Source organism: Dendrobium catenatum, unplaced genomic scaffold (assembly GCF_001605985.2).
Source record: "Dendrobium catenatum unplaced genomic scaffold, ASM160598v2 fragScaff_scaffold_716, whole genome shotgun sequence".
Classification (NCBI taxonomy): Eukaryota; Viridiplantae; Streptophyta; class Magnoliopsida; order Asparagales; family Orchidaceae; genus Dendrobium; species Dendrobium catenatum.
Genome location: NW_021319178.1, coordinates 1,046,778 through 1,118,866, shown reverse-complemented (window position 1 = coordinate 1,118,866; position 72,089 = coordinate 1,046,778). Strand labels below are relative to the sequence as shown.

The 72,089-nt window shown below is 36.7% G+C and overlaps 2 protein-coding genes across 4 annotated transcripts; one reads left to right on the top strand and one right to left on the bottom strand.

Moving 5' to 3' along the window:
- The first annotated feature begins 22,493 nt into the window (after window positions 1-22,493).
- On the top strand, window positions 22,494-32,845 carry LOC110103758 (signal recognition particle subunit SRP68). Of its 2 annotated transcripts, none has more exons than XM_020832581.2 (14): window positions 22,494-22,766; window positions 22,976-23,061; window positions 23,151-23,217; window positions 23,845-23,955; window positions 24,262-24,457; window positions 26,438-26,523; window positions 26,773-26,968; window positions 28,084-28,195; window positions 28,350-28,477; window positions 28,608-28,814; window positions 29,088-29,197; window positions 31,413-31,542; window positions 31,748-31,897; window positions 32,386-32,845. In XM_020832581.2, the coding sequence occupies exons 2-14, from the start codon at window positions 22,980-22,982 to the stop codon at window positions 32,605-32,607; spliced, it is 1,797 nt and encodes a 598-aa protein (XP_020688240.1). In that variant the 5' UTR covers window positions 22,494-22,766; window positions 22,976-22,979; the 3' UTR covers window positions 32,608-32,845. The 2 variants fall into 2 exon arrangements, with proteins under 2 accessions (XP_020688240.1, XP_020688239.1); XM_020832580.2 differs by having other exon boundaries at window positions 22,494-22,811.
- A 2,352-nt stretch (window positions 32,846-35,197) lies between these two features.
- On the bottom strand, window positions 35,198-68,680 carry LOC110103751 (nitrate regulatory gene2 protein). Of its 2 annotated transcripts, XM_020832570.2 has the most exons (7): window positions 68,346-68,680; window positions 67,223-67,391; window positions 55,599-56,840; window positions 52,209-52,283; window positions 51,015-51,229; window positions 45,643-45,866; window positions 35,198-36,259 (listed from the first exon to the last, which is right to left on the bottom strand). In XM_020832570.2, the coding sequence occupies exons 3-7, from the start codon at window positions 56,836-56,838 to the stop codon at window positions 35,578-35,580; spliced, it is 2,436 nt and encodes an 811-aa protein (XP_020688229.1). In that variant the 5' UTR covers window positions 56,839-56,840; window positions 67,223-67,391; window positions 68,346-68,680; the 3' UTR covers window positions 35,198-35,577. The 2 variants fall into 2 exon arrangements, with proteins under 2 accessions (XP_020688229.1, XP_020688228.1); XM_020832569.2 differs by lacking the exon at window positions 67,223-67,391 and having other exon boundaries at window positions 68,346-68,679.
- Between the last annotated feature and the right edge of the window lie 3,409 nt (window positions 68,681-72,089).

The following is a 72,089-nucleotide window of genomic DNA, read 5'->3' as shown; positions in this document are numbered from 1 at the left end:
AAAAAATTTGTAAGTTCTACCTTTCATCCAGACAAGTATCTTCTAAAGTGATTGGGTTAGTAAGTTCTCTACTTATTCATGTCAAATAATTAGAAAATTCTTTTAACATATATTCCCTATCACCATTTAGTTTAAGAAAAAGTTTAGCAAGTAATAAATTATATACTAAAATTTTGAGTTAATTGAATTTTTGAAAAACTTAAAAATTATGCTTAATAAAGTTATATTCAAAACATATATTAAAAAATCATCAATAAAAATAACTATGTTGTGGACCTTCGAAAGGACACCGCCAGCTACAGAGTGTAGAGGTTATTCGACCGCACCACCCCGAGGGATAGAAACGATCTTATAATAAATGGCTAGGATCACATCTATGGGGTTAATTAGGAGTGAGCGGAGGAGATTAGCACATAATTTGGCTCTAGGGACCAATAAGAAACAGTTCAAGGCATTAAATACCATTAATAAAGTTAACCAAGGGAGACTTGGGTTGACCAAGTCAAGGGTTAACCTGGTCAACCCAATCAATTAGGTTCGAGTTAGGGGTTTGAACCAAGGATAGGTTTGAATTGAATTGAATTTGATTTATGCTCAAATAAGTCTAAATGGGTCAACCCTGGTTGACCTGGTCAACCAGGTTGAGTTAGGGCATGGGTCAGGACCCAATGGAAAGGTGGTCTTGGGGCCTGGCTTGGTCAATTTGACCAGGTCAACCCTTTAACCCAAGAGTTTAGACTAAAGTAAGGTCAACATATGTATTATATATAAATAAAACAAAGTGTGTTAAACTTCCTTGACACATTTGAGTGAATCAATTGCAATGATTCGGTAAAGTTTGGTCCCAATCTCTTTAAATGAAAGCTTGGGCATCTTTATATATTGTCAGTGAACACAAATAACGTCAGTATTCACTTTTGGTGTAAAAAGTTCATTAATAAGATTTTTGCATTGCATTTCACTAAGATTTTCTTAATTATCATGTTTCAATCTTGCATGCCGCAAATTAATTATCTCATGCTTAAGAGGTCTATCAATATAAGAATTTCTAGCATACATAATATAATACTGATTATTCCTTATGAAGAGCTCATTAGAAACATTTACATTTACAGAAATGTTTGCTTTGTTTGACTCCAAAATAAAAAATATATTTTGTCATTTGAGAAATATAAAGCAAATTCTTCTTTGTGTCAAGAACATGATAAACAATAATAAAAGAAAATGATTATCATTTAATAATAGAAAAGATAAATCTCGAATGTTCATGCAAGATAAAGTGAATCATCATTAATATTATTAGAATTGGATTCAGATTAAACATATGAAATTTCAAACACTCTTTGCAGCTAGTCAATTGATTAAATTAATCAAAATTGATGATCTACTCATGTGCAAAATTCATATAATAAGATCAAGTCTTCTTAAGTTTTGAATAGACCCAACTATTAGCATTATCTTCTCCTTGATCCCTAATTATAGAAACACTTGTCTTCTTAAGTTTTACTCTAAAATCTTATTTTCCTTAGACAAACTTCTCAAATGTGAAACCCCTTAAATAAAAGAAGGCCTTAAGTAAAAAGAATATAAACTCTTAAACATCAAGGCACATTTTGTTGTAATTGTTGAAATTTTATTAAGAAACCTCGTAGATAAATATGATCATCATGGAGAAATCCTAGGATATATAACCTCTTGGGAAGTTAGTTACACCAACAGAACAAAACCGTGAGGTTCTTATGCCAAAGCTAATAGTATTGCAATAGTTAAGAGTTTGGAATGTTACAAATTGTATCAGAGAAAAAACACCAATCAGAAGATGGAAACTAAGTGTCATATAGGACAAAGTGTTATGCTATGGGACAAAGTGCTACGTGGTGGGACTCATCACTTGAACTTGTATAGTAGAGGGCACCTCTAAAATTCTATCTACCTAGTGGATGATTCTAAGATAAAGATACTAGCAATGACATCAATTACTTAAGTATGAGAGATTATGAAACTCCTTAAGTAAAAAAAAAAAACTAAACTCTTAATCATCAATGCACCTTTTAGTATAATGGCTAAAATTTTATTTAAGAAACTCTAAAGTTAAGTGTGCTCATCCCTGAGAAATATTAGGATGAGTGACCTCCTAAGAAGTTACACCAACAGGACAAAACCATGAGGCCTTTTATATCAAAGCAGATAATATTTTGATAGTTAAGATTTTATCATCAAAATGGACAGTAGGGACATAAGGTAATAAACTGTCTTCATATGAGATATGGAGGAAGAACTGATTTTGGTGTACGATAGTATAGTCAGACAAAAAGACAGGATTGAGACTATATGGTCAAGAGTATACATTGAAATATCAACTAATAGGGCATATAAAAATTTTGATTTTAATTATGAGTTTAAAAAAGGCGTATGATAGAGCAGTTAGTGATATTTAGAGGGAGATTATTGCACCATGATTAAATACACTTACTCTAATAATAACATATGTGTGTAACTTATAATATTTAGAAGATAGATAACAACCCAAGAGTTCTATTTGTAAGAAGTTTATTTTAAATAGTTGAATGGCATAGCATATATATCATACATAATTAAATGATATGTGATATCATAAACTGCCTGATTTTTTTTTTTTTTTTTTTCCAGTTTTGGTTTTTTTTTTTTGACAAGTTTTGATTTGAGTTTTGATCATATATATTTGATTTAGATCAATTTTGTGTCTGAATCCTTAAGGAACAATATCGAGTATGATATTTTATAAGGTGGATAGTTTGTAATAAGGTATATTTTGACCTAATCTAATAAATTTTTATAAGAGTCATTATAAATCTAAATTATAAATCATATTCACCATAACATATATATTGTAGTTATTTAATTACATTAATATTTTTATAATATTTGGACAGTTGTGTCAATCCTAAAAAAATTGACACATGTCAGTAAAAATGAGGGTTTTATGATCGTCACTGAATTGTTTTACAAATTGATTTTACAAAAAATTTTAAATAAAATGTGTCATTTAATGAATATTTTTCTATAATTTTTTAATCCCCAAAAAAGACTTATATAAATCTTAAAATGAAAATTGATTAAACTATAGAATTATATTAATATCATATTATTATTTATTTATAAATATCTTAAGCCACTTACAATAATGTTATTAAATCATTTCCTAATTCCTAAAATTCAGCTAACATGGACGAATTAGAGAAAAATGAGAAAATTTGAGCAGAGAGAAAATAGAAGTTAGGATTTATAGGCCAAAATGTAATTTTTGTCATTCGATTCTATTGAGAGATTTTCTCGTCCATTGTAAAAAATCATCATCCTATTTCTGATTTCAATGATTTTATATTTTTGAAATTTTTTGGATCAATTTTTTGTTTTCATTATAAAAAATGAAAATAATTTGGTAGTGATAAAACTTTCACCTTATATCTTTTTATATGTTATAAAGATTAAGATTATGAACATTTAGAGTATTTATTTGAGATTTTTTATTATGTGATTTTGAAAAATAATAATAATATTTAACAAATTATAAATTTATTTTGATCTATAAAAATAGTGATTTAGTTTACTTAAATCTTCAAAATATTGTTATATATGATCTCTAGTAATTTGGTTAATTTCTGAAAAATATAAATTCTTGTTCAGTAGGATTTTTTATTGCCTAATACTAGGACATTTTGACACTTTTTAAATTAAGCATAATTATACTTTATTTAATACAATGCATTAGAAATGAATATGAATATGCAATTGAGCCATAGTTGATCGTTATTACTATTATAACACTACGATAATAATGTGTGTATATAAATGATAAGACTGGTTGACCCGTTGGTTGGAGATTGACAAATTGATTGACCTGTATAAGATGGTGGGCCAACATATTTTCCTTTAAAAATAAAATGGTTAGGTGTTATCATATATTGATAGAACGATATAATGATTAAAAGTTATAAGGAGTTATTATTATTGTCTCAACGGATAAAGAGTGACAGCTTTATTTACTAATCTAACAGTTACCAACTATCAATTATTGTTTACTAAAAAATATCATAATAGTCATAACTTCTTATTTGTTTAGTGTGACTACTATCATGCGTTTAGATTTGGATTATAAATTATAAATATTTTTTAAATTATTTTATTTTTAATATTGACGTCAACTGGCATGCACTTTTGGTATATTAAAAAAACTTTACGCCCCTAAAGACCGTTCTAAAAGGAATCCAGTAAAGATCAACGGTGGCGGTCAGGTCAGGTCGTCGGTGGGCCACGTGCGAGCTTCAGCGGACTTGGTATTTCCGACAAGCTACCGTGAGGCCCACGTTTCACCCTCTCCTCTCCGCCGGCCCTACTCCACTGGTGCAATCTTCCGGTCTCTTTAACGAGTTCTTTTATGGCTGTACTCAAGCCCAACATAAAGGTCGATCCGGTGGTCCGGCGGTCCGGCCTATCGCTACTTGTCTCCTCAAACGGTGAAATTATTTCATGCGGATGCCAAAAGTTATTTGGAGATAAATCAAAATACGTCACATCACCTCTACTTGATAGTGCGGCTAGATACTGCTCGGTAGTCGGTATTGCGGCTCAGCACCGCTCGGGTGCTCGGTACTACTGACGTAACGTATTCTCATTGATCTCCGAACAATAAATTATGTTCGACATCCGTACAGAATAATCTCTCCCTCAAACGATGGACAAATATTAGATAACAGTAATATAATGGAATTTTCATATTAATTTAATATAAAATTCATAATTAAAAATTTTAGTGTTCTCTTTATAAAATAAATTTATAGGTGATTTAATTATTCTGAGTATTGAATAATAAAATTTTAATGTTATAATACTTTATTTAATTTAAAATAAATTAATTACGATGTATTTTTTTAAAATAATTTAGATTATTAAATGAATATTAAAAAAACTCACAATCACAAATTTATTCAGAATATTTAATTTTAATATATTACATAATGAGCCAATTTTTTCTATTAATTAACAGAAGACCTTAAGTTACCGTAAGGGCATTATTGTAAATAAATCATCACTGTGTGAAAGAGACATGAGAATCTTTGGACGCCAGCACTGACGTAGGTCCCCAACTTGTATGGAAAATTCAATTGACAATGACTTGTACAAACATTTATGCGCCGTGTCGTACAGAAGTCTTATGAGTAACTTTCTATCTACCGTTCAGTTAATGATAAGATGTCGACGGCCGACGGACCGATGAGCTTTATGATAGACCAAACCATACAGCCATATATGATCGTATAAATCGGTTTTATAGATTGTGCCGTAGAATAACGAGGCGGAAAGCGGCCGCGGTTTACGGGATAATTCCTGGCAAGCTCAAGTCGCCACGTCAACAAGTTCTAGAAGGATGTATTGCTGGCAACCCCATTTGCAAGTAAAAAACGCTTTGTTATTAATTATTTAATGGCATAATTTTGTTTTAAGTTAAAATAAAAAATAGCATTGTACGATTCAACAAAAAGCCAAAATATGTGATCGTATTATGACGGCACAATTTTAGTTAAAAGATAAAATATATGATTTTCAGATTTAATTATTATTATTTTCATAAATCGCGTCAAATTTAGCTGAGTTGGTGGGATAGTGTTATTGGGAATCCCTCAATCTATATTTGATTCTCTTCTCATATGACGCAACTTAAGTGGGGAGAAATGCACCTCTGAGGTTAGTTGGTAGAAGGCCCACCGACGGATTAGTTACGCCGTCATGCACCTCTTTTGGGGTGTGACAGCGGATTGATACACTCGAAAAAAAATAATCATTTAAGGCTATTTAGGATAACTTAAACATAACTATTTTTTATATCTAAAAAGAAAACTAGCAAAAAAGTTATCCTAAACAAACCCTTATTCGACTGTGTTAAACACTAAAGCTAAAATTAAGTGTAAAATAAATTGTTATTGTTGTGGGCTAGGATATACGTGGCGATAGAGTTAAAATATTGCATCTTGGTGTTGTACGGATATCCAATTCACACAAAGAAAACACAAGATATTTTTTACGTGGAAAATCCTGGAAAGGGGAAAAATAATGGGGCATGGCCCAGTCGAAAATGATTTCACTAAAATTCGAGTATATTACAGTGGGCTGACTCGTCCTTAAGGGCGGTCAGATTACAAATGCCAACCTTATGGTTGAAATCTAGTGACAAACGGGTATGAACGTCCAGCGTCACTTGGTGGATTGGCATAAGTCAGGTGCTACTTGAAAATTTGGGCGTTAGTTGGTAGCCTGGCGATGGTTTGGCAAAACTTCAGCGTCGGGCGGTGGTCCGGCCAAAGCTCGACGTTAAATGGTGGTTTGGAGGAACTTTGGGCATCAAGTGATGGTTTGGCAGATATTCGGGTGTTAGGTGTTGGTTCGGTAGAACTTCGGGTGTTATATGGTGGTCCTACGGAACACCGGGCCTCAGATGCTGATCTGACAGAAGTATGAGCCTCATATGGTAGTCAAGTAGAAGTCTGGGTCTCAGGTGGTGGTCCGACAGAACTCCGAGTCTCAGGTGGTGGTTCGACAGAACTTTGGGCCTCAGGTGGTGGTCCAACGGAGCTCAAGGCGTCAAGCGGTGGTTCGGCTGAGCTTAGGATGTCAGGTGGTGGTTCGGCAGAGCTTAGGAAGTCAAGTGTTGGTCGGACAGAACTCAAGGCATCAAGTGGGGGTTCGACGGAGCTTAGGACGTCAGGTGGCGGTCTGGCGAAGCTCAGGGCTTCAAGCGGTGTTCTGGCAGAGCTTAGGATGTCAGGCGGTGGTCTAGTAGAGCTCAGGGCGTCCAACAGTTGTCCGGCGGAGCTCAGGGCCTTAAGTGGTGGTTCGGCGGAACTCCATGCGGTGGTCAAGGAGGAAAGGAGGCAAGAGTGATATCTGATCTCTCTCTTTTCTCCTTAGGCTTAGGGTTCCCTTTTCAAGAGGAAGGATGGGTATATTTATAGATTTCCTAGAGTGACATGGCCCGTAAATAGGAGGAGGATCAATGGCAAATGGGGAGTGGTTTGGTTGAACGGCCGATGTTGAATCCCTTGATCGTGGATCGTTCGCTAGACATTTGAAAGTTTTAATGATGGTAGAATTCTGTGATCTTGGGCTCGTTGGATTTATCTCGTTGAGTTGCTCGATTCGATTATAAGCATGTCACGTTTGGAAACTGTTTGTAACTCAAATTATGGTTCAAATTTTTCAACAGCGCTCCAGGCCCTTGATTTGGACCCATTTGGACTCGGATTTAGCCAAATTTGGTATCGTTGGGTTTTTATTTCTGAAACGTTCAGTTCGATTATAGGTTTGATGAAATCGGAGTTCGGACGGTCCCATTTTGAATTTTGGAAGTTTTCAACTTGCTTTTGCCTCAAGATTCGTACTCAATCAAGATTATTTTTTTATGATGTATCAATTATAAATCATTGGATTTATATAGTCAAGTTTATGTCATCATTTAGTTTCATCACATATATCATCTTTTAATCATTCTATTCTAAAAGAGATATATGTCCCCTTAGAAATGTTGGAGCTAAAACCCTAATTATTCAACCTGCTATATTTATGCTTGTAGCATAATGGTGCTTTTCAAGAGTTTTATCATAAAATATCATTCATATCTAATAATAACTTTCGCTTCATCCTACTAACAAAAATAATAATATAATTGTGAGTGTCATATTATCTAATAAAAGAGCATGAATTTTTTTATTACGTTCAATTTCACTTCAAATATTTTTTACTTAGTTCTTATATATTTTTTAATAATATGTAATAGTTCTACGATAGATCAATCTCTAAACCAGCTAACACAAAGAACCATCCGATTTGTCTCTATGAACAGTAAAAGCGCAGTAAACTGTACTTTTCCTGTTCAGAGAGACAAAATTGAATGATTATCTATGTCCAATCTCCGCACGTAATAATCTCTCCCTTCTCATTGTCAACTTAAAATTTGAATGCACCCTCCTTAAATGGTGATTAGTCCTTTATTAATATTTAAATGAACAAATCTATCTTTTTCTCTCAAAGTATTTCATCTTTTCCAAAAAAAAATAAAATAATTTAATAACAAAATAATATATAATATCTGCTTTAAGCTCAACTTAGCTCGTTTTCTTCAGCTGGTATGAACAATAGAGTGCTTAATGTCTGACTAATTTTAGCCTTTTGAAGGCCTCAAATGAAGATTTAAAGCACCACTTTTCACCGTTCTTTTTTTCTCTTTTTAGAACCCTTTATTCTGTGCTTTGGTGATATCGATCGGATGTGAATTCCATTAGTCTTACCTTTTCGCTTTTATCAATGCCCCTTGTTTCTATATATTCAGCTAAATATTTAGTGGCCCGCTTATGTTCATTTCAACGGCACCTTTCTGTTTATAACAAATCTTAATACTAAAGAAATATAAAATTAGGAAAAAAATTGATAAAAAATATTTTAATCAAAGTTTGAATAAGAAATATTTTAGGGTTTATTCGAAACAACTTTTTTACTTTGTTTTTCAGGCTAGTTGACTATTATTTGTTGTTGTTTTCAATAAATTGTTTCAATATTTGACCCGTTTAAAAATCGGGTGTCGGGTTCGGGTTGACCCGTCAACCCTGAAATTGACGCCGTTTTTTTTTACTCGGGAACCGCGAGATTTCGGACCCGTTCTTGACCCTAAAAGCAGAGTTTTGACCTATTTTTGGAAGCCGAATTATCAGTTTTTTTGTCTGGAATCGGGTCATTCGGGTCGGGCTCCGGTCCGGAAAACCAAACCTGTTTACAAAACGGGTTGGGTTTGCGGGTTTAACCCGAAATAGTACCTGCAGATCTTCTATGGGTCGGGTTTCGTGGTTCGAGCCAAAAACCCGACGCCGTGACCCAAAATTGAACACCTGCCTAAAAAAAAAAAAAAAAAAAGATTTAATCATTTAAGGCTATTTAGGATAACTTAAACAAAACGATTTTTTATATCTAAAAAGAAAACTAGCAAAAAAGTTGTCCTAAACAAACCCTTATTCGATTGTGTTAAACACTAAAGCTAAATTTCAATGTAAAATAAATTGTTATTGTTGCGGGCTAGGATATACGCGGCGATATAGTTAAAATATTACATCTTAGTGTTGTACGGATATCCAATTCACACACAGAAAACACAAGATGTTTTTTTAACGTGGAAAACCCTGGAAAGGGGAAAAACCATGGGGCATGACCCAGTCGAAAATGATTCAACTAGAATTCGAGCATATTACAGTGGGTTGACTCTTTCTTAAGGGCGGTCAAATTACAAATGCCAACCTTATGGTTAAAATCTAGTGACAAATGGGGATGAACGTCTAGCGTCACTTGGTTGATTGGTAGAAGTCCGGTGCTACTTGAAAATTCGGGCGTCAATTAATAGCCTGGCGGTGGTTTGGCAAAACTTCAGCGTCGGGTGGTGGTCCGACGGAAGTCCGACATTATATGGTGGTCAGAGGAACTCTGGGCATCAAGTGGCAGATCTTCGGGTGTCAAGTGTTGGGCCGGTAGAACTTCGAGCGTTATGTGGTGGTCCTGCAAAACTCCTGGCCTCAGGTGGTGATCCGACAGAAGTCTGAGCCTCAGGTGGTAGTCCAGCAGAAGTCTGGGTCTTAGGTGGTGGTCCGATAGAACTTCGAGTCTCAGGTGGTGGTCTGACAGATGTTCGGGCCTCAGGTGGTGGTCCGACGGAGCTCAGGTCGTCAAGCGGTGGTTCATAGGAACTTAAGATGTCAGGTGGTGGTCCAATGGAGCTCAGGTAGTTAGGTGGTGATCCGACGGAGCTTAGGACATCAAGTGGTGGTCGGGCGGAGCTTAGGATGGTAGGTGGTGGTCCGACAGAGCTCAGGGCGTCATGCAGTGGTCTGACGGAGCTCAGGACCTCAAGTGGTGGTTTGGCTGAACTCCAGTCGATGGTTGAGGAGGCAAGGAGGCAAGAGTGATCTCCGATCTCTCTCTTTTCTCCTTAGTCTTAAGGTTCCCTTTTCAAGAGGAAGGAGGGTCAATTCTTAGATTTTCTAGAGTGGCATGGCCTGTAAATAGTAGGAGGATCAAGGGCAAATGGGGAGTGGTTTGAATGGATGGCTGATGTTGAATCCCTTGATCGTGGACCGTTCGCTAAACATTTAAAAGTTTTAATGATGTCAGAATTCTGCGATCTTATGCTCGTTGGATTCGTCTCGTCGAGTTGCTCGATTCAATTACAAGCATGTCACGTTTGGAAATGGTTTGGTAACCCAAATTGTGGTTCAAATATTTCAATAGCACTTTAGACCCTTGATTTGGGCCCATTTGGACTCAGATTTAGTTGAATTTGGTATCGTTGGGTTTGTATTTCCGATACGTTAAGTTCGACTATATGTTTGATGAAATTAGACTTCGAACAATCCCATTTGGAATTTTGGAAGATTCCAACTTGATTTTGCCTCGAGATTTGTGCCTGATCAAGATTATTTTTTGATGATGTATTAGTTATAAACCATTGGATTTATTTAGTCAAGTTTATGCCATTATTTAATTTCATCATATGTATCATCTTTTAATCATTCTATTCAAAAAGAGATATATGTCCCCTTGGAAATGTTGGAGCTAAAACCCTAATTATTCAACTTGCTGTATTTATGCTTGTAGCATAATGGTGCTTTTCAAGAGTTTTATCATAAAATATCATTTCTATCTAATAATTACTTTTGATTCATCCTACTAACAAAAATAATAATATAATTGCGAGTGTCATATTATCTAATAAAAGAGCGGTTTTTTTTTTTATTACATTCAATTTCACTTCAAATATTTTTTTACTTAGTTCTTTTTTTTTTAATAATATGTAATTGTTCTATGATAGATCAATCTCAAAACTCTAATGTACTACAATAAAAATCAATCCATAGGTGTTTTACTTAGTTCTACAATAAAGATATAAAATCAACAAGGGATACAGCTAAAGAAACTCAAAAAAGAGCCATGTATATTTACTACCAGAGAAAAATTATCTTATTTGGAAATTCCATGGTGATTACTGAATATATCTTGAGATCAATCATCAATGAATCTTCTAGAAGATGTTTTAAGAAATATATGAAAGCAATTGAATTTTTCTCAAATCCTTCTCATGATAAATTATTACTTGCGGAGACCAAACACAAAGAACCATAGGTTTTGTCTCTATGAACGATAAAAGCACAGTAAACTGTACTTTTCATGTTCACATAGACAAAATCGAACGATTATCTGTGTCCATTCTCCACACGTAATAATCTTTCCCTTCTCATTGTCAACTTAAAATTTGAATGCACCTAGGGGTGTCAATATTGAACCCGACCCGAACCCGACCCAAAAATTTTGGGTTTGGGTTGACCCGAACCCGAAATGGGTCGGGTCCGGGTTCAATATTTCGACCCGTTTAAAAAATCGGGTCGGGTTCGGGTTGACCCGTCAACCTGAAATTGACCCGTTTTTTTACTCGGGAACCCGAGATTGACCCGTTCTTGACCCTAAAAGCAGAGTTTGACCTATTTTTGGACCCGAAAATTATCAGTTTTTTGTCTGAATCGGGTCATTCGGGTCGGGCTCGAGTCCGGAAAACCAACCTGTTTACAAAAACGGGTTGGGTTCGGGTTAACCCGAATAGTACCGGGTCGGGTTCGGGTTCGACCAAAACCCGACCCGTGACCCAAAATTGACACCCCTAAATGCACCCTCCTTAAATGGTGATTAGTCCTTTATTAATATTTAAATGAACAAATCTATCTTTTTCTCTCAAAGTATTTCATCTTTTCCAAAAAAAAAAATAAAATAATTTAATAACAAAATAATATATAATATCTGCTTTAAGCTCAACTTAGCTCGTTTTCTTCAGCTGGTATGAACAATAGAGTGCTTAATGTCTGACTAATTTTAGCCTTTTGAAGGCCTCAAATGAAGATTTAAAGCACCACTTTTCACCGTTCTTTTTTTCTCTTTTTAGAACCCTTTATTCTGTGCTTTGGTGATATCGATCGGATGTGAATCCCATTAGTCTTACCTTTTGGCTTTTATCAATGCCCCTTGTTTCGATATATTCAGCTAAATATTTAGTGGCCCGCTTATGTTCATTTCAACGGCACCTTTCTGTTTATAACAAATCTTAATACTAAAGAAATATAAAATTAGGAAAAAAATTGATAAAAAATATTTTAATCAAAGTTTGAATAAGAAATATTTTAGGGTTTATTCGAAACAACTTTTTTACTTTGTTTTTCAGGCTAGTTGACTATTATTTGTTGTTGTTTTCAATAAATTGTTGTGATAGAAAAATGCTTTATATAGCAACATTAAAAAAAAAATATTTTTTAAAAATTAATAAATTAATTTTTAGAAAGAAAATTTAAATTAAAAAATTAATCACAATATTTTGATCTCTTTTTTTCTTTAATATTTGATATATCATAAAAAAATTTCTTGATCGGGCACTAACCTCGAGGCAAAATCAAGTTGTAAAATTGGGGTCATACAAACTCTGATTTCAGCAAACTTATAGTCAAACTGAACGTCTCGGAAATACAAACCCAATGACACCAAATTCTTCTCAATCTGAGCCCAAATGGGTCCAAATCAAGGATCTGAAGCGCTATTGGAGGTTCAAACCACAATTTGGATTACCAAACGGTTTCCAAATATGAAATGCTTATAGTCAAATCGAACGACTGGACGAGATGAATCCAACGAGCCTTAGATCACGAAATTCCAACATCATTAAGACCTTCAAATATCTAACGAACGGTCCACGATCAAATGATTCAACATCAGCCGTCCATCCAAGCCACTCCCCATTTACCCTTGATCTTCATCCTATTTATGGGCCATGTCACTCTAGGAAATATAAAAATAGACCCCTCCTTCCTCTTGAAAAAGGACCCCAAGTAAGAGAGCAAGAGAGAGATCAGAGATCGCTCTTGCCCCTTAGCTCCTCCTCGACCACCGCCCAGGCTTCCACCGGACCACCGCCTCACACCGGACTTCCTTCGGACCACCGCCTGACTATGGACTTTCGTCAAGACAATCGCTTGACGCTGTAGTTCTGCTGGACCACTGCCTGATTTCTGAGTTTCACCGGACCACCGCCTGACGCCGGAGTTTAGCCGGACCACGGCCTGACGCAGGAGTTAGGCCAAACCACCACCGGGCCATCGACTAAGGCCCGAACTTCCACTGGACCACCGGTAGAAAGTCGGAGTTCCACCAGACCACCGCATAATGCCCGGACTTTCGCCGAACCACCGCCTTACAACTACGATCTTTCTGACCCCTTTCTCCTGCCGACTTTGGTCCTTCCGACCTCCGTCGTCTACTATGGTCCTTCCGACCACTATCGCCAGACAATGATCTTTTTGTCCCATGTCTCCTGCCGACTACGATCCTTCCGACCTTCGTTGTCTACTATCTGACCTACATCGCTAGATAATAGTCTTTTTAACCCCTATCTCCTGCCGACTACGGTCCTTCTGACCTCAATCACATACTAAAGTCCTTCCGATCTCTATCGCCAGATAACGATCTTTCTGACCCCTATATCCTACCGACTATGACCATTCTGACCTTTGTTGTCTACTACGGTCCTTCCGACCTCCATTATCAGACAATCGCATCACAAAAAAATAAAATTTTTATGCTAAAAAGCTACTTAAAGAAACAATAAAAAAGTTGTCCCAAGCCTAAGGCCTACATCCAAGTTTTATTCTCCCCAGATTGATCAAAGGAAATAGAGGAATTTTTTAAGGTTGAGTTGAATTAAATGGAGATATTTTAGTTCAAATTTAATTAAAAAATTTTAAAATGAAGATTTCATCAGGTCAGGTCGGGTCAATTGGTTTTATTGGGCTAAAAATTATTGCCCTTGCCTTATTTTATAAGTTATTAGACCAAATCAAGTGAAGCAATTGTCTTAGTCTAATCCAAATCATGTATTTCAGTCGTCCTTTAAAATTTTATAATCTTTGTATTATTTTAATGTCATGTAATGTAAAATTATTGCACTTCTGTGTTTTAAGGTTTGTTTGTGACAAATTTTTTATTATTTTGCTTTGCAGATCAAACTATAGTTTATATTTAGCTCTTATGGTCGGGTTGTTTTTGTTAAGCAAATTAAACAAAGTGGGACCACTCATGATAACCGGTTCCTTACAGTATTTGACCATAACACGACCTGACCTTTCTTTTGTTGTGAATCAAGTTTGTCAACATATGCACAAACCTCTTAATCATCACTTTCAAATGCTGAAACGAATCCTTCGTTACTTAAAAGGCACTGTTTCTGCCGGCCTACCTATACAACTTGGAAACTTCACATTATCAGCATATGCTGATGTTGACTGGGCTGGTGACAAAATTGATAGGAAATCTACATCTGGATATTGTGTATTTCTTGATACTACGCTTATTAGTTGGAGTGCAAAGAAACAATCTACTATTTCTCGCTCTTCCACAGAAGCCGAGTATCGTGCACTCACTGCGGCTGCCACTAAAATTGTTTGGTTACGTCGTCTTTTGCAGGATTTTAAAATTCAATGCAGCAATCCTACTCTTCTATATTGTGATAATGTTTCAGCTATATCTCTAGCAAATAATCCTGTTTTTCATGTCCGGACAAAACATATTGAGATTGACCAACATTATATTAGAGAGTGTATCAAGGCGAAGATTATCACTCTTCATCACATCTCTACAAATGATCAGACAGCCGATATTTTTACAAAGAGTCTTCCCATTACACTATTTCTTCTACTTCGCAACAAATTAACTCTTTGCACTCGCGCGGTTAATTTGCGGGGGACTGTTAAGCAAATTAAACAAAGTGGGACCACTCATGATAAAATGAAGTTCTCCACTTCTCAAGACAGCTACAGAAAACAGAGTAGCCGCCCTTGCAGACTGCAAAAGGAAATTATGGATGCATCTCAATCGTTGATGGACACATCAATAGTTTAACTTTATTAATTACTTTTAGTCTTTAAAGATCTGTGCTGATTGTAGTGAGGGATGAGACTCTTGTAAAAGCTGAATATCAAATGTAAGAAGTGCGAGGAAGACGCTAAGGTTGAAAACCAGATTTAATGCTCTCTGTTCGTTCTTGATCGTTTCTTTCAGTCTTCTGGAAATGTATTAATGCTTGTTCTCAGATATTAAATGAAGAATTTATCAGTTTTTAATAAATATTTATGCTAAAAAGTTATTTTTTATGGCTATTTAAAAAAATAATTATTTCTATCATAATAACTTTACAGTCACGTTAAAAATATTCAGCGGTCCTAAGCAGACCATTAGGCTTTCTGGAACAAATTTTTTGATTGATTTTGTGGTAAGAAAATTAGTTAGTGAAGATTAATGTGTGTTAGAAAGATAGCTTTTTATCACTATTTAAAGTTTTTGCTTTTAAAAAGTTTTTTTTTTTTTTTTTGAAATTATGCCTCATAAAGGAGTTTTAAAAGCAAAAAAAAAAACATAAAACTTTAAACTGAACCTTACAAAGCCTTAACAAATCACATATTTTTTTTTTTTTTTTGAGAATATATAAAATTGATGTTTAAATAAATTATTTTTATAAATAAAATAAGAGAAGAATAGGAGCAAAGTGTGCAAAGAGGCTTGAGTTTGTTGAAATTTTAAATAAAGATGGGGGAAAGGGTGCCATACATCATTGAATAAAGAGCTTATGAAGCCATTAAGCATTTTTCTGTTTGAATTAGATTGAATGGATTTGCCTTTAGAAGAAAAGTCATTGGACTAAAATTTATAGATTCTCTTAATAGATTTGGCTTTGTAGCAATGTTTTTAGCATCAAAGAAAGTGCAGGTTAGGTAGGGCAAAAGAGAAGAAGAAGAAGAGTGAGAATCTTAAAGTTTCGTTGGACTAAAATTTATCCAACAATATTAGAAAGTTTTATCATGTTAACAGCTTATTTATACGTGAGGATCAAGATCGATGATACATGAAAGAGAAAGACTACATAGTAAAATTCAAAGAAAAAAAAAATATTGATTTCTAAGCTGCCAGCTATGTAGTTAAAGAATCTAGCGGGCAATTTGTCCATAATATGTGAGTTTCAAGCGAGTTGAATTGATGATGAGTACTCTTTGATGAGCTCATTGAGATAACCTCTAGTCAGGTGACAAGATGATAGGTTCGTAAGCCTTAACGTTGCGTCCTGGAACATTTGCGGTGGTAGAGAGATATAAAATTTAGTGTCATAGTTCTGTATGAAGATCTAGCATATATACAAATAAAAAAGTAGGAAAAAACCACCTAATTTGAATGAATCTACTAGTATTTGTAGTTTATTATTGATACATCATCATGAAATAATCTTGATCGGACACGAATCTCGAGGAAAAAACCAATCCGGAAACTCCAAAAATTAAATCCGGAAGCACCCGAACTCCGATTTCAGCAAACTTGCAGTCAAACTGAGCGTCTCGAAAATACAAACCCAACGACACCAAATTCAACCCAATCCGAGCCCAAATGGGTCCAAATCAAGGACCCGAAGCGCTGTTGGAAAGTTCAAACCACAATTTGAGTTACCAAATGGTCTCCGATTTTAACGAGCTTATACTCGAATCGAACGGCTAGACGAGACGAATCCAAGGAGCCAAGATCGCCGAATTCTGACATAACTAAGGCTTCCAAATGTCCAACAAATAGTGCACAATTGAAGGGTTCAATATCGGCCGTTCATTCGACCACTCCCTATTCGCCCATGATCTCACACCTATTTACAAGCTATGCCACTCCAGAAAAACTATAAATAGAGCCCTCATTCTTCACAAGAGGACTCAAGTGAGAAGAGAGAGAAGAAGGGGAAAGGGAGAATCATCTCCTCCTCGACCACCACCGGAGTTCTTTCTGCAGCCTGAATATGCCGGAACTCTGCCGGATTTTGGGGAGATGCCTGAATTCGGTAGAAATTTGTAAATTTGCTTCAAGTTAGAAGAAACGAATTGTAATCTGATCGTCTTGACTTGTGGGACGAATCAGCTTCTTATAATTTACAAAACACTAGTGGAACTTTTCAGCTGGGCGTGGCCCCGTGGTTTTTTCCCTCTTTCGGATTTTCCACGTAAAAATCCTGATGTTCATTTTCTTTTCTGTTTGTGTGCTGAATATTCGTGCAACGCTCAGCGTGAATTTGTAAACTCTACCGCCGCGTATATTCTAGCCTGCAACAATTATAAATAATGCTCTTCATCGGGGGAGGGCATTGGCTCAATGTAGCAAGTATACATTATATAGAGCATATTATATGATGAGAGTTGGGAGAATCTAATGACATGAGAGTGTTGGCCTGATCATTTAGAAAAAGGAGTTCACAATGACCATAATCGACGGGTGACAGAGGTCAGAGAGACTGTAATTAGAGGGTGATGATGGTATGAGGGATTGTAGTCACTAGATAACAGTGGACGAAAGTACTACAGTTAGTAGGCGACGGTGGTTGGAGTGAACTGTAGTCGGTAGGCGATGATGGTTAGAGGGACCGTAATTAGCGGGCAACAATGGTCAGATGATTGTCATAAAAAAGGTCATAGTCAGGAGATAGTGATTACAAGGGCCGTAGTCAGGCAACCGTGGTTGGAAGGACCGTAGTCGGCGGGCGGTGATGGTTGGAAGGATCGTACTTGGCAGGGAAATGGAGACCGGAATGACCGTAGTTGGGTGACGGTGGTCAGAAGGACCATCGTCAGGCAATAATGGTTAAAAGGAAGTCCGCTAGTGGCCGACGACCAGGTGAAAGTTCGGAGGCAGTAGGCGGCCGAGCGATGCAAGCTTAAGAAAGCAAGAGAGATCCTTTGGTTTTCATCTTTTTCCCCTCTTCTTCCTTTCCCCTTGTGAAAAATGAGGGATCTATTTATAATTTTTTTAGAGTGACATGTCTAGTAAACAACGAGAAGATCAAGAGCATGTGGAATGTTTTCCAATAGACGACTGATATCAACTCCCTCAATCATGGCATCAAGCATTTGAGTGCCTTAATGATGCCAAATTTTGGTGTTCTTGGGCTCATTGAATTCATCTTGTCGAGTTGCTTGCCTATAAGCATGTCGCATTTGTATATCATTTGGTCATTCAATTAATATTTTGAAGCTTTTAAATAGGTTTTGGGCCCTTAATTTGGATCCATTTGGGTTCGGATCGAATCGATTTTGGTGTCAATGGGTTCATTTCTTCGAGACATTCAGTTTGACTATAAATTTGTTGAAATTAGAGTTTAAATGGTCGCAAAATTAATTTTATAAGTTTTTATTCATATTTACATTAAGATTTGTGCCCGATCAAAATAATTTTTTTATGTCATATCACTTCTTATGGGAGTTAAGTAGAACGTAGATGAGTGAAGCTTGAATAAGTCTATATCTTGGGCTATTTTAGTAGTTTTGGCTCTAACCAAATGCATGCTTTAGACAAGTACCAAGCTGGTTCATTATAATGATTTACTTAATCAAATTTAAGCTCTAATGATGACTTGATCGACCTGCTTCAAATTAATAAGAGTGTATATCATTAACATTCAATATCATTAAACAAAATATTGACTAATTGTATTCTTAAGAAAATATTTATGCTTAAATTACCTCTATTCTCTCTAAATTTAAAACATTTGACAATTAGGTTATTAAAAATAGATGCAAGTGAATTAAGCATGTGTAAGAAGAAGCATAAGTTTCATAAATAATATAAAAATAGATCGTTTTAGGCTTCGTTTGGGATGACTTTCTTACTGCTTTAAGAAGCAGTAAGAAAGTCGTCCCAATTAAAGCAATAAGAAAGTCATCTCAAAAGAAGTCTGAGGTTTCATTTGGGAGAGTTTTTTTTATTACTTTTTAAAATAATTTTTTAATAAAAAAATTAAAATTTATGTACTATAAAGCCGTTTTAAGAAGCTGTAAGAAAACCATTGCAAACGAAGTCTAAATCCATCATTTTTTAAATTATTAAAGAAACAGAAAAGAAAGCTGTCCCCAATAAAACCTTAATGCATGATAAGAAGGAAGTAAACCTTAATCAACGTGGTTTAGCACTAAGCCATAAAGGAAAAAACTATCATCATATCGTTATTAAATTTTATATGGCTATGTGAATGCAAGGATTGAGATTAGACTGTTGGCTTGATGATATATTTCTTTAAAAGCTGTAGGAAGATCATTATTATGAAATTATTTAAACAATTAGTTATCTTTGACGATTTTCAACTTTATAACAAAAAAATAAAAAATAAATTGCGTTGAAGAAAAAGGAGTTATAAGATTTGACGTTGCATGGATTTCCATTCCTAATAAATAATTAAAGAACAAATAAGAAAATAATGAACTGTTAAGACCCATACTTTATTTTTAATGCATGACAGCAAGAAGACATGCTGAGGACAGCACTACAAATTAGTATGATGTGAGTTTATGAGTAAAGCATCAGGAATCTCTAACCGAAAATTTTATTTTCTACCTCAAAATACAGTAATTTATCTATAATAGAATTCTATTTCTTCCTCCTCTTTCGTGCACTTCTTCATCTCACTGCAAAGGTAACAATCTTTTTCCTCTTTCGCGTGCTTCTTCGTCAAATTTCCTAATACAAAAAATCAACGTATGTGAACAGTGTGGCACCACCTACCGAATTTTGGCGTGCGATTTAGCATTTGAATAGAGCTACTGACGGACGACGACATACCACCGTATATAGTTTGGTTAGAGATGGTCATAATTGTTGCTTGTGTTTTATATAGTAATTAAGGGGATATTATCTTAACAGGTTTGTTAAGCAATTAATAATCAAAGATGATAAGCCGAAGGCGTAACTAATTGACGATATGTGAATATTTGTGAGGTAATGCTACCCCTTGAAAAGAATTTAGGTTTTATTTGAGACAATTTTATTACTGATATCTAAAGTAGTTTTTCTTACTACTTTCTAAAGTAGTTATTTCTAAGATTTTATTTGGGACAATTTTCTTTCTGATTTGCTTTTCAGATGTAATCACAGTTTTTGTTTAGCCACTATTTTTTACTGTTTTAAATAATTTTTTTTTCTAAGAAGCTATTTTTTCCACAGCAACTTTACAATCATCTTTATAAAAGCTAAGCCATCTAAAATGAACCCAAAAAAAGATGGTGCTCATTTTGCTTTTTGACCATTTGGGATGATATATACTCGAATGTGAATGGTAAGCATATGGCTGTTTATAAGCTTCATTAACAAATTGAAAGTTTCTTTAGGCCGACTATTTAGGCTTCATCAACAAATTGAAAGCTTCATCAACAAAGCATATCTTGATGCATGTCAATCATCTCAAAACTAACTAAATTGACACAAAATCTATCCAACTCATGAGTCTTATGATTTGCGTTGAGGATATCTCAAGTTTGACTCGTTAGTTCATTAAGCTCAACTAAAAAATTATTTATTGAGCTTATCAAGAGTCAACTCATGAGCCAGATTTTCAAAGTTATGCCTTTAATCTAGATGACGCTCTTTTTGAAGATAGAGTTGACATGAACTGAAGGTAGCGATTGTTATAATATAAGTGAGGTTATGATGTAGGCCATGCAACAAATGATTATAGGTCAAATAGGATTGAAGTGCAAATCTTGAAGAGATAGGTGCAATGTAAGCAGGGTTGCGATGCAGGTTAGTGTGCAACAACAGATGTAGCATGAGTAGGATGTGCCATACTTGAAGGCATTACTGTTGAATAAATACGATGTCGATCGACATAGGCATTATCAATAAGCAAAGACATCATCAATGGACAGGGGCGGAACCCTCTTAGTTTTTAGGCAATTACCCCCCCTAAAACTTTTAAAATACTATGATATTTAGGCAATTGCCCCAAACAAATAGTAAAAAATATTCATTATTTTATTTTTAAATGTCAATTCCAAAAATATCCTTACAACCAAAATTTATTTCGGGGGCGTTGCCCCTGGAAACCCCCATAGGGGTGCTGCCCCTTGACCCCGGGACCTGACCGGGTTGGTCTAACCTCGCTAGGGGCACTGCTCCCTTCCACCCCCGACAGTTATTTATAAGTTTGCCCCCCTCCCCCCCTCTGAAAATTAAGGCTAGTTCCGCCCCTGTCACTGGACAATTGCATCGCCAAAGAATGAAAGCATTATTGATGAAGGCATAATGATAGTCATATTTCTGACCATGTCAATGATTGTGTGAATTTTAAAGCTAGGGTGGTTGTCATATAAAAATCAAATGTATCATGGGATTCTAAAGGCCATGTCATATTATCTTATTGAAAGATGGGCTAATTTAGTTAGTTTATATGTTAAGGTTGCAAAAGTTCATATGCAAATCCAGCTTTCAAATTTTAATATTTAGGTTTCGTTTGGAACAACTTTCGTATTGCTTCTTAAACAAATTTTCTAGTGCAAAAATCAGTACGAAAGCCGTCACAAACAAAGCCTTAGAATTGAAAATCTATTTATAACTTTCTAAGTGCAATGCTTTTGATAAATCTAGCCATGATCCCAAAATATTACATTGGCTCATATTCATACCCTCATTCATAAATTATTTTTCTAGCATTTAAGTGCCTCAATAATGTTGAAATTAAGTAATTTTTAGCTCTTTGAATTAATCTCATCAAGAAGCTTGATTTGACTATAAGCATGAAAGATTTGAAGATCATTTAATTGTCTAATTAATATTATACAATTTTTAATTATACTTAAATGATTGATTTGAACTCATTTAGAATTGGAATATTGGTTCACTTTTGATGTTAATATGATTATCTCATTAAAATATTCAGTTCGATAGTAGGTTTAATAAAATTAGAATTTGGATGATTTGGATTTTTTTTTTTGAAGTCTTCATTTAAATAATGCTCGAGTGATGTTTGTCAAGTGATTTTTTTTTATGATGTATCATTTCTTATATTTATTTTTCCTATGTTTAATTTTATTATTTTTTATGTAATTATATTAGTTAAAAAAAGATTGATCAAGCAAATAATAAATATTAGATATTAAATATGAAAATATGATAATTTTGAGTGTTATGTATATAACTGTCTTTTTAAAATAATGAATTAAAATATTTTTTTATTGAATATTAACAAATATTGTCAACCCTAGTTAAATTAATTAAGAGGCATTTGGTTGGAGGGATTTATATGTCTTGCATTATTAATTTAGGAGTTTTGAAAATTTAAGTATTTGATTGGCTAAAAAATAAATTTAAAACATTTTTAAATGGAATTTTAAACTTAATGCCTATTGATTGGGTAATTTCATAATACACCACACTTGATCATAATTAATATAAGATAGTAGTTTAATTAATAATTAATTAGAAATGTATTAAACTAATTAAACATAATAACCAAATTTAATCAAATTAAATTACAAATATTATAAATTTATTGAAATTAACATATTTTATTTTTAACCGATATTTAATTAATGTACACTTGGCGTGCCGCTCCTACCCTAATTTCCGAATGCGCGAGGAAATTGCAACGGAGATCGCTGGGAAGGGCATCGACGTGACTGGCGGCGGGTGATCAAGAAGAGTTCATGATGGGAGCTCGTTGGGGGCAGGATTCTACGGGACCGGCGGTGTATGAAGACAAGAAGAGTTCATGAAGGGAGCTCGCTGGGGACAGGCATCAACGGGACTAGCGGCGTGTTAAGGAGAGAAGAGTTCGTGGCGGGAGCTCGATGGGTGAATTGACGACGCTGATTTAAGTTAAATCCTTCGATTTCCTTGATTTCTTAAATCCTTGATTTAAGGTAAAACGGGGGAGAAACGGGATATAAGATATGTAGGATTTAAGTTCTCCATTGCGATTTGCTTGACTGCAAACAATTTGATCCGCCTTTTTCTCCGCCAAATCCTAGTTCTCATATTCGGGCAAATGTTTGATCTAATTGGCTTCGTGTTCTGGCGCTGGCAGTACAATGGCGAGAGGAAACGAGGTCTCATCAATGGAGGTCGACGAGGGAAAAACCGCCGCGAACAGTCCTAAGTTCTCGATCAATGGTTTCCTTACTTTCTCTCCCTCATCTGTTTATTTTTTTCTTTAATTCATGAGGATTTAGGAAGCTGTTGATTAATTGTGTTACCTGCAGTGCTGCAGCTTTTGAAATCTGCTCAGATGCAGCACGGTTTGAGGCATCGGGATTACACCCGCTATCGGTATGTATGGTTTGCTATTATAATACATGATTTTGACTGCCGTTTTTTCAATGTTTGAGACAATGTGGAGTTATTTGCTTTATCTATACCTGCTCAATTTGATCTCCATTTCTTTTGCTGGATTGTTGTTGCCAAATTTTGTCTGATAGTGTTAAAATACCAACAACTTACTTTTGCATTATATGACTAAATATTTGAATGATCATTGAGACAAAATGCTGAACATAAGGAGATGCTTCTTTTATCCCATGTTTGGAGAGAGATTTCTCATCCTATTTGCCAAGTGAACGTGCTATTTTAGCTTTTCTACGATAGTTTCCTGAAATTTGATTAACCCGTAGTTAATTCTTACATAGGATTTGAATTGCAAAGTAATGCAATCATCATATTTTATGGATGATAACTAGAAATCATAAAAGTCAGCAACATATACAAAAAAAAGTCAGATTTCTCAGTCTTTATTCCGATTTATGACATCCTGTAGAGTCAAAAGTGCAATATCATGTTATTTTGTTCTTTGTTTATTCTTCTCTCTTCTCTTAAGCATTAGACCTAATCCTCTTAGTTATGCAAGTATATTTGTGTGCTGCTACCTTACTATTCATCAACTCGACTATTTCTTTTCAGGAGATATTGCACTGCACGACTGCGAAGACTATACAAATCATTGAAGTTCACGCATGGTCGTGGCAAATATGTAAAGAAAGCTATTACTGAGTCCACTGTTACAGAAGTGAGGTATGATTGATGGGTCTGTTACTCTGTCTTGAAATTATTTTTGTGCCAGTTTGGGTCTCACTGAGCTTTCAGCTGTCCTTGTTTGTAAGTAATTTATTTCCATTCAAGTTTCTGCAGTGCTAGTATTGTGCATTTTGGTATATAGGCCATGCAGAAAATCATGTTGGATTTCCTTTGAGATGCTACTCATGTTTAATGCGGTAGCTGCAGTTTGTTCTGGCACTTGGAGTTAAAAATCACATGGCATTAATATTTGTAAAATGTTTTGATTGGTATTTCTAATTGTTATTTAGAATTTTTTTATAGGTTTCTCCATATACTTCTTTACATGTCAGAAAGGGCTTGGAGCCATGCCATGGAAAAAAGGCATTTGCCTGATGGACCAAATTCACGACAACGCATTTACTTGCTTGGAAGACTAAGAAAGGCAGTAAAATGGGCTGCGCTTTTTGCACAATTGTGTGCTACAAAAGGAGATTCTAGATCATCACTGGAAGCGGAGGTTTGAAGCTATGATTTAGTTCTTCCACTATTTATGTACATGACAATATGCCACCTATAAATTACAAATACTTCAAAAAGCCCTTCATTTCCTTGTCGATCCTCTGAATTCTCTTGACACACATTTGATATGTAAAAATTATGCACAATATTTTTTCTTTTAAGAATTAAAGCTCGACATAGCCAAAAATACGCCCTAATATGGCTGAGGCACACCCTAAAATGACTGATACAAGCAATGATGTTGAACTACATGAACTAGCTTTGGAAAATTTTGTTTTTCTCGATGATGCTTAAGGTGATATTGAAGAGGATATCAGTCTTAGCGATGATGATCACGACAACTTGTATCTTTAATCCAATTAGTGATATATCAATTTGTTCAAAATTTATGTGACTGTTTTAAAGATTCAATACCTAGTAAAATATGTAGATGCATATGCTTTAGAATTTATTCATGCACCTGACCTAAAATTGAGTAAGAATCCAAACTTGAATATGAAATTGAAGTTGACGATGAGATCATATGTGAATTTAGACTTGGATCAGAATTTGAATTTGTCCTTACTTTTGAGCTGAATATATTATATTTATTGTAGTTGTTAAATTCATTGTTTAAAATTGCGCAATATATGGCTTGTCTTGAGACCCGCCTCAACACAATTACAGTGAAATGCACCTCGAAGCTTACTCTCAAGCTTTTTTTATGAGGCATGTCTTGCCTCGCTAGTGTGACTGTGTGAGGCGTATGTCTTACAGAGAGAAATTCAAATTCTATTCTATTCCTTGGAATCATTACATATATACATTCTAGGATAATAAATGGAAAAAGGAAATATATTTAATCTAATTAATTATAATAATCATATCTCACAGATCTCCAATTGTAGCCCTTGGATTACTGCCCACAATCTCCAACTGCAGCCCTTGGATTATTGCCTGCAGATCTCCAATAGCAGCCCTCGGATTGCTGACGTGGCCTCCCCTTGGCTACATGATTCATAGTTTTGACATTAGGAGCTTATATGTTCCGAGTTTAGTATATCTTAACTTATATTTCCAACTTATACTAATTCATAGTTTTCCAATAACGTTTAAAATTTATTTATTTAATTCAGTGGATGATATTAATTTCACTTAAAATTATGTTGGAGCTTATTTGCAATGTTTTTGTAGACTTATATTGCTTTTGGAAACCTTATGTTTCTTCTTTCACTTATCCAATAAATTATTTTTCTTTGATGTGGTTGATGAAATCTTGGGCCTCATTCATCATGCTGATTTTTTTTAGTGTGCTTCCGTGCTATTTGCAGGTCTTTTTGTTAGCTATTCTAACTGCGGTATTCCGTACATTTAACAAGATCAGAAAGAACATTGAAATGATTTTGCATGTATAGTAAATTTGCTGTTATGGCTTCTACTATGAAATCATCACGTTCACTAAGTCTTTTTGTCTAACTTGCTATTTAGCCGCTGTTTAATGTACCGTATGAGTGCAATTTTTTTTGACCACGCCACTTTAACATAATAATGACAATAATCATTATCATATCCCTCCATAATTTACGTGTTACAGTTTGTCATTTTATGCTATTGTAAGCAATACGGCCAACCATGTTTTCTTTGGTCATTGTGTTTTGAAACTGCAGATTGCACAGTTGCTCGCTATGGTTCCATTATCTTAAGTCAGTTGACTTCTCATCCATAACTTCCAACCTTGTGCTATATCAGCATCTTCACCACTTCAGTGCTCGCTTTTAAACATTGCTTTTTTATTTGGAATCCTGATTGATCGTCATATTCCTTCATATAATTAATTCAGAGTCTAAATTTCTTCCTTTCAATTTAACTTTTCCTACACTTTGTTGATAGCTTTTCTTTACAACAGACTGATATTGTTTGTAGAGCATCCATGACAGCCTGCATCCTTTCATTTATGCTGGCTATCCCTTTTTCATGACATAGGCTTATTGGTGTGCAGGCATATGCTTCGTATATGAAAGGAACGCTATTGTTTGAACAGGATCAAAATTGGAAAACTGCATTGATGAACTTCAGAAAAGCCAGGTCCATATATATCCACCTGAAATGGTCATGATGATTAAAATTTGTGGCCTAATAAGTTGAAAATCTTGAATTCGCTGTGACAAATATGCCGTCTCTTTGACTAGCTTGTTTTTGCATTAATCTTGTCAATGTCTCTGTCTCTTTCTTTTTTTTTTAATCCGAGTCTTGCAGTCCTTGTCTCTTTTGTTCTTAGGAATCACATTTTATTGAGAAACTTTTTTAAGCTGCTTGCTTATGTTTATGCCATAGGGATGTGTATGAGGAACTCGGGAAATATGGCAGCATAGAAAATCAGGTTTTATGTCGTGAGAGAGTTGAAGAGTTGGAGCCAAGTATTAGGTACTGTCTACACAAAGTCGGTGAATCAGACCTGCAAACTTCTGAACTAATGGATATTGGGGAAGTCGAGGGTCCTGCTTTGGACCTTTTCAAAGCTAAATTAGAGGTAAGTTTGGTTCCTCGATGCATAAAGTTGGACTCTCTAGTTGAACTTGTTACTTTTGTTGCTTGCTTAACATGGTTAAGGATATATTGATGTCCTTGATTGATTCTCATAATCTACAGGTACATAATACACGTGTTATATTGAAAACATTTTCTTTTTTTTAGGAAAATATATGTGTTTTCTCACAGCACTCTAGTATTTCTTGTACGTTTTCTGATGTGTCATTGACATGCTTCGCATTCATTATCCAAGTTTCCTTTATGTATAAAGGCATGTTAATGTATTAGTAAAATTGAAAATGTAGTTAATATGTGACTATTTTATGGTTTGGCTCTATTTGACGTTGGCCAAAATGAATTTTGAAGGATAAAAAGTCTGATTTTGTTTGCTTTATACCTTAGAAGATATTCTGCTTATTGTTGTCATACTCACAATAAATAGTTGCATTCACATTAATTCCAATTATTTAGCTTTTTGAACAGTTGGGTTGGCAATGCCTTGTTCATTTAATGCGTGATTTTGAACGGATGGTTGCATATTTAAATTTACCTTATCCTTGTTGCTTGTTTGTCCTTTTTGGTGGGATTTTATCTTGCTTTGGGCTGTTTTTTATATCCGGACATGCACTTTCAGTGAGTTTCATTTAGTGATGTTGTATTAAGTGATTATGAAGCAATATGAATTTGGGCGGATGATAGTATTTTTAATATTAGTATATGTTTTTATTCTTGCTGCCTGTTTTTCCTTATTGGTGGAATATCCTCTTTGGGCCATTTCTTGAATCTTGATTCTGCACTATTAGTAAGTTTCATTTGGTAATGTTGTGTCAAGTGATTGTGAAGCCATGAAAGAATGATCCCATGCAACAGCGTGTTTTTTGCTTCACATTTCTTATTGAAATAAAAAAAAAAGTAATGTCAATGGGCTTTAAATTCATTATTTTACTCATCATGACTTTTGGTGCGAACACACAAGCCATCTTCCTGTTCATTTAGCAAGTTACATGCTGTTTTTGTTGTTTGGAAAATGTTCTATATTTTGAGAGTAGCCAAATATCTTTGGTGGAGATTGTTTAATATACCACTTGACATGCGGATTTTCAATCGGTATTTCAGGCTGTTATGGCTGAGGCAAGATCCCAGCAGGCTGCATCTATGACAGAATTCTACTGGCTTGGCCATAGGTTTCCAATCAATAATGCGAAAACTCGTGTCTCCATATTGAAAGGTTTGTATTTTTTCTAGTTCTCTCATTTCTAAGTAACTTGCCTGGAAAGACACGTTAAATACTTTTCATCAAAACTTCTGCATCACTCGCTGAAACCACCTTTAATTCCTTGATTAGTTGATTTGATTTTACTTTAAATTAAAATAATGCTCAGCTCAGGAACTGGAGAAAGATTTACATGGGCCAGCAGCAGATGCACTTCCAGCAGAAAAGAAACTATCCATGTTTGATAAAATATTTTCTGCATACCATGAAGCAAGAGCTTGCATTAGGAGTGATTTGGTACTCATCTGCATGCTCGAGATGTTTTGACAGATTTCATATGATGTAGTTATGCAACTTTTGTAACCTATTTGTATTACATCTATCTAAAGTTCTTTTGTTGAATTTTTCTAACCATTTCTTAAATCAGGCTTCTGCAGGGAATGCAGACAATGTAAAAATTGATTTGAATGGCCTTGATAAGGCAGTTAGTGCTTCTTTGGGGCAGCGCACCATAGAACGCAACCAATTACTGATTTCTATTGCAAAAACCAAGTTTACAAAGCAGCGAGATGAGAAGGGGGAGAAAATCACAAAACCAGAGGAGCTTGTTCGACTGTATGATCTTCAAATACAGGTATAGTGTTTGAATTCTGAATTTTGTCTTAGGCTTTGTTTGGGATGACTTTCTTGCTACTACTTAAAGTAACTTTTTTGTAAAAAATTAAAATTTTTTACTAGAAAACGGCTTTAAGAAGCAATAAGAAGGCCGTCCCAAATGAAGCCTTATAGTGAGTCGGTCCTTTTAGTAATTAAATATGACGTTCTAGTATCAAATGAGGCTGTACTGTATTGTAAAAATTTTCTTTTTAAATTTCTCACAAAGAATCGAACTTTTTTTTCCCTGCAGAATTCAACCGATTTATATGATTTAGTTAGCTCTCAAAGGAATATGAACCAGGAAGAAGACTCATTTTCAAAGGAATATGAACTTAAGGGCTTGGCTTTCAGAGCAGAAAGGTTTTTGCGACTCCTTACATGCTCTGAACTCATCATTAACCTGTATTAAATATCATCAGCTGTGCAACATATGAATTATATTTTACATTAATTTTCAGTAATGAGCCTTTATCTAACTCATTATTTTTTTTATTATGATATGAGAGTGATTTCGACGTGTGCATGCATGAAAAAAGTTGGTTCAGTCGGATATTGATTTGTCATAAACTGAGAGCTACAAACCCAATCACAGTGAGATGCTAATATCGATTTGTGGTTAGTTTCTATGTGTGTTACATGAATCATTTGAGCTATTGATTGGAGGAAGCTATCGAGCCTGTGCTCAGTTGGGAGAACCTGGGAGCAATCCAAGTTAAAACAGCGTGTGTGCTGAAATTGGAAGAAAAGCTATTTCCAGATTCTGCCAGCTGGTCTCCTTGTTGCTTAAGTTGGAAACAGAGTAGGGAATGGAGAAGCAATGGAGGCCATTTTAGGTTTTAGTCTGCCACCCTTTCTCGCTTGTACTCTGGCTCTACTCATAACTGGGGATTATAAGAGAGCCTCTTGGGGTGAATGCACATACTAAGTCTTTGCACAGAAAGGGTGCACCTATCGTGGGAGCATATTAGATGCTTGACATTAAAGGATAGTGATGTCGTGACTAAATTTGAGATAGTAGGTTCCCAATCAAACACTGCGGCAATGCAATTGCAACGTGAGCAATGAGTGGGCTCTGCTAGGGCTTTTCTAGGGTTGGCGATTTTGTTTTTCCTCTCCTCACCTCCGGCCGCCAAGGCCGTTTTTCCGCCTCCTTCTCACTATGGAGCTGGATCCTGCGATATTCCCACCTCTTAATAGCGCTTCGGTGCTGGGAGCTCCTCCATCCTCTCTTCCCACTTCCTATGCTGATAATCTCTCAAATCCTTCCCTCAAGACTTTTGATTTCCCGATGTCTTTTGTTGCCCCTACCGAAAAACTTTCCTTCAAGGCTCCAGATTTCACGGAGGGAGCTAACATCTGGACGCATACGTTGGTTGGTTACTCTATCGGACAACGCCCCTATTATGAAAGGCTCCTTGCTGCGATGAACAAGGCCTGGGTTTTGAAAGGTTCCTTCTCTCTTCTGTCTTTGGCGGACGGTTTTTTCCTCCTCAAATTTACTTCTTCAGAAGACATGGAAATGGTTTTCTCCGGCGGCCCGTGGTTCCTTTTGGGTAAGCCTTTTGTGTTGCAGAAGTGGAATCCGAAATTCAAACCCAAACGAGATGAATCCGCTGCAATTCCCATCTGGATAAAGATATTGGATCTTCCTCTTGCTTTATGGACGCCATCAGGTATCTCTAAAATTGCAAGTTATATTGGTGTCCCGATATCTGTAGATGCTCTCACTGCTAGAAGAACTCGTTTGACTTTTGCTAGAGTTTGTGTCCAAATTAACAAAAATTCTACTTTACCGGACGAAATTCCGCTTGATATGGATGACACCAAAACAAAGCAGCAGTTTTTCTTCCCCATTGGCTTGATTTGGTCAGTAGGTCCGCCTCCATTTCATCGAGCTGCTGTATATTGCAAAATGTCGGCCATCTAGCCGGTGGAGTGTCAAAAATCCAAACATGTATAATTACATTGATATATCTACCATATTTGATCTTCCAATGTATAAGGCCATCAAGGTGCTTGCGCCATCTTTAATAATCTGCCATGATTTGGAGTCTGACCGAGTATTTGTGCTTGCCAGGATTAGTTACATACCTTTCGTTAAGGAAAATATGCAGTAAAGAGTTGGAATTGCTCAAATAATTCCATGCCAACCTGGCTCGGAGCGGTCCTTGCCACACAAAAGGTGCATGGAAACCCATTCCACCAAGTCTAGTTGGTTTGCATTGTCGCCCCAAGCCACATAGTGAGCCTTTGTTTCCATCTTATCCACGTGTAGGCTACCACTAAGACCATTGTGGTAGTAGCTGAAGCAGGCTGTGCTGACCAAATTTGGCATTAGTTGAATATCATAATCTTATTTATTGGCTCAACTTGTCATATATATTATCACATTATTAATTTTCAAAAAACCATTTGAAACTTCTCGTTTAAAGTTTAAGCTAATTGATATCTTCCGATTAGTGTATCTTATTTCTATAAACTTACCTCAGTTCAATTTCTTTATACCATGTATCTTGTATTGATATTAATGGATTGCATTTATTTTTGCTCTTAACTTTTTTAAATAACCATGCAGGTGCTTTTTTTTAGCAAAGTCCTACAGTTTTGCTGGTAAAAGGGCTGAAGCCTATGCATTATTTCGCCATGCTGGTAATCTTGCAGATGAGGTTCTAAAAAAGCTCCAAGTTGCAACTAATCCTGATCAGGTACTTGTCAAGTTAGGTCTCATCTGTTTCACCTTATTACTTTTGCCTTCTTTTTTATTGCCGAGCAATTTTTTTAGCATTTGCAGATGGCAATTGTTAGTTTCTAAACATTAGCTATGTCAATCAGGAAATATTATGTAAAGATCCCTTTGTATATTACCTTAATTGCATGACTGATAGTTTTCTATTTGAGGTTTTCCAACAGGCCCTAATCAAGGATCTTAAGATCTTGTCGGACAATTGTAGATCAAACTGCTGCATTGAGCACGCAACAGGGATCATGGAGGAAGAGAAGATCCCAGAGAAACTTTCCAAAGGTGTCTCGACTATGTCATTAGCAGGACCAGAAAAGAAGGTACAGTATAACGGATAGTTTGTGTTTTTTCTTTTTTTTTTAACTATTTCACGTTGCGCAACAAATGAGTAATACTCACATGTTTTTCATAATACTTAAGTTAAGTGTTACAGAGATGAGGATGCTTAGGTGGATGAGTGGCTTTACCCTTAGAGATAGGATACGAAATGAGCAGATACATGAAAAGGTTGGAGTAGTTCCAGTTGAAGATAAGATTAGAGAGAGTCGCCTTAGATGATTTGGTCACATTAAACAGAGGCCTTCCGATGACCCGGTTAGGAAAGTTGAGGTATTATATTTGACTTACCTTAAGAGAGGTAGAGGTAGACTTAAAAAGACTTGTCAGAAAATATTAGAAATGATATTTATTTATTAGATTTAAATGAGAATTTGACTTTTAACTGGACACAATGGCGAAAAAGGATTCATGTAGCTGACCCCACGTAGTGGAACAAAGGCTTGATGTTGTTGTTGTTGATGTTTTTCAGGAAGAAAAGTATCTCCTCGAGAAGCTCGATTTGTACGAATCAGCTATTGGCGAAGCAGGCACAAAGTCTGTTCCTTGTATCGAGCGCTTCCCTCCTCCATTCCAAGCAGTGCCTTGCAATCCTATTGTCCTTGACATTGCCTATAGTTCAATTGAATTCCCATCTTTGGAGAACAGAATGAAGAAAGACAAGAAAGGCATCTTCAGCAGGCTATGGGGATGAGAATGGCGTTTTATGATATATTGAAAGCTCTTCAGAAATGTAAGTTGATCCAACATCCTTATACCTGATTCCTTGAGATTTTTGGGTCGTTCTGATGAAAAAAGATAGATTTTTTTGCCGCATATTGAGCAGTTTGGATTGGGACGGAGCTCCATTTTATTTTGTTGTACATTGAGTTCTAAATTTCTGAGAGGCTCCTTTGATAAGAATATGAATTTACCTGCGAAGAATTCTTTTATTATGAAGTTTTTTTTTTTTTTTTTAATTATTAATATAACTAAGCTACTTGAAGATTGAGATAAGTTTTTTAATGAAATAATTAAGTATGATAAGCATAGGTGGGCCTGAGAAATATGAACTCTCCCCTATTGGGGGTGAATTTCTGATTAGAGTGGGAAAATGCTTGATCCATAATAGACTTGTTGGAAGTACTTTTCATAAAGTTGAATTAATTGAGATTCAGGCTTCGTTTGATACAGCTTTCTTACTGCTTTTGAAAGCGATTTTTTTGTACAAAAATTTTATTTTTTGAACTAAAAATTGTTTTAAGAAGCAGTAAAAAAGCTGTCCCAAACGAAGCCTCAGATGTGATTTTATAAACTTAAAAGAACATATGTACAAGAAGAACAATAGAGGATGAACAAACTTTGAATGGCCCACATATTATTGGAAAAAAACATTATTTGATTGAAAATTATCTTAGGATAAATTCTTAAAAGAGATTGTGATTTGTTCATGAATGTGTGATCATTGCATGAGAAGTGAAAGAAGTTTTTTTAAGGAACGATTGACAAGGGATGTAAATGTGTTTTTATAACTCATAATTTAATTAGGTCGGTAAGTAAACCGGTATGTAACCGGAAGAATTTTTTCCTTTATAATTTTTTTAAGCTGTTGCCTTGCAGAAAATTCTGTGCGGATCCCGGATGCTCCGGAGACTAATCAAAATGCGCAACGTTATTTGTTTGTTCAGTATCGTTGCTCGGTAACGCTCTCTGTTGGGTGACGGGCGCGTTCTATTTGGTTTCCAGACCGTCCGGTGTCAGCACAAAATAATCTGTTTGAGTTTTTTCATTTTATTTTTTATCAAGTTATTTGAGTTTTAAAATTATGTTTAAATTTATTTATTAATTTTTAATAAAGATAAAATTATATTTATTGATTAATTTGTATAGAGTTTCAAGTCATTTAATAGAGCCTAACTATTTTTATATATGATATTAATGATTTAAATAAATAATTAAATTATTGGTTGTGAATATATTTACATTTTTCTATCAAAATTGGCATAATTCAGTTGATATCATTTTTAATAATTTATTTTAGTATATCCTTCTACTATTTTTATAATATTTTCATTAACAATTATATAAATAATACAATAGTATTTCTTTTAATCTATAAATTTAGTTTATTTTTTTCTTTTTTTTCATTATATATATAATAGTTATTTAATAGAATATAAATTAAATTTATGATAATATTTTTATTTTTAGTACAGATATTAAAATAAGAATGCAAATTACAATAAGCAGGATTTAGAAATAGGCCAATTTTAATAACTGTCAAATAACAAATTTAAATATTTTAAATTACTCAAATTCTTATTTTGTATTTCTTTTGCCACATATCAAATACGATTAAAGAACATTCAGGAAATAGCTAGACTTATATATTTTTTTGGTGATCTTTACCTGAAAATGCTAGAGAAAATCTTAGCCAATATACCTAATATTTTTCTTTAATATCAATAGAAATGTAAAATGTTCAGTTAAGAACCCTTATGATTACATTAGGGGGTGTAAACGAGAAGAAATGGATATCTGTCTTATCGAGCTAAATTTATTTTTCTCTTGCTATGCTCGAGCTCCTCAAGCTCGTTTATTAAGCTCTTGCATGACTAATTGTTGAGCTCAACTTTTTTAATAAAAAATTTAGTTATTATTATTATTATTTTTTTAATATAAAATTAATTTAAACTTATTAAAATATATTTTATAATACTTATTTAAATTAATTATTAAATATATTTTAATTTAATTGAATCGCTCAATGAGCTTTTGAGCCATATTTAGGCTTTGAGCTTGAGCCGGGTCGATCGGCTCACTTAAACCCCTAAATTACATTATGATTCTTGCATTACCCAATGAGAACAGCTCACGATTCTTTACATAACCAAATAGAAAAAATAATTCCCCTACATTTACTTTACAAACAATTAAGCCTCTCAAAATATTTACTCTACACTACATTTACTTCACATTTCATTCACTTTACCGCCAATCAAACAGCCTCCATATGCACGGCAAATTATTATGTCTGGTGTCCGGATTCATCCGGACACAAATCCAGACGCATCACGTCACCAAAATGCATCGGGACCCAGTGTATTCGAGTGACGTGGCGCATCTGAATTGGGTGACTGGACGTAATAATTCGCCCATAAGCACAACCAAAACAAACTAAGAACAGTGCAAATTTTGTATTTTCGCTAAAGTCCTTGTGATTGCCTCATTATACATGAAATGCAAGGAAGATAAAAGTGAAAGAGCAAAAACTCTAGTATACTATTCATATTAGGAGATATAAGTTAGTAAATAAGCAAAAAAAGCATAGAAAATAAATCATGAACATCAGTTATTCCACTAACCAAGCCTTTACATCTGCAACTACAATTAAGCTCAGCTCACTATGGCAAAACTCAATTAAGCTACACTGTACTGTGGAAATCTACATGTATTAAACTTACATTACCTTATTAATGTGGTTATTTCAATAAAAAACTTGAAAAAAAAAAAAAAAAAAAAAAAAAAAAAAAAAAAAAAAAAAAACTTGGCTGCATTCGTTCCCTGATCCCATTACAAAGAAGAGAACGCTTTTGTGAAATTATTTGGAAAAAATTATAAGCCGGCCTTGCTTTTATTTCTTCCTTCACATCGAGTTTTTCTCAATTCTAACACTTTTGTGAAATTACCTGCGGATGTCTGAATTCTCATAGTACCTAGACCGAGCTTCATTGATGGAGGCCTGTAGAGCTTCATATTTAACAAGTGAGGACTCCGCAAAAGACTTCAACCGATCAAAGAAGACAACTAGACCAGACTGTAAACTATCATAGTTCAAGCTCCAATCAACAGAAACTTCATTTTTCTCAATCTCCTCGTACTGTTCGCCACCCTTGAAACTTCTTGAAAAAGAAAAGGTGGATATCAAGCTACCTTTGCCTTTTTCTGTGTGAGGCATGAAGAGAGCTGTGACTTTAGTGAGATCACTTATGGCATCTTCCACTTGTTCTACATCTAACTCATCCATTAAGGCTAGCCAGTCTCGGCAAGTTACAAAAATTGGTGGAGCGATGTCAGTTCTTGGTGAGAATTGCCTTCTCCTCGAAGATTTCTGTTTTGGCGCAGGAGGCATGAGGACACATTTGAGAAGCCAGTTGTTTATGGCATGCAAATAGGATTTGTGTGCTGCAATCCATTTGGTGAAGCTTGAGCATAGAGAGTTCAGCTCAAACTGGACAAGCATGGTTGCCTGTCGGTGGGAATCAGAATGCACTGAAACTTTACAGCTGTTCTTCTTGCTTGCATCTGAGATGATTTTATGCTGGTTTTTGTGGCACTCTAGCATCATTGCCCACATTCGAGTTAATCTATGTTGGGACATTGGAGAAAAATGTTAGGTGATTTGAAACTGGTGATTTGAAACTGTAAGATAATTTTAACTGTAATGGGAGTCAAATCAGAAATTTAGCCAAGTAAAAAGAAATCCAATCACCATCTATGTTGCACGGATACTCCTATTTACGAGGCGTGCTGTATCGGACACGTGTCGGATACGCATACGCCTCCGATACGGCACGGATACGTGTCAGATACGGCAAAGCCGTATCCAATTAAAATACTATTTAAATTTGACTGGACACGCGTATCGGATACGCGTGTCCTATTAAAAAAACGGAGCCGCAATTTACCCTATTCTTTTCGGCTTTCCACCGTTTCCGCTCAATATCCATATTCATTTATGCGGCTGAAACATTTCAAAGAGATAGGTTTTTCGTTTCCACACAAGTGTTCATCTTCTTCATTATAGTTGAAGGAGCGGCTCGATGACGCGAGCATAGAAACAAACAGGATCATCCTTTGTCGACAAAGAGGCTTGACGACGCGAGCATTAAAGTCGATAGGATCATCCTTCGTCGACGGAGCGGCTCGACAACTCGAATAGTGAAGGCAACGTGAGCAGTGAAGGTTCGTTTCTTCTTCGTGCATGAATCGTTTTCTTACAATCATAGGCTCGGTATCGAAACTCGGTATCGCTTGAGGGTACCCGAACAGGTAACTGGGAACTCGGAGTAATTATGCTCACGGTACTGCTCGGAAAACACGAGCAGCAACTCAAATCTTTCATTAAAAATCAGAACATGGTGACGTGAGAACTCGAAGAGTATCGCTCGGTATTGGAACTCAGTATGCTTCGGTACTGTAACTCCGGATTGCCGTGGTACGACGGATAAATTGAATCTCCTGTTTACCCGTACCGGTCGTATTGAAACTAATCACGTACACGTCTCGAATGGCCAAACTCGGTACCGCTCCGGTATTGCTCGGCACCTGCTCGGTATTTGCTCGGTATTGCTGCGTAATAGAGGAGTACTGAATGTACCAAGCAAGGACAACGAGTAGCACGTAAAACATGTCGGAGTACCAGCTCAGTATCCCTCTTATCATAAATATAACCTGAAACTTACCAATAAACAACAGCACTTCAAAAATTTAACTCTTACGATATTAAGAAAATTTGTTTCGGGCGCTAGCCCCTAACCCGCGGAACCTGACCGAACGCCCGCTCAGGCCGGGCAGTAGCCCCATTGACCCCGGTGGGAGCCTGACCACCCCCCCCCCCTCCCTCAGAAAATAGTCGCAAAAGACCCACCCTATTACACTTTCCACTAATAATTTTCATGTATTACAATTCATAAATGTGTTTAATTTGTATAAATCTTTTGTAGATTAATAGCTTCTAAAGTGGAGTATGATGGAAATAATTCTTAGATGAATGGTCCGAATCAGGAACATCAATCATTGAGATAACCACAACTCTCTATGAGTATGTTAACAAAAATAGGATAAACAACAACAGAAAGGGAAGGATATAGGGCAATATTGCATAAACCAAATGCAATTTTGTAATGCCAACATACGAGATGATGATCTAGTCCATCAATAGAGTAAAAGCTCATTTTGTGAAGATTAGTGGTCATGGAATCAAAGTTTGTCCAAATAAGGTCATCACAAATGGAACTGAATTACAAAGAAAAATACAGTCTGTGAAAAATGAAGCAAAGGAGTAAAAAAGAGCCCAAAACATATTCCACTTCCAAGCACTCATGCTTCATATCCTCATCATCTTCGTCAATATAGATTGATGACAGTACAGTTAAATAAAGGGTCTTTTCGAATGGAGGGATTTGTAATACAAAAAACAGAATGAAAAACATGTTGTAATAGTGCCTTTGCCAGAAAAGAATTTAATTTACAAATGAGAGAGCAACTAGACGGTGAAATAGCTAGAATGTTTACTCAGCTGGACTTTCTTTTAACCTAGCAAGGAAACCACATTACATGAATTGCCTTTTGCATACTGTGGGCTCCGAAAATTCGTCCCGGCCCCGCTCGCTTTCTTATTCGGCGAGGGAGTTTTAACAGACTAAAGTTCCGCAGGTAAATTTTGAAGGCAGATGGGTTTGTAGATAAGACACTACCAGAGATTTCGCCCTCATTTTGTGAGGATTTATAATCTGAGTTCTGGTTTCCTATAGGCGCAAGCCCCTATAGTTAATTACCCCTCCGATCACGAGAGAGAACTTTCGATTAAGGCTAGTCGTAATCAGATCGTAAGAAATACGTGTTATCTGGCATATAGTAGCAGCAATGGTTTGGATTTGGAGAAATTAGGATTTGGAATTGGGTTTGATATTGGGAATTGGAAGGTTTGGAGTAGATTTAATTAAATTAAAAGTTAGAAATTCACGCATCTTGCACTAAGCTGATGGTGGGAATGGATGAGGACTCCGATCAAGATCCCATGTTCCGTCATCCCGGTCATCGTGGTCCTGTCTACTTAGTCAGAGGAGGTAGTCGACCCAACCTGACAGAAGGATCCTGTCGCAGCCATGGGTTGCTTCGTCCAAGGGACCTTGTAGACCGGTTGGTGTTTGTCTAAGGGACAAATTTAAATCACTTAGCTGGCAGAGGGCTTTGTGCCCTATCGATCATATCCTATTGATTCATATCTCAAGGATTTAACGCCATTAAGGAGCGTATTGGCTCTGGCCATAACCGCTACTGTGGTGCCATTTGGCGGCAAAACCACTCGTTCAGAGGGCCCCGTCATAACGTTTACCTGCAGTGCCATTTGGCGGCGAAACTGCCGGTTAGAGGAACCGTACCACGTCCTTACTGCAAAATTGTTTGAGAATGGATCCTAGTGTATATTTTCACTAGCATTTAGCTCTTTGTGAGCATAGAGTAAATTTTTAATTTGTCACCTCGGCAAATACTTGCGGAGGTGTCGATGGATTTTGCTATTAAGTGATTGATGGATTTATTTCAATTTTAAATATTTTTTTTGAATTTTGGATTTTGTGGAGTTTTTTTGGTTTTTGGATTTGTGAAGTTTTTTGATTTTTCTGGATTTGGTGGAGTCTTGAAGATATTTGGAATGGACTTTTGGGAACATTGGAAAATATTTGGGAACCCTCCGGTTGAGATCTGATAATCAACACGGCCATCATCGGGGTGTTTGGGAGTCATTTCTAGTTATAGGATTAAACCTTGTCAACTCTGTCGGCTGTTGCAGAGAGCGGGTTTTGTAGGCTTTATTGCCTTGAAGTGAATTTCTTTTGATTTAGGCTTTGAGAGAGCCCTGATATAGAATGTATTAAAACAAATATATCTGGTCGCATAACCATAGTATTTGTTTTAATGAGTTCGAACCCTGTCGATTCCAGCTATTGATCCCGATATAGAGGAGAATGTTTACGAACCTGAATTCACTTGTAAACCCTGCGCAGCATCCCTAACGTCACGTGTACCTACAATACAAACGCTCGCCGGGCCCATTCGGGTATAGATATATTTTTACCCCTTGTGTACCTATTGTGTATACATAACTACGTGCACGTGCAGTGGGGTATTTCTTGGAATAGACGCCTTCTGTCTGCTTTACGAATGTTGCAGATCCGGGTGGGTAACGTAGCGCTTTCTGGAATAAAATTGTTCTCTCTGCTTTCGTACAGGTTAGACTGTCGTGCTACTATTATTGATTTTTGTGGTGGTGTCATAGTGCACTAACGAATCTCCTGCGTTTGGCCGTAGGAGCTTGCACTTTGTCAGTATTCCTCCATGCATTTTGGTTGTGTGTCTTTAGTTTTTCAGTGTCATCGCTACTGCTTGCATGTAGGTATAGGGTGGATTGGTCTTCCTTATATACTGGAATTGACGTTCAGGATACTGCATTTACTAAAAGTCCTTCTGGCAAATCTGACCAATATAGAGGCTATTATATATGACATACAATCAGATTCTGTTTAGAAGAGAATTATGTTATTTGCAGATCTTTGTCGTTATCCGAACATTTGGCTTTGTTAAATCAGCTTGTCTATTCTCACCATCCTCTCTTATCACTTGCAATAAAGATTAAGCCTTTGCAAATTCTTTTCTTCTTCAAAGATAGTATAATGCCTGCACTGATGAGTAGTTGAAATCTTCAGATTGAAATAATATGAATGAATACTCATTGAAGACTTGTAAGCTAAATGAAGATATTTATTGCCTCTCTCCTACTTATGATGCCTTGTTACAATTGGTAAGAAATTTCGACTTAAGATTATGAGAAGCTAGTAGAGAATTAGTCCATCCTCTAAGTCATTGCTTGCAATCACTCTTCATTTATAGGTTATGTTATTATTTAGCGATATTTTGCATTCTAATTAGCATGAAGGTTCTTTCCACATTCGATTTTGTAGAGTTCATATTTTGATGCAAGTATATGTTGGTTGGAATGGAATGTAGGAAATTCATTGAAGTTCTTTTCATACATTCTTCTTTTGCATTTTGAAGGTTGGTAGCTCCACCTATAATAGGTTAACATCATTTGAAATCCCCCCTCTTCAGTCATCATCAAAAATCAAATCCATAACATCTAACTTGAGTTTTTTCTATGTTCAAGCTTTGCTCTCAAGTTTTGAGTTCAAAATGATTTCAAATTATAGAAGCTCCGTTTGAGCAATATGAGTTCTCATCATCCAAAAGCCTGTCGTTATAGTTCAAAAATTTGGGCCAAAGGTCTTAACTTGCCAAACCTCATGTTTCATGCTTCAATTATTTTTTGGCGCCTTATGCTCATTTGGATCCAAATTTTTTGTTTTGTTCCCCAAAGGTTTTTTTTCTTTTGTGTAGTTTCATGTAAGTCATTTGTTCATTGTTAATTTAGCCTGCCGAAAAGATCTATGTCATTATCTTTACTTAGTATTGCAACAGATCAACGTTCAATAGTTGAACTTATTCATTTAAATTCTAAGTTAATTTTGTTTAATGCATTAATTATGTCTATTAGATGTAAACTAGCTCAACTCAGTCTTATTGATGGTTGAGATTATAAGTCGATGTCTTTCTCACTGGTTCAACCAATTCGAGCAAGCTCTCAGAGTGGTCTTTGTTCTATTTCAGTTAAATATATTGTCCACAGTCCTTCTTGAGTCCTTTGGTTCCAATCAAATTATCGCTTGATGTTCCTCACCCTTTCTTTTATTGGATTCAAGTTTATTTAAAGTCTATATTGGTTAAGCCTTTTAACAAAAACTTCTCATTTGAACTTCCCAAGATCAAAAAATGTGTGTCTGATAATGATTTACCATCAACAACAACCCTTTCGGCATGACCATACCCGGTTCCGCTCCAATCTCCCCAATTAAGGGGATCAAAAACCAAACCGACCAGAGCCGCTACCCGCCACTCACCATTAAATGACGTTGACATATCACAAAGGTTGAATTAAGGTGAAAAGCTTCGGTAGGACACACGCCCAGGCTCGCCTGTCAATTTTACAATTTTCTCCCCACAGTAAGCAACACGCCGCAATAAAAGGCGTGCATGGGTTTTTATAAAAAGCATTTTTGTTGATAAGCAATTTTATCCCCCCGCCCGGGGTTACTTATGAGTGACCCGCGTCGCCGTACGTGTTTTTTGTGTATTTTTTTTTTTTAGCATTAAAAAATATTTAAATTTGTTATGTAATTTCTAATCCGAATTGGCTGTCCCGCACCGGATTCTCTATCTACCACGGCCAATAAAGGCGGCTTAGGGACAGTTCTCCAGTTTGCCACGGATATTGAAGCAATATAGATAGAAGTAAGAACCCCATCAAATGTACTAAATGTCACCCTGACATTGACAAACTGCAAACTAATGGTATGCATAATAAGGAAAAGGACAAGTAGTGCCCAAAGGTTTATGTGCATAGTATTAGAAATCCATACCGCTCGAGGTTGTCGTGGTTGGACACGTGGATCGAGGGTACACTCGCTCTAGCCTCGTCGTAGGGTGTCGCACCGGGTTCCCTCCTAACACGGGGCCACCTAAAGCGTGCTTATGGTATGCCGTCGCGACAGGAACGCCGAAGAAAGAGATGAAGGGGGGAGCATTTTATTTTATTATTTATTTGCATAATATTTATTATTAATAACTAATTAGAATTAATTATATTAACTAATATTTACACTCTGATAGTTCCAAAGAATGAAACACATTAAAACCCTTAATAAAATAATACTAAAAGACGCAATAATCATAATTAAAGTAAATTAGATAATGATGGAGATAAATATCATAATTAAAAACTAATTATAATTACGGAAAATTATTAATTAACAATTAAATAATTAATTAAAATTAATATGAGAAGTATTAATTAATAATTATAACTAAAGTACTGATTGAATATTAATTAATCAGATACAACCACCTAATTAACATAATTAACAAACGTGTAAACTTCGATAATTAATTGTATCCTTATATTGCCTATTAATTAATAACTAATAATAATAATATAATAATAAAATAAAATAAAATAAAAAAATATAATTCCCTCCCCCATTCCTCTCTGGCTCACGGGAATGCCACAGAAGCGCGGTGAACAGGAGACTTTACCTTCTCGACTAGCGAAGCTCGCCCTTGTTTTTGCTCAAAAATGTCGTACTTCCAACCCGACAAGAAGGGAACGCCGGAGATGAGCGAAGCCGGACGGAGGGAGTTCCGATGCGGAGGAGGTCGACGTCGTCGCAGGGCTTCCGATCGCTTCGGTTAAGGAAGAATGCAGCTCTCTCCTCTCTCTGTTCGGCTCGGCCGAGAGGTCGGAGATGAAGAGGACGTCCATAAAGGATCCTTCGACTGAAAACTGGTCCATCGGCATGAGCCTTGGCAGTCCTCGAGGAGAAGCGTCAGGGTGTAAGAGCAGTTAGTGGGAGCGAGAGGAAGGAAGGCAAGCACCGAAAAAGCCTTCAGTAGATTAACGTAAAAGAGTTTGGGCTCAAACATAGAGATCGAGTGAAATTCCCGGAAAGCTCGCAAGGAATTTCAAGCAGAGAAAATCCCGGTACGAGATGCTGAGTACGCAGTCAGGCTAGCGGAATATCAGGACTGCGGAATTCAAATACTGGCCAACGTTGAACGCGCTTCTCGACGCGAATACGAGGATTCCAACCGGCATACACCTTTAGCAACCGCCAATTTGGACGGCCAGTCAAAGGGTATTATTGCAGTTCGTTTCTTTTGGGATATGGTCAAGAGGTCCGGCCAAGACACATACGCTTAATCTTTGAACTTGTTGAAGAAACATTTTACAGCTCAATGAAAATACCGAGCAATATTGAAAGTCAACCTATAATGAATGGCAACAATCCGATAAACAGTGATTGCTGGAGATGCAATGTGTAAGTTTATGGAAATTTATGTATCGAATACACTCCAATGAGAACTCTCTTATGTTCTTATTAAGATTTCTGCTAATTAAAGATGGCTTGCTAAGTTCTTTAAAACTCGTTGTGTCCGTCAGGTTTAGTGATGTTGAGAAGATTCAAAAAATTAAAAATGCTCTTCAAGCAGTATGGATAGTGACCAAATGGTCATGTTATAAGAAGATGAAGTGTTGGAATAGGCGAAAGGTATGTAAAAGAGAAGCTTTTAGATGATTTATGGTGGGATGAGATTGAATACATCATAAATTTCACAGACCCAATTTATGAGATGTTGAGAGTAGCTGATACGGATAAGTCTTGTTTACATTCATTTATGAGATGTGGGATTCAATGCTAGCCAAAGTAAAAGAAATTATATATAGACATGAGAGGAAGGCACATCATGAAGACTCAAGCTTTTGGAATGTTATTTATGCTATTCTAGAAGATAGGTGGAGCAAAAGTAATACACCTTTACATTGCTTGGCTCACTCACTAAATCCAAGGTAAATTTTAACATTTTTTCATTTTAAATTCACAATTTGTTGTTTTGTAATTTCAACCTTTTTTTTATTATTTCATTTTAATGTTATTCGAAGATATTCAACTAAAGAATGGCTTCAAGAGGATCCTCAAAGAGTTTCTCCACATAAAGATTTAGAAATTTCAAATATGAGGAAGACATGTTTAAAGCGTTATTTTCCAAATGAGGACGAGAGAAGAAGTGTCAATATTGAGCTTGCTAAATTTTTTGGTTATTTAGAGGACTTTGGTGACCAAGAGTCATTGCGTGATAGGTGGAGAATTGATCCGAAAATGTGGTGGATTATACATGGAGCTTCAGCACCTCCACTTCAAACAATCGCCATAAAATTGCTTGGCCAAGTTTCATCCTCATTCTGTTGTGAAAGAAATTGGAGCACATACTCATTCATCCAATTAATGAAGAGAAATAAAATTACTCCACAATGGGCTAAAGATTTAGTTTATGTGCATACAAACCTTCGGCTTCTCTCAAGGAAAACTCCAACTTATATGGAAGGAGACAACAGGATGTAGGATGTTGCTGGAGATGGATTTGAATCTCTTGAGGATATGAGAATATTAGAAATTGCTAATCTTTCACTTGATGAGCTTGAATTAGAAGCTATGATATTTATTGAAGATGATATAGAAACTCCAAGACAAACCACTGAAGAAGCTAATCCTATCATTCCTTCTATTGAATAGTTGAAATTTCATGTGCTGGACAATTTATCTTCTTGTTTTTGTTGATGTACTAGACATTTAAATGTTTAATGCTTACTTTTATTTCAATTTTTTTGTCATTTCAAATATTACACTTTGATTATTTTTTTAATTTTTATGTATTATTTATATATTATAATGCCGTATCCGCGCTGTATCTGTATCTTGTATGTTTAAGAATTGGCGTGTCCCGTATCCGTATCGTGTCGTATCCGTATCGCCGTATCCGTATCGATGCAACATAGATCACCATTGAAATTACTTCAGAGGTAAAAGAACAAGAATGCAAGGTTATCTGTCTTAATGGTAATATATGCATATCTTTGCTTATAAAGAGGCTCAAAACAAAAAACAGCAGATGGATATAGCATGACTAAAACAACTACAACAAGCCTTAGTCCCACTACGTGGGGTCGGCTACATGAATTCTTTTTCGCCATTGTCCTGTTAAAAGTCAAATTCTCATATAAATCTACTAGAAAAAGATCATTTTTAATATTTTAATATTTTCTAACCAAGTCTACTAAAACAACTATGAATAATATTTTAAATATTCCTACTGCAAATCCAATCTTGATGCTAGCCATATTTTTTCCCAAAAGATGAAGCATGCTAAACAGAAAAGAAAGAACACACATGAATATGGGCGTAGAAGAGCATAAAATATAAAAAAAAAATAGTAAAGGCAACAGTAAAAATTTAAAACAAGAAATTGAAATCGAGGAAAAGTAGAGGTTGCATCAGTTAGAGAAGCACAGGGAACATACCCGCCAATCAACTCCTCTAGTTGTGGTTGTAGCTCCTTATCCCTTAACTCTTCAATTGACTTTGATATAGAGCTGATCCTATGAATGGCAACTCTAATTCTTGAGTGCAAATCCTTGACAGCAGCACGGGTTTTATCAATTTTATAGGTGCTTTCTGCTCTGGAATCTTGCAGTCTTAACATCCTGCACTTTAAGTCATACTCCCTTCGGATGAAACCACTTGCCTACAAAATGAAGAAGAATGTTGCAGTATGTGTAAAATAATCAATCATGGACAAAAATTTCATTCAACTGTTAGTGTTTCATATTCATTGAAGTTGTCTTTATCTTGTTTTGTATCTGAGATTGCATATTGACCAATTATTTGTTTCAGTTAAATAAGTAACAGTTAAATAAGTAAATTAGACGCAAACTCCTGCCATAATGCTGTGGCTCCAAAAATTCGTGGCCCAGCTTCTCCGTGTACCCCTTTCTTTTCTTTCTTTCGATTTAGGGTCGTCGAGGAGAGTTTTAAGGAGTAGGTTCTAGTGTAAATTTTTAGAAGGTATATTGGATTTTAAAAAAAAGACATTACCCAGAGATTTTGCCCTCATTTTGTGAGGACTTTATGATATTATTTCTTGTTTCCTATAGGTGCGAGCCCCCCTATGTTAATTACCCCTTCCGATAATGAGACAGAACTTTCAATTAAGGCTAGTTGTTGAACATATACAGAGTATCTGACATCTTGTCTTCTTATACAAGTGTTGCAAATCCGGTAGCACGACGTTGCACTTCAATGGCCCATGGTTTTTTTACTGATTCCCTGCTTTTGCTTACAGGTGAATCATAGCGTATCATCCAAAATAACCATGAGATACTTCATTGTTCTGATGCAAGCTCTAGCTTCTCATTCTTCGAGAGATCAGATCCAAGAATCATCTAGCATTTGCTTAGACCAGAAGAGGACATCCAAGTTGCATAAGATCGTTTTGTGATAGATAAAGTATCAGGATCTGATGAGATCAAATGCTCGACTGATGTGCTATTAGATTTCTTTATCATCACTGCTTGTGGACATTTGTAGGGAATATTATCATTTGCAAGCTAGTTTAGTATGTTAGCATGTTGATGTAGACTACTAGTTGAGTTGCATTTATCATTGGTTCCTTGTGCATGTTGGTCGACAAGTTATTATTCAACACACATTTGTACCTTCTAATTGCAGGGTAATATTGATATGAGCATTACATATTGATCTCTTGATCCTATCTTGTGATGGATCAATGTATTTGTCTACTGCTGAATGGTTGTTGACTATAAGACAATATTGCATTCACTGTCTATCGTTGATCATTGCCCACATGTATATATATTGTGCATACGACAAAACTTCCATTACTAGTAGACATTTTCATTTGCCATGATTTTCTATCTCATGCCTATTGAAGATCCATCACATTGGCGGTACATTCATCATCATTGTTTGTAGATAGGATTGTTGTATACATTACAAACTCTCCGTTGTTGTATGTGGGCGGGGTCAAGTTGTGTTGAATGCAATTCTTCTTATGCTACTTGTAGGTGTTTGCATTTATCATAGTTCTTTTGCATTTTACTTGCAAATAGCATGTTGAATGTAAAACGGGCCTCCTGCAGCGGCTTGTAAGTGTTCGCATTTGTTGCATATCATTTGTCTTTGCTTGCGGGGAATCAGTACATTTGTCTAACATTTAATGTTGGTTGACTGCAAGGATGTCGTAGCACCCATTGCATGTTGCTGGTTATCACTGCTGCGCATACGGCAAATATTCCATCAATACTAGCAAGTATTCACATTCATCTTGCTTTACACTGTGTGCATTTGCAAAAGGTTTTATTGTTTGTAGGCAAGTTGTTACATATGCTGCCATTGCTCATGAACAAGTTAAGGTACTTATTTGTCTGCTAGCTATGATTGACTGCAAGCAGGATTATATACTCATCTGCATGAAACTTATGCATTGGCTAGATGTTTGATTGTCCTTGACTATAAGGACATCTTTACAATCATTGTATATCCAACATGTTCATCTGCATGCTACTGTTGATTGCTAGTAACATGCATTTATCTCTGATTTCCCTACACTTATTGATTGACGAGTTGCTACGCTCACTTGTATATCTATCAATATTGTCCTTGGCTAGAAGGACATCTTTACAATCATTGTATATCCAACATGTTCATCTGCATGCTACTGTTGACTCCTAGTAACATGCATTTATCTCTGATTTCCCTACACTTATTGATTGACGAGTTGCTACGCTCACTTGTATCTCTTTTATTTGCGGTAGCTGCTGCACGTACATAATTTACATATATGTTTAATTTGTTCATTTATATGTTACTGTTGGTTGCCAGTGTGCTATATTCATCATTATCCCTCCTGCTTGCAGGGTACTATTCATGTGAGTATTGCACATTAATTACTTTATATTTACTTCTACACAAATTGTGCTTGAAATTTCATCTGTCACAAGTTCCCTGCTTATTCATCCATGTTCATTTAAATGAATTGCTATTTAGTATTTACATTTTAAATATTACTGTGCATTTTATAGTTTATGGTCCAGTTCCCTATTTGTTCAGTTCATGCTCTATTCCATGGTTTCATTCAAATCCCTTATATTGTTGTTCAAGTTAGATCCTCTATGAAATTTCAGCAACAATCCAGCGTCTCCCATATTTATGAAAATTTGGGGAGCTGAGCCTTCCTACCACTCTACGAAAAACGTGTATAGAAGATGTCGAGCAACACCGCAGCTGTGGTCTTCAATCCCACCATACTAAGAAAAGCGTATATAGGTATTCAGAGGTACCTACTTGAAATGCACGGTTTCTCCCTGCAGACATTGAAGCTCGTACACGGGTACTTAAAATTATTCCTGCCATGCTAAAAAAGCATATACAAAGCCCATCCGCCTCGCCACAAGTGTCGCAATGGGTTCCCGCCTACCACGCTATGAAAAGCATGTATAACTGGTTTCTCAATGTGCCACGAGTGCCAAGGACAGGATTTCAAGTTTGAGGGACTATACCTTGGCGAGGGGACGTCAACGGTGCTGTCGGCATTGAAGGTGACAACAATGCACGAGAATCAAGACATAAAGTTTTTTCTCATTTTCATTATTTTATATTATTATTTTCATAATAACAATAATAATTATTATTATCAATTATAATTAACTATGATTAATTACAATTAATGATAATTAATTATAAATAGTTACCATTAATGATAATTAATTATGATTAATTATGATTAATTAAATATAATTGATTATCATTAATCATAATCAATTATAATAAATGATAATTAATTAATAATAATTTATGGTAATGAATTTGTAATTAATCATAATTAATACTTAATTATAATTAGTATTAATTAATTATAATTAATCATAATTAATGACAATTAATTATAATTAATGAAATAAGTAATAACAAAATACCATCTTGATCAAGCTAAGGTCGGCACAGGACGCTGTTCAACCTTTTTGAGCTCGGTTTGGTTGGCACAAGCAGAGAGGGAGGCGACACAATGAAGCTTGCAGCCGAGCTAGGTATAGTTGCAGACGATAGGTAGATCAGGACTTGGGGTTGAGGAAGCGTCGGATCGGGCCATTCGTTCTGGTATGAGTTGCAGGCGACAAGAGGTAGGGAGATCGTGAGTTTTGGTATGTGCAACTAGGTTTGGAAGTTGGGTTTGACAGTCAGTCGGCACAAGGGAATCGGTGTATGGGTCCAATTGACAAAGTCAGATGAAGAGGCTCCTAGCTCAGAAGGCTTCGATCAACTTTTCAATCAGGCTGGAGCGGATTGACATGCGATCGAGTGGCTCCTTAATCAGGCCGGCTGCAGGTTGCGAGAAGAGTCCGGCTATAAGGTATTACGGGAAATGCTCAGCATAGTGAAGGGCCGAGTACAGTCGTGGGATCCGATTGCTATGAGCTGGATTTGGCGGTAGGAAGAGCCAAAAAGCTAAGGGGAGTCGGGTCTCACGAGCTAGGGCGGAGGCTTCAAATATTTGGGGATGATCGAAAGAAGTCGTGCAGGAAGAAGAGGGACGAGAACTTCAAACAGGGTGACGAGGACTGGTGGATTGACTGGTGAATCGAGCAGCTGTGTGGATCAATTGTCAAACAGCGAAAGAGATGAGAGTAGGAAAACTGTTCAGGAGGGAGATCGGACAAAGAGGGAGTGAGCTCATGGAATCGAAGGAGAAATAGGCGTTTGAGACTTCACACTCATCTTAACAGCGAGCAAACAGCCACAATCAAGACGAACGTTGGGCGAAAAGGATGAGTTGTGCTCGTCGTCATCGTGGGGAAATTGTGTTAAACACGTCGTCGCCGGCATCCTGATGGTACTCATTTGAGGCTTTTGATTTAATTTTCTGTTGATTTTTAATAATAATAATAATAATAATAATAATAATAATATTATTATTATTATTATTATTATTAAATAGTGATAATAATAATTATTAAAATGACAGAAATCAGAACGTGGACTTTTGCCTCGATTTTCATGCAATGTTCTCGAAATATGTGCGTCGTTGCTTCGGGATATGCGTCAATTTCGTCACGCAATTTTCGTTGAACTAAATTATTCAAACGCAACGGGGAAGTCCATTTTGCGATCAGACATCATTTAGGCAATGTTGTGCGTCATTTTCGGGCGTCGGTCGTTGATTTTGACCGGTCTCATCCGATTCGACTGCGAGGTGGTCCCACTTAGGCGAATTCGAAACTCTTATCTCAACAGCACAATCTGTTTGACAATCAAAGGTTGCTTGACCATTCAACTGACGTGCCACACCGACATGCTAAAATTGCCAATTTTGCCTATTTTTCATGCGTATTTCAATGTCGGGGTCAACAAATGCAAAGCTGATCAGGATCTGGAGCTCAGGATACTAACAAGATCATATCCCTAATCAACTTCTAATTATCAATTAAAAACATAGTTAATTGTTTGGCCTGGCTATTCAGAAAAGGGGTGACAGGCAATCAAAATATCATAACGCGTATTTTGATTCCATTCATCTATAATTTTAATGAGTGAGGGATCAAGACCATGCCACATGTAAACAAAAAGGAATCACCAGTTGATTCAGCCGATATCAGTCATATAAGAGATATTAGTCACAAAATCTAAGAAAATTACTAGCAGATAAAATATTCTCGGCAATTTGCTTATCTATTGGATTGATCAAGCCATGCAAATATTTCTGAGCACTAGGAAAATGCTTATGGACTGTTAATAGGATGTTGACATATGAAATCCATGAATGCTACCCAAAGAAGAAATGGGTAACAGAAGGTTTTTTCAAGCTAGGAAAGTTTACCTTAACTTCATCATAAAGTTTTCTTTCCCACGCATACAACCTATCCAACGTGGAGGCATGGCTGCCTGAATTCATGCATGTGCTGCCAAAAAGATTACCGCTCAAATCATCAGCATCATCTTTTGATGCTGTACCAAAAGGAATTCTCGATGAAGAAGACCTCGATGACATAGAACCATGCCATGTTAAGTATTTCATCTCATTTGATAAAGGAACTGTAAGTAACATCAAATAAATAATTTAGGCGAGTGAATAAACTTTTGAACAATAATCACTCTAAGTAGTTTATCTCAAATGACTTCATGCATAAATGCAGGTATGCATTAGCAATTCAAAGCAAAATATTCTGCTGGAAGCAAGCTACATAACAAGAGCTGTAATTCGGCCCCAATATTCATGAACAACTGCAGTTTTGATATTTGGCTCAAGTTAAACTTGTTTTCACAGAAATAAGATAAACTTAAACAAGGCAAATAAACTCGTTAATAAACGAGCTGAGCATAAACAGGGATGAACAATATTAGCACGATAATCATGATCAGTAACAATATCCCAACTATTTGGGCTATTTTTGGCTAGAATAGGAAGAGATGGACTTCACTTCTAGCCTCCAAGGAAACAGGCTGCTTGACTCTTCAAAATGCCTCACTGAACCTGAATGTTTTTTCATCAATCAAACTTTAAATGATTATCTATGATTAGATAAAAAAAAGACCATTTAAAAATAAACCTAAAATCCCGATCCTAACTCTATCTATGTTCTCAAAGCTACAGAATTCTCTAATTTTCTCTTATTTCTTCTTACATCTCTCCATCAGAGGTTTGTTTCCAATCATTGTGCAGTTTAGCTCGAAGCTAGTGAGTTGAACTTGAAAACCATATTCTAAATTTTTTTAAAGAAAACCCAACTCGCATTAAACTCCATAATCAACAAAGCGGACCAAACAGGGCATGGGCACTAACTCATTCAAGTTCAGCCTACTCTACACTTCAATGCAGCAATTGAACGGTAATGATCCTAAGTCAAAACTAACATTACACTACAAGTCAAGCATGTCCATCGAGCAGGCATTAGTTGCCAATTAGTTGCACGCCTATGTACAACGGGTTCAAATAGAATAAAGCTTCAAGCATAAAAAAGATGCGTGCAGGAAAATATAGCAACTTTATTAACAAGATGAAAAGGAAAACTACCTTGTGAGAAATGAACTTCTTCCTTGCCACAAGTAAAACAAGCTGTAAGAAATGTAGATGCCTTCCACTTGTGAGCTGCAACAAGAAAATGAGACAAATTGGTTATAAATATAGACACTTCACAAAGAAAGTTGTGTTCAAACTTTATTGATATTCCTAGCAATACACCCATTCTCAGGTCAGTTTTGGTGGTTCTTCCTCTCTTTTCCTCACTGCATTCTATGCAGCAACTTTCATTTGGAAGGAAAGACAATTTGGAATGTCATAAGTGAAATTGTCCCCTCCCTCTATGACGCTTGGATTGTTATGGGGGGACTTAAGAAAACTGAAGGTAACTCTATTCCTCCTAATAAATTTGTTGACTTAATTACATCATTTATGACGCTGGTCTAGCTGACATCGATTCAATAGGCCAGAATTTTTCCTACTTTAACAACAAGCTTAATTTTTCCATTAGAAACAAATTGGACAGGGCTCTTGATAACGCCGATTAATTGGATTCCTTTACCACTTTAACAAAAAGCCTAATTTTCTCATTAAGACTAGTCAAATCTGAAAAAAAAAAATCCAAAAAAGAGACTATTTTTTATCATATTATAAGAGGGATGAGGAAAATTGGACATATTTATGTTCTGGTAATAAAATGAAGTAGTCTAGTGACCATTTTGACCTTTTCTCAACTTATTTATATGCAAAGCTTGATATTAAAAGGTTCTCAACTATGTTAATAGAAACTTTCTCTATCAGATGTCATTTTAAAGGAGTTTCATCCTCTTTCCATCTCTTAGATTAAGGCTTGCACCTCCAATGCCTGTTATTAATAGGAGCATGCAAAGTTTTGTTTCCACTCCCCAAATAGCCAGCATTAATTATGTCCTTCAACTCCTTACCTCCCTTGCGTTGTTACGTATGTCAGCTCTTCTTCTTTTCATAACCTTACTAACATTGGTGCTTTCAATGGTATATCCTCTCAAAATCTTAGAATTTCTCTTCTCCTTTATCCTGTTGACTTTGCTCATATTTGAGAAGGCAGAGCAACCAAAATTAATACTCTCAAAGAATATTTGGATAACTGCCATAATCTCTCTAGCTCTAGATTACTCCTCAATAAGTTTCATATACTTCTCCAAAAACACACAAACCAAATAGCCAAAATTCCACCCAAGGCTAAAGCACGATCCAAGCTCCTTTTAAATACTTGGGCGTTGGGCCTTCCAATCATTGATTCCAAACCTTTTCTCCCCACATGTTGATAAAATTCACACAATAATTGAAGGTTAGAAAGCCAAAATCCACTCCTCTATTGGCTGACTGCAATTACTGAAATTATATTTTTGGAATTTACTTAGTTACTAGGATAGATCCTCATTCCTTCCTAAGGGAATTATAAAGAAAATTGATGGTATATGCTCTAAATTTATTTATGACAGTGATCCTAACTTCAAGAAAATGCACCTTATTTCCTAGGATAAGACTTGCAACCTAAATTAAAAGGAGTCTCGGGATTCCTTCGATTCATACTCTTAATCTGGCTAGCAAAGAAAAGATTATTTGAAAATTTTTCAAATGTAAAAGCCTCTTAAACTCTTGGTGGAAGAACTCTTATTCCAACATTTGGATAAGGCATTCTGCATGGTACTTGTCATTCTGGAAAGGCATTATTAACACAATTTACAAAATCAATCCTTATCATACTTTGTTGGCATTGAATCTAATTTTTCTCTTCATCATGACTCGAGTATACATGAAAATTATTCTTAAGAATTATTCGGGCATAATGTGAGTTCCTTCATCGAGGCAAAACCAATCTCTCTCTTATCTAAAATTATTATCAACATCTCTTGGAACTTTGATAAAAATCTCCTCTACAACTTTATTTATAACACTATGTTTAGTGTCAGTTAATGAGTAATGATGCTAGTTTATAGAATGGTAAGTATAACCCTATTTTTCATGATATCAAAAATAATATTTATTCTAATTATCTTAATGCTAATTGGGCTAAGTTGATTTTCCAAAAGCATTGTTCATTAAAATTTTGTGTCTTTGATGAGTTGGCAATAAAAGTAGCTTAAAAACTACATATGGGCTTCTTAAGAATAATGTTTAGGTTAACCATAGTTGCACTCTATACATTATTTAAAATAAAAACATTAATCATTTATTTTTCAATTGTTCATTCTCCCACTACCATTTACAAATATGCCCCTTTTGGCAATAATTTTTTTTTAGATCCACTCTTCTTCCAACTAGTGAAACATATTTCTTCTTACGTGGAAGAGGGCTGACATAAAAAATTATCAATCGTGCTATTCCCTCTACGAAATTTAAAATATCAAGAGGGAGAGGAATGACAGAATATTTGGAAATATGATATCTAAATCCATTACTATTCTTCATAGAATAAATCCATTACTATTCTTCATAGAATCTTATATCATTTAAGATGCAATGGGAAAATTTTTGGGATTAGTTGATGAGACACATTTCTTTGTCTAGCCTGTTATGCATTTTGAGTCAGCTTTAGATGTTATGATATTTTGGTGAAGAATCTTCTATCCTACTATGCTCCTTTTGAATTTTATTGGTGTTTTCTTTTTACATGAATTGCAAGACCATGGTATTTGTGGTACTGACTTACTCTTGGACTATTAGAGTGATGTGTTGGTATCAGGGGATGGAATATGATTTTTCAACGTTTCTATGTTTTGTTGGTTACTCTAGATGGGGTTGTTGGATGTGGTTCTGAGGGATGGGTTCTGTTGTCCTTTTTCTAGACTAAACTGGCTATGTTTTGCATCTTCTTTTTTTTTTTTCGCTCTTTTTTTGAATGAGCATTTGGACAATGACGATTAACTAGATTTCTTATGCTTGGATCTTCTTAATGCCATATATCTACCACTCAAGCCATACTCAGCCATTCTTTTGTGCCTAAATCACTCCGCAAGTTATTTTGACTATGGTTTGATTACCTTGATAATATATGAGCTTGAGCATATACTTAATGCCCGATTCTAATCATTTTTTTATTTTTGTCATTTATCAATCCCAATGGAGTATTTTTTTCTTCATTTTTGCCTTCGAGTTATGGTTTCAGGCACTTTTTCCATAAAGCCATATAATTACACACTCCTTTAATTTATTAATTTGACCTAGACTCCTCCCATAAAAATTTTACTGACACATAAAAAAACTATAACACTTATTCTTTAATAGATAAAATTGTTCTTAACAAAATTTTGCATTAAGGTATAATTGAATTCAATATGTAGGCTTCTAGAGAACAGACCAATATGCTTTATTCAACTATTTTACATGATTAATGGGTAAAAGAAAATACTTAAACATTAAACTTATAATACTAAACTCAGTAGCCAATTAAAATCTTACCAATTTCTTCTGTAAACAATGGACGGAACTGCAATTTGTTTGCTTCTAGCATCCTTTGAACTTCTCCTCCATAGTCACCTGCCTTGACAAATAGAGTTTCAATCTCTTTTATACATGATAAGAATTCCTCATTGGAATTACTATCAGATCCATTCTCCTTCTGCTTTCCATTCATCGGAAGTGCAACTGTCGTAGAAGAGGTCCTCAAGAATTTTACAAGGGAAGTTTCTTCAATGTGATGTAAGCCAATGTTTGGCCCAATATTCTCCCCATTTTCCTCATCATTTTCAGAAGCAATGTTGTCAGCAGATGGTATAGCATTTGTTGAAGGATCAACTAACCCATCGTTGCGATTTTTATAAATTTGAACAAATGGCGCATCAGATATTTGGTCAAAATCATCTCCCGAATCCATTGAATCATGACCCTTATCATGCGATGAAGACTGCTCACCTTCATCTTCCAGTTCTGGAATGCCTTCCTCCTCACTGAGATGCCTGATATCATCTGCACCATCAAACCCATGACCATGCACCTTCCCTTCTCCAATGGAGAACTGGTTGTCTAATGGATGGAAGAGGCCAAAATAATCCCATGGTGGAGTGCCGGGAGGTGGAGCGTCAGATGAAGAGCTATCTTCTGAATGTGGTTGCAAACTTTTCAAAGGAGATGATGCTTCTACAATTGCTCTTCCTGGAGTGGGAAGCCTCTCTTCAAATGTTATTGAAGGAATCTTGGAAGTTTTCATATGATTCATATGCAAAGAAATCTCGTTTGAATGCGATCCTGAGAATCTCATAGGGGAAAAGGTTTGTACAGTTGCTTCTAGTAGAACAGGCGGTCTCTCCTCAATTGTTATTGAATTAATCCTGGAAGCTGCCATATGATTCACATGAAACCTTCCGGAGCGGGGAGGAGAATGGGTTGGAGAAAAAGGTTCATTCACCACGCCCACATGCTGTGTGGGAGATAGTGATGTGTTGGACAAGTGTGAGTTACGTTTCACAGGGAAACTATGTGGTTCACTTGCCGTAGAAGTTGAGGCATGCAGGGAAGTCTCGTCTAGGACTTCAACAAATTTCGTGAGCGCAGTTCCAGTATTTCTAAGAGAATTGACATAAGAAACATGTGCGGCACCCAACAAGAATCTTCCATCAAGAGCTTGTTTGACAAAGCGCTTCCTTTCACGACAAATTGTTAGTGCTTTGTCTTCGTCAATCTTAGAGTTTGAAACTCCCATACCTACATGAAAGAAGAACATTTTTGTTTTAGGTCTTTGGAAATAAAAGTGTTATTATCAATATTAATATTTAGTCTCTCAAAGTATCCTGTAACATGTGGTACCAATAGAGCATCTGCAGGTTTTATAGCACCCGAAATGATTTCCGAAACATGAAAATTTAAGAAACAAAAAGCAAAACTAACAAGCTAATTTAAGGACAATATCTCCATTTCATAAACACATGCCAAAGAAATCAATCAATCTAATGCCTTGCGGAAGTAGTAGCACGATTGAAGCACATTCAAGCAAACAAAAGAATTCTGATAGGAAATACTTGAAACCGAGTATTTCCTATTCACTTCTTGCAACAACTCTCCAAGCAAACTGCTGTCCGGAGCAAGAAAACAGTGAAAAACAGCGGAAAACTGAAGAAAAATTGAGAGAAAACGTAGGAAAACAATTGCAAACACTTGTATTCCACTAATAGATGCAAGATACAATTTTCCTTCAATTCGAGAGGAAGGAAAAACTCTCCAAATCTCTAACCGTAGACAAGAGCCCAAGAACACAAACCCTAGATCTCAAATCAAATTCCAATTCAAGATATCTCCCTAATTCTCTCATAACTCCCTAATTTAAGCAAAAGGAAAGATACAAATTACATAAACACCCTCCTCATTCAAAAATTCCCTCCAACGAAACGCTCCAACCCCGCCTAGCCCACTCTCTCTTCCGCCGTTTCTGCGACTGGGTTCCGCCCGGCTTTGGACCGCCGGGTGTAGAGCCGGACCGGTCCAGCTGGGACCGGTCAAAGCATAACATTACTTCCCTCCCAAAGATTCACCTTGTCCTCAAGGTGAAAGTACGAAAACTGTTGTTTCATCATCTCATAGGGCTCCCAAGTGGTCTCGTAGTCAGGGAGATCCTTCCATTTTATCAACACCTCTTTGTTTCCTTTTTTATCCCGCCTTACCCCTTCTAGCTCCATGGGTTCCATAACCACTTCCAAATCCTCTGTCAATGATGCTGGCAATTCCACACTCGCTGCATGCTCTCCAAGTGCTCTCCACAGCTGTGACACGTGAAACACCGGGTGTATGGTAACGGAGGATGGTAATTTCAGACGATATGCCACTGCTCCAATCTTCCCCAAGATCTCATAGGGCCCGAAGTACCTCGGGCCCAATTTCTCGTTCCTCCTGTTAACCACTAACTTTTGCCTGTAAGGCCTTAGCTTCAAGTATACCTTCTCCCCTACTTCATATTGTATGTCCCTCCTATGTGTATCTGCTCTCTTCTTCATGATTTGTTGTGCTCTTCCCAAATGTTTCTTCAACTCCTCTAGCACAAGTTCTCTTTCCTCTAGGTATTGCTCCACTGAAGAATTAGGTGTACTTCCTCTCCCATAGTGCACTAGGTGTGGGGGGTCCCTCCCATACAACACTTTGAACGGTGTCATCTGAGAAGCAGAATGGTGTGAGGTGTTGTACCAGTACTCCGCCCATGATAACCATTGTGCCCACTTCCGTGGTGTTTCTGAAGCAAAGCACCTCAAATATGTCTCTAAGCTCCGGTTTACCACCTCTGTCTGTCCATCTGTCTGGGGATGATAGGCGGTACTTCTCTTGAGGACAGTGCCCTGCATTCGGAACAGTTCCCTCCAAAATTGACTAAGGAACACTTTGTCTCTATCAGACACAATCGATTCAGGAATCCCATGCAGTCTAACAACTTCCCTGATAAAGGCGGCTGCTACTGACACAGCAGTGTAGGGGTGTCGTAAGAGAATGAAGTGTGCATATTTGCTGAGTCGGTCCACCACTACCAGGACGACCGTGAATCCTTCTGATCTGGGTAAGCCGTCGATGAAATCTATGGACACTTCCTCCCAAACTTTGTTTGGAAGTATCAATGGACACTTCCTCCCAAACTTTGTTTGGAAGTATCAATGGTTGTAGTAGTCCTCCTGGAGCCATCGCCATGTATTTGTTTCTCTGGCACACCTCACACCTTGCTACCATCTCCTCCACATCTTTGTGCATCCCTTTCCAGTAGAGCTCAGCATATAGCCTCCTGTAAGTCTTCTGAACTCCTGAGTGGCCTCCAATCGCGCTGCCATGAAACTCTTGTAACAAGTGGGGAATGTGGATGGAGGTTCTCGGCATCACAAACCTCCCTTGATACAATAGTCTCTCCCCCTCAATGCAGTAACCTGGATGGCTACTCTTGTCTGTCCTCAGATCTTCTCTGATCTTTCCCAGTTCTTCATCCTGCAGGCTTTCTTCCTTGAGCGCACCCCAGTCGACCATCAAGGGTACCGACACAGCTAATTCTTGGAGCTCCCCAACACATCTGGATAAAGCATCGGCTGCCTTATTTTCCAAACCCGGCTTATAATAGATCTCAAAATCGTAGCCTAATAGCTTGGATAACCACCTTTGATGTTCCTCGGTAACCATTCTTTGTTCTAACAGATACTTCAAGCTCTTCTGATCAGTCCGTACAATAAAGTGTCTTCCCAGGAGATAAGGCCGCCACTTCTGAATAGCCAGGACAATGGCCATCAGCTCTCTTTCATAATCTGACTTCAATCTAGCCCTGGCTGAAAGCACTTGACTGAAGTATGCAACTGGCCTGTGATTCTGCATCAACACTGCACCTGGCCCATATCCTGATGCATCCGTCTCCACTACAAAGACCTGACCAAAGTCTGGAAGAGCTAGAACAGGAACCGTTATCATGGCTTCTTTTAACCTCTCGAACGCCTGAGTGGCTGCCTCTCCCCAGCAAAAAAATTGTCTTTATTTAGCTGCTCAGTCAGGGGCCAAGCAATGGTACCATATCCCTTCACAAACTTCCTGTAGTATCCCGTCAATCCTAGGAAACCCCTCAACTCCCTGAGGTTCCTAGGAAGTGGCCATTTCTGTATTGCCTCAATTTTAGTTTGATCCGCTGTCACTCCCTCTTGGGAAACCACATGTCCTAAGTACTCCACACTCGCCTGAGCAAAACTGCACTTCTTCAAGTTGGCTTTCAATTGATGCTCCTAAAGCACTTCCAATACCACCCGCAGATGTTCCAAGTGCTCTTCCACGGTCATGCTGTACACCAGGATGTCATCGAAAAAGACCAGGACAAACTTCCTGAGGTGCTGCTTGAATACCCGATTCATCAAGGATTGAAAGATTGCAGGAGCGTTAGTCAATCCAAAGGGCATTACCAGAAATTCATAATGCCCTTCATGTGTCCTGAACCCTGTCTTTGGAACATCTGCCTCCCTCATTCTGATCTGGTGGTATCCAGATTTCAAATCCAGCTTCGAAAACAGCACTGCACCATGTAGCTCGTCCAGCAGCTCATCAATCACCGGATTAGGAACTTATTTGGTACAGTGCCATTATTCAGAGCCCTGTAATCCACACAAAATCTCCAACTCTCATCCTTCTTCTTGACCAGGAGGATTGGACTAGAAAAAGGGTTGTTGCTGGGTCTGATAATCTCAGCCTTCGGCATTTCCCGGATCAGCTTTTCAATCTCATCTTTTTGAATCTGTGGGTAGCGGTAAGGACGGACACTGATCGGAGTCTCACCTTCTTTCAAAGTAATGGCATGCTCCAACTCTCTCTGAGGAGGTAAACCCTGGGGCGGTTGAAAGACCTCGCTGAACTGGTGTATGAGCGGCTGTACTGTAGCGGAAACATTTCCTTCCTCCTCCAATATGACCCCTTTCAGGAGGTGCAAATCTACTAAGTAGCCTCCCCCCTCTTCCTGAATGGTTCTGATGAGGGATTTGAGAGAAACCCCCGCCTTGGTCAGTCCAGAATCACCCTGAATCGTCCTTTTTCTTCCCCCAACCACCAACTCCATCCTCAGTGTACCCCAATTGATTTTGGTATCTCCCAATATCTGCAGCCATTTCATCCCAAGGATGACATCCGTACTCCCCAATTCTAAGGGAAGGAAGTCTTCCTTTACATGGATTCCTTGAATCTTCAGTACTACTCCTCGACAGACTCCTCGTCCCATCTCTACCTTCCCGGTGCCCATCATTACCCCGTAACCTCCGGTATCCACTAGCTCCATCCCCAATGCATTTACAATCTGGGTGAAAATGAAATTGTGTGTTGCTCCACTATCTATCAACACCACCACCTTACGGTCAGAGATCTCTCCTTTCACCTTCATAGTGTGACTCGAAGTGAATCCCACTACTGAGTTCAAAGAGACTTCTGCTACGTCCAGATGCAACTTCTCCTCCTCCACCTTGGGGTCATTCTCACCTCCCTCTTCGTCTTCCTCGTCTTCATAGACGAGGATAACCTAAAGAGATCGGTCCTTGCACCTATGCCCCGTCATGTACTTCTCATCACACCTGAAGCACACCCCTTTTGCCCTTTTTTCCTGCAGCTCCTTCTCGATCAGCTTTTTGAACTGCCCCCCGTTACCGCCTCCTCCCATCTTCTCCTTGGGTGCTTCCTTCGTGCTCCCGGGGCCTGCCCCTTTTGCTGGTAAGAATGTGGTCGTCGTCCTGTACGACCCCCCTGAATAGTTTCCCCGAGTCCCTCTTTCATACTTTTTCTGGTCCTTCACCAACTGGGCCAACTCCATGGCCTTGCCTAGATTCCTTGGCTCCAAGTCTCCAACACTCTGACTGCTGTTCTTATCTCTAGTTTCAGCCCTTTCATGAAATTCCCTTCCAGGGCTGACTCCGAGATATGATCCAGCCTGCTAGCCAGATACTCAAACTTGTCCCGGTAGTCTGTCACGGTCCCCTCCTGAGTTAGAGCAAAGAATTGCTCATAGAAGTCTCCTCCATCATCGGCTCAGAAACGCTCCAATAAACAATCATTGAACTCTCTCCAGCTACGAATGGGCTCCCTCCTGTCACGCCACTGATACCATGCTAAGGCTTTTCCCTCCAAGCATATTCCTGCTGCTGTCAGTTTCTCCTCCTCTGTCAGCACATTGACAGCAAAATATCGCTTCACCTTATAGATCCAACCATGGCAGTCTTCGCCCTCGAAGACGGGCATCTTCAGCTTCCTCAACCTTGGATCTCCTCCATTACCCCGGTACCCTCCATAACCCCCCATTCCTCAAAGAGGAGGTGCTCCCCAAGTGTCCCGGTCATCCCTACGGCAATGGTATTCGAATTCGTCGTCATATTCCCCTCTTCCCCTTTCAAAACCAGCACCTCGACGCTGAAATTCCTTTCTTCTTCCGCCAAAATCTGCACTTTCGTCATATTCCCCTCTCCTCCCTTCAAATTCAGCACCTCGACGCTGAAATTCAGTACCTCGACGCTGAAATTCAGCACCTCGACTCCAAAATCAGCACCTCTTCGATCGTTTCCCATGCTCATCTCTTCTCTAGAAAGTAGTTATAGAGGCGGCATGTCGTCATCTCCCTCAAGGATCTCTACTTCTGGATTTCTCCTCCCCTAAGCAGGTTCGGATTCCCTCCTACGCCATGGTCTCCGGTAGTCCCTCTTGCTTCCGATGTCGTCGGATTAGTCTTCATCTCAAGTAATTTCTTCATCATTTCTTCCATTGCCGTGAACTTTCCCTCCAACCTTTCATTGTTGGTGGTGATTTGATTTTGAAAATAAAAAAATCTTGCCTCCAAATCGGTTTTCAATTGACCGACTTCGCCTTCCAACACATCTACCTTCTTCCGGCCATCATTCTTCCCAACGGATCACAAAAAATCACTTCCGTAAGCCCAAAAGTTCACTGAAAAATCTGATTTCAGCCGCCAAAAGTCCCCAAATCGATGCTCTGATACCAATTTGATAAGAAATACTTGAAATCGAGTATTTCCTATTCACTTCTTGCAACAACTCTCCAAGCAAACTGCTGTCCGGAGCAGGAAAACAGTGAAAAACAGCGGAAAACTGAAGAAAAACTGAGAGAAAACGGAGGAAAACAATTGCAAACACTTGTATTCCACTAATAGATGCAAACAACAAGCAAGATACAATTTTCCTTCAATTCGAGAGGAAGGAAAAACTCTCCAAATCTCTAGCCATAGCCAAGAGCCCAAGAACACAAATCCTAGATCTCAAATCAAATTTCAATTCAAGATACCTCCCTAATTCTCTCATAAACTCCCTAATTAAAGCAAAAGGAAAGATGCAAATTACATAAACACTCTCCTCATTCAAAAATTCCCTCCAACGAAACTCTTTAACCCCGCCTAGCCCGCTCTCTCTTCCATCGTTTCTGCGACTGGGTTCCGCCCGGCTTTGGACCGCCGGGTGTAGAACCGGACCGGTCCAGCTGGGACCGGTCCAAGCATAACAAGCGTAACAAATTCATTTAGACAAAAAAAAAAGAACTAAAAAATAGTATATGTTTCAATTTGTGCTAAGCAGAAAAATCCAGGTGAAAAGTCATCATCCTACAATTGTTCATTTCTCATTCATTCTTTTTTCTTTAAGTTGCATGTTTTTTATAATTTCATGTTAAGAAATATGAAGAAAAGGAAAGAAAGTCTTGACGTATTAAGAGATGAGATTTAAATGTCAAAAGAGCATCTCTTTCTTGAAGATTGCAACTGAGGATGAGTAGAGAAAAGACGGATTGGAGGGAGTAAAAAGTAAATAAGAAACTTAAACATATGTTGGGTAGACCAAAAATGCACACATAGAGAAAATACCGCTGCGAGGGAATCATGATAATAGAGAGGGAATCATGATAATAGATAGTGCGAAAAATAATTGGATGATGCAGACAACTTGATGCAAATGAGCATGCTGGATAAACAGTGGTAACTAGATGTTGGCCTCCACACTATTTCAAAAAATAAATAATAATATTTAAAAAAAGAGGCTTAAATTATTACCTCTGCCACAATCTGCCTTAAATCCTAAGTATTCAGCCGCCAAATACCTGTAGCATCAAACTGTCGCATCCGTCCCGTCTCCCGCGTGCGCGATCTTGATGTTAAAATGAAGAGGGAATGAAGCCTCCGCTTCTTCTTCTTCCTGTTCTTCCTTACCCGATGCCAACAACTGACCCTAGCTGCTCCAAACTAGCTCTGTTCCAAACCTTTTCCCAACCGAGCGCCCCTACCTCACGTTCGACTCCAAAGACCTCAGCCGAATCTTGATCGAACCCGGCATATATCCCTTCCTTCGACTCCTACTCGCGTGAAGACCCTATGCCCAGCCTTGGATCTGTCTACCACCTGCCACAAGCCTTCTGATCCACCTCAACTGACCCCCCCCACCCCCCACCAAGCCCCCCCTCAATATGCCGCAAGCCAATCGACGTCGTAGACCCACGATTGAGCCCCATCAACCGACTTCCATCCTCCATACAGGCCGTCGAACCTCACGCCTCCAGACTCCGGCATTCGATCTACCTCTCCTTCATCTACCCGACCTTCCCTAGCCGACCTACTCTACACAACTGAACCAACCCACTTGCCTATTATACCCAAACATCCCTCAATTTATCTAACCCAACATCTAAACTCCAAGACCCGGGACTTGATCTGCTGCCCGATTTGATCTCTGCATACGATCCGACCCGACCATATTAAATCCCGAGCTCATCTCAGCAAATGCAATGTGTGAAAGGTGATAATATATTTTTTTAATATTATTACTATTTTATATTACTAATTATGGTTAAATAATAATAATAATTTTGTCATAATCATTATTAATGCTATGATTAATAATATTATTATTATTTATATAAATAATAATAATAATAATAATAACAACAATATTATTATTGTTATTATTATGATAAAAAAAAGGAAGAAAAAATCAAAAAAAGATAAAGGAGAGAATAAAAAAAGAGAGAGTTAGTTGTCCCCGTGCCCTCGAACACAGTCGTCGACGTCAGCACCGCCGTTGACACCGTCACTCATCAAGGTATAATGCTCCTCAAAATTAAAATATCGTTCTCGGCACTCGCGGCAAATCAGTGGACCATCCTAAACACTCTCGTGGCGTGGTAAAAGGGAACCCGATCCGACGCTTGCGGTGAGGCTGGTAGGCCTTTTAAACGCTCTTGTAGCGTAAAGATGACAATCTTAAGTACCCATGCATGTCTCAATGCCAGCATGGAAAAAAACTGCGCCTTATTTCAAACAGGTACCTCGAAGACTCTTACGCACTCTCGTAGTGTGGTAGGGTTGAAGACTACAACCACGGTGTCACGCGACACCTATCCTACGTGCTCTCGTAGCGTGATAGGGAAGACCCAGCTCCCTAAAGTTTTACCTAAACAGGAGAGATGCGAGGAGAGAAAATAGAGGATCTGAAGTTATAAAAACAACAGGGGACCTGATTTGAACCTAAATGAATGTCAGGGAACTTGAATGGACAATAGGGAACTGAACTTGCAAATTTGACCACAGGGAACATGACCTAATGCTTAAAATGAAAATACAATGTGTGCAACAAAGAATAATTTAATATAAATGAGTAAATATGGAACTCGTGGTAAGCAAAGATCTTTAAATATAAATTATTTGCAAGCAAAAATTAGCCAAAACATGGAAGAATATAGAGACTCGCTTGCAACCAATGATAAAAAGTTTTTTATGAACATTGAAAGCTACCATATCACTCGGCATGCACAAAACGACAAGCAACAACCACCTGTGGGCCACAAGAAACCCTTAGAATATATTCAACAGTTTGCTTGTGAATGACGGTAAATGATGTGCAAGTGAATGTATCAATTTACTAAATAGTGTACACAAAGAAATTGGTTCGACTATAATCAACCATAACTTGCACATGAAGACACATCCTCTGACTAATGATTATGAGAATATATATTGTACTTGAACAAGGAAGCATTGTGGTTATTTAATGCAAATAAAATCACTCCAAAAGAATGATAAATATTAATTTTATTGAGAAATAAGATGCTTATTAGAACAACTTAGAAGTGTTGTAAAGAGGGTAATAAGCAAAGCCAAAGCTACATCTTCATAATTTGCATGGTAAGTTGGTAACAAAAGAGAAAATGAGATACAAAATAACCAAAATTTTAGGAAGATGTAGACATTGAAAGCAAGTTAGATGTACTAAAAATAAAGAGAATATGAACATAATTCAGTTTTATGACATCAACTAAATATATAAATGCAATTTTGAGAAATTGTCATAGGTGCTTCTTAAGCGGGAAAAAAACTTAAAATAACAAAATGAAAAAAAATCAATATCAAAACAATTTATTGTTTATAAAGTGGAGTAAAGAAGATGCTTGAAGGTAATGTGTTTCATCAAGTAAGATTTCGACTGCAATTTGGAATATTATTGAGGTTATTATAATGGACTATTTATTAATAATCATTTTCTCTAAGATCTTAAAAAAATCATAGGATGTCAAATGAATAGGGAAGAATCATTTTAGAACCAATATTTTAGAACAAAAAATTATTCAATATAGTGGTAATATATAGAAATAAACTTTAAAACAAGTTGGTATCCAAAATTAATTTGGTCATATGCTAAAAAAATTAATGAAGAAACTATATACGATACTGTTCTCAGAAGGGGATAAATTAACATGAAAATTTAACTTAACGAGTATTAAAGCTAAAAGATATGTTAAAAGTATCTTGAAGTTATTAAAGATATCTATAAAGAAGAAATGAGTAGCATTAAATGTAATTGTGGAATGACAAAACCATTTTTCAGAAAACAACATTTCATAGGGGATCAACATTTTTTACACATCTTTCTTTGTTTTGGCATTTGAGATGCTTACTAAAGATATTCAAAATTTGGTGCATTGATTCTATTGGTATATGACAAAGTTTGGATAGGTACAGCTTGGAAGATAAACAAAAAGTTAAAAAGCAATAGAGAAATTTTTAGAAGATAAAAGCATAACATTAATATTAAAAAAACAATTGTTAGAAATTAGTAAATTAGTAAATCATCAAACATAGTAATTGGAAGATCAGATGATATATAAGCATGATAAATATTTGGATATATTGTATAAAGGATTGGGATATAGATGAAAGCATAACTTAATCTGAGTAGTTAAGTTGGATAAATATTATGAAGTATTATATGATACGACATCTTGGGTATATAATTCATATAACTGAAATGAGATTGGCTATGTTGTATGGAAGCAAGTGTAAAAACAATAAAAAGGTCATAACAAGATTGCGTTGTAAAAATTAAGAATGTTATGATAGAGGTGTGGCAACACTATGAAAAATAAAATGATAAATGATTATGGAAGAGATATAGAAGAGTAGCACCAATTGAAGGTAAAGTAGTGAAATTTTGAGTTTAATAACTCATGGAAGTGCAGCAAAAGTAAATATGCATCAATAAGGCAACATGACATCATTAATCTAAGAATATCCAAAAAAAGGGTTAGAACAAAGATAAAAATAATTGAAGTTGGACAAAAACCTTGCGAGCATTTGAGTTAACTTCTGCTTTTGCAGTGAACATGCGTGGATGGAAGAGTATTCATCCCATTAAATCAAAATATTTAGCATAAGCTAATGATTATGATCCTCTTTGAGTTGCTGTACCGTTTTGACAATGAAAAAGCTCTTCTTAATTAATTTTCGGTACTCTGCATGTGAATCAGTGGAGTGACTGTTACAAAAAAAAGGCTTCTAAATCTAATGGCAGCCTCAGAATCAAATTTTACTGAGCAAATTTCTCAGCTTCTGAATAGAAATCTATCAAGTAGCTCTGATATAAGAAACAGCAAGAATTGAAACAACCAAATAAATAGGCTATAACTTGCGTAATAACTAAGTGATTTTCTAAGACTAATCAGAAAAACACTGAAAATATCAACTCAACAAACACGGAAAAACCTCACCTCTACAGAGTGGTAAACAGCATGCCGATAAAAAATACCATGCTATACAAACTATGAACAAAAATATAATAATTCTGACACTTAATAAAAATATATTAATGCTTCTACAGTACAATGATCTTCCTCGACATAATTTGTATAATATTCAAAATTCTAACTCAACTATACAGACAAAAGGGAGAAGAACATGGGCCGAGACTCAAGAAACCAATTCTACCAAAAGTACCCAGTTTTGGTTAGCCCTCCAGAGGCCAAAACCCCATTGGGAGAAGCAGGAGCTAAGTGAAAATTCCATATAAATTAATTGATTTGGCCACCAAATTCAAAACCAAACCAGACAATCAAATGCCTAAATAGCTCAAACCAACCAAACCAGGCCCCACTTATCCCCATGACGCATACTTAACAGCTAAGAAATCGAGGATGGACAGCAGATTCCGAATCTAAACAAACCTCGGTAAAACACAGTGGCCTCAGACTCATCCCGCAAACAACCCACCAAACTGGGGAATCTAAAAATCGGATTCACAACAATCGAAACATGAAACCCCGGAGAACAAAAATCAAACTGTGCATGTAGCCAATTCGTAGAAACTAATTTCGAACAAGACCAATCTTCTACAAAAGGTACTTCAAACTTCAAATTCGAGCTACAAATTTCATGAATTACTTATAACAAGCAGGAAGAGATCGGATTACCTGAGAGCACCGAAGCGATTAATGAATCGCTATTGAGAAGAAAGCGCGGGAGAGGACTGAGAAAGATTACAGGTTAGAGAGAGATAGGAAGAGAGAGAAAGAGAGATTGCGATGGCGGTGATGGTTGCGTTCCACCGAATTGTTTCATGCAAAAAGCACTCTCACCCTGCTTGGAATGAAAGCAGAGAGCAGAGAGTAGAATACTATGGAAGGAAGCGTTCGTACTTCGCATTGAAGAATTCAGAATATGTGGAGACTTTTAGTTCAATAAGGCCCCTCTACAAATTTTTTTGAGACACATATCCTCATCTTCTTATAGTCAACTGGCTGAAATGACGCAACTTTTCTCACCGCGCATTCATCTTTTGGGGAAACATTTATTTTCTGCGGTGGAGATAGAGGTTTTTTTTAGCGATATATCATGGATAGATGAAAAGGTAGAAGCGCATAAAGTTAATTTCATTTATGTTGACTTCAAGGAGAAAAAAGAATGAGGAATTATTTTGTGTCGATATCATATTATCTAGAGTCGAATAATAACGAGTCACATCAATCAGCACATAGTGGTATATAACAAATGAGTGATATGACTCGTTCTGATTTGTCTCCAAACAACGTCCATATCCACATATAATAATTTCACTAAGAGAAGAGAATAGGAGATATGCTCGAGTTTAGAAGAACTACCCAACATGTTCTCTTACTTACAAACTCCCTTTTTTTTATTCCAAAATATTCAAGTTTAATTCCATAAAAGGATAATACAGTAAGGACTCAAAAGCTGACAAAACAATAATACAAAACTAATATCATCAGTTACAGATCAGTAAACACCAAAAATGAAAAATCAATGAAGAAGGCGCAGAAGATAGGCGGACTCAGAGCTTCCTGCAACCACCTAGAAGAAAAGCACTGACCATCCATTGGAGGCAGCAACCCATAAACCAAACAGAGGATAACAATACAAAAGACAAGATACAACCCACAATCCAAAAAAGTAAACTGCAAAGTAGAAGAGCAAAACCACCAAGGTTGCTAGCAAACATAGGCCAATTAGGTAGCGAACAAAAAGCAGCCTCATCAGTGTCCATAGCACCACAAAAATCATATAAACGAGATGCACGACAACCAAGAGAACAAAAAGAGCTACTTTTTTTATGAACTTCTACACCTTTGGCTACACACCCCCCCCCCCAATCTATTTGAGACATACTAGAGTTTTTGAATGACAAAACCAATTGAGCTCTGAAATTCGCATTAAACATCACTGAAATGGAAACATCAATATAAGACACATTCCCTTCGAACCATTAATGATATGAGATGAGGCTAGCCCTAATGAAGCCAACAAAGAAACAAGTTAAGTAGATGACTCATTCAACTTGTCATTGGCACAAACATCTAAGTTGAGATCATCCACCACCTTACTAGATTCATACACAGTTCTGGCACACACATTCATGTTAGCCATAGAAACTCCCACATCAGTGGGAGGCTCCTTCCTATACAAGACTAAAGGGGTAATAGGAGAGCTAAAAGCATTAGAAGAAGCCACAATCAATCCACTAGTAGAAACATTTAAAGCCATTTGGTACTTTCACACAAATTCTTGTTCCTCGCATCCAATTTGTCATGAGACAAACCAAGCATAGAATTTGCCAAAATCATCTCACCAACAACATGTGGGACGACCTCACAAGCCTCTCTATTGATACTAGCCACAAACACAACATGGATAACATATAGATTATTAGAGATATTAACAACAGGATCACCAAAATTCTCAAAAACAGGAGCATAAACAACTTCCACAGGCACCATAGGAGCTAAGACAACAGGCTCAAATGGGGACTTGATGTCACCAACATTCAAAGGATGAGATAACAGCTCATTTTCAACATTACTAACCTCCACAATATTTTTTGCTTAACTAAATCACAACAAGTACCAAGCATACTTTCTTCCAAACCACTAGTGGGGTTACCACCTCCAATATTTGAAAGAGGTTTCACAGTAGGAGTAAGAATAAGATGTGGATGTAAAATATAACATTCAGTTTGACAATGGCCCAATGATTTACAGTGAACACAATAAGAAGGAAAGTCCTCCATAACCACAGCTTGAATGTAACTAAATTTTTGGGGCCAACCCACACATTATCAGGATAACGTTTTGATACATCTAATACTGATGGACGAGATCCAGAGGAGGTAGCATTATCCATTTTAAGAGTTCAGCCAAAGAGGGAGCCAAGACCATGAAGTATTTTAGGAGAAATAACTCAATATGTATCTTATATTTCAGCGATATATGGCGTCCCTGGGTTGATTAACATTTTATCAAAGTTGACTTTATGTTGACCACATATTTGACAAAGAGGATTTGGTGATTCTTTGAGTTGAGATTATAATAAAATAACTCAATGTGTATTTTAAAACCTTCCATGACCACTTTCTTTCCCTAGGTTACCAATTTTAGCTCTCCTTTTGACACAATAGCACAAACCTGATCTTATCTAAGTTCTACCTTGCAGATTTTTAAAAGTCAATTATAGCCAAATAACATCACAAAAAATAATCATTATTTGCATTATGACTCTTACTAAATATGTTGGGCAATATTATCTTTATGACTAGATTGTCATACTCCCCTTATGGGAAGTTCATTTCTAGAGTTACAAGTTAAACACTCATCCAATTTTGCTTGTCAAAGTTGTAAACCTCGACTTACTAGGTGTTTCTTAATCTTCAAAGCATTATGCTCCATGCCTTTATTACATTCATACCTATACTATATAGATTTGAAAACTCTTGAATAGCTTAGTTTCTTTTGGGAAGGCTTTCTCACTGCTTCTTAAACTAGTTTTTTAGTACAAAAATTAAATTTTTTGTATTAAAAAGCTGCTTTAAGAAGCGGAAAGAAAATCATCCTAAATGAAGCCTTAGTTACATTTTTCTCTATATGTCATAAAACTTGGACTTCAAATTCTGTACGCTTGTACCCTATAAAATTATTTAGTCGTATAACAATTATAATTGTATTAGATCTAGGAGAAATCAAGTGCCCTCAATGTTATAAGAATACCCAGCTTGGATAATACTTATTAACTATATTAATTAGAACTATAAGTCCCATCATTCAACTAGTTCACTTGGGGGCATCTCCATCTTTTTTTTTTTTTAATCGTGGACTTATAAAAACCATCATCATTTAACCTCTGATAATTATAGAGTCTTTTTTTTTTCTCTTTAAACTTTTATTTTAAGTTATGAACTTATAAATATCTTCATGAATTTTAGACTTTTTTTAAGTACTCCTTAATTTTTATTTTTGGGACATTTAGACAATTAAAGCAAGTTCACACATAAATCACATATGTAAGACTCGAATACAAGACCTTTTTGTTGGTAGCTAAAGCTTCCAACCAATAGAACAAGATGAGCTACCTCCCTTAATTATTTTAGAAATAAGTTATGTAGCACTAGGGGTGCAACTAAGCTCGAGTCAAGCCTAACTTGAGCGCAACTTGCAAGCCAATTCTGAGATCGAGCTTGAGTCAAGCTCAAAAGGCAAGGTAGAGCTCGACTCATGCTACTGAAAACGAGCTTGACAAGCAGTTTGATTCCACGGTTCGAACTCTGATTTCGCATCCTCAGCCGCCCCCGCCTTCCTCAATTCCGCCTCTAGCGTCCGAGCCTACCCTCATGATGTAGATTTCCTCTTCTGCCTTCTGCGTCCGAGCCC

What these genes read in the sequence shown, in the direction of transcription:
- LOC110103751 (XM_020832570.2), bottom strand. Translation starts at nt 56,838, where the DNA reads ATGGGAGTTTCAAACTCTAAGATTGACGAAGACAAAGCACTAACAATT. An exon ending in ATTGTTTACAGAAGAAATTG is followed by an intron (nt 52,284 to 55,598) that starts GTAAGATTTTAA and finishes TTCTTGTTGCAG; the next exon opens with CTCACAAGTGGAAGGCATCT. An exon ending in AACTTTATGATGAAGTTAAG is followed by an intron (nt 45,867 to 51,014) that starts GTAAACTTTCCT and finishes TTCATTTTGTAG; the next exon opens with GCAAGTGGTTTCATCCGAAG.
- LOC110103758 (XM_020832581.2), top strand. Translation starts at nt 22,980, where the DNA reads ATGGCGAGAGGAAACGAGGTCTCATCAATGGAGGTCGACGAGGGAAAA. An exon ending in CGGGATTACACCCGCTATCG is followed by an intron (nt 23,218 to 23,844) that starts GTATGTATGGTT and finishes ATTTCTTTTCAG; the next exon opens with GAGATATTGCACTGCACGAC. An exon ending in CTTGCATTAGGAGTGATTTG is followed by an intron (nt 28,478 to 28,607) that starts GTACTCATCTGC and finishes TTCTTAAATCAG; the next exon opens with GCTTCTGCAGGGAATGCAGA.